This window comes from Poecilia reticulata, linkage group LG11 (genome assembly GCF_000633615.1).
Source record: "Poecilia reticulata strain Guanapo linkage group LG11, Guppy_female_1.0+MT, whole genome shotgun sequence".
Lineage (NCBI taxonomy): Eukaryota > Metazoa > Chordata > Actinopteri > Cyprinodontiformes > Poeciliidae > Poecilia > Poecilia reticulata.
In genome coordinates this window covers 24864170-24933224 of record NC_024341.1, presented here as the reverse complement: position 1 = coordinate 24933224, position 69055 = coordinate 24864170, and the positions used below count along the sequence as shown (strand labels likewise).

The following is a 69055-nucleotide window of genomic DNA, read 5'->3' as shown; positions in this document are numbered from 1 at the left end:
TTCAATGAGAATATTTCATTCATTCAGATCTAGGATGTGTTATTTGAGTGTTCCCTTTATTTTTTTGAGCAGTGTATATATGCTACACATATATATGTATACTATATATATAGTATACATACACATTTGGTATACAATAATACAGATATATATTTACATTTAATATAAACATATATATGTTCATATAAAATAAACATATGGCAATATATTTTTTATGCACATACAACATTTATTTATATATAAGTATACCATATAATACATGTATAGTATACATACAGACATCTGTCTATATAAAATAAATATGGCTATAAATTTTTATACATTTATAAAAATAATATAAAAATATTTATATATATATATAAAATAAACATATGGCTCATATATATAGATGTTTTTCTATGGTATTTTTAAACCGGAGCTCCCGGCGAGAACCAAAGTTAGAAAATATGTCTGTCCATCCCCCCCGTCCCTCTGGCCATCCTCCCATCTCTCTATCCATCCCCCCATCTCTCTGTCCATCCCTCTGTCCATCCCCCCATCTCTATCCATCCCCCCATCTCTGTCCATCTCTCTGTCCGCCCATCAATGACAGACCGATGTATCTATCATGAATGTTTTTGTATGGTCATGTCAGACCGGAGCACCCGTAGAGAACCTAAGTCAAAAAGTCCCTCCTTCCATCCGTTCCTCTCTCTATTCCTTCTCTCCCTTCAGTAAAAGTACTTCCACCATCCCTCCTTTGTGTGGTTTCTGCCTTTTACTCTGTCTTTTGTCCGTCGAGAATTTGCTTTTGCTTTATATTTGCTGTCATTGTCCGAGTCTTCAGTCTCTGTTCTAGCTTTTGAACATCTGACTTTGGACCCAGACCTCCCCTTCAATTGATTGTCGCTTTCGTCTTCGTGGCAATCTGTTGAATCCTCTGTGGACGTCTCCTCAGCTGTGGGGCACGAACTGCGTCTTCTTCGGGAGGAATCTGTTGACTCATCGTCTGAATTATCTCCAAATAGTCTTGAATCAGGCGTTAGTCTTCCTAGGGGTAGTGGATATTTCTGGTTGGAATCTGTCGACTCTTCAGTCATGTGCTCATAATCTGTATCGCTTGAAGACTCATCTGAAAATTTTTCTGGTTTCCTGATTGCATTCGAACTCTCCGCTGAAGAAATGTCCGACCTCAGTGGATTATAAGGTTTAAGGTCCCCCAGAAATTTCTCAATTTCTGGTTGGAAGGCCTTATATTCCTTCAGGAAAAAATTGATTTTATTCTTGAAATAATTCAAGCGTTTGTTCATCTTCTCGTCTTTATTTGATTCCAATTTAAACTTGGAAATCTTTCGTTTGGTCCCGAGTTTTACTTTTGCCTTCAACTCATCAATCTTCTTTAGCTGCTCTTCCTCGGCCTGCTCCAGATCTTTGATCTTCTTCTCCATGTCTTTGTAAATGACCTCCCAGGAAAGTTGGTCTGAAAGTCTGTCTGTTAAGACCACAACCACCGTTTCTAACTCTGTGTTGAGGGCTGTGAGCCTTCGTTTCTCATCTACTGCGCACAGAAACTGGTATTTCAACATGGGCACATTGGTCGCTTGATGTCTCAACATTTTGATCATTTCCACTAGTTTCTCGTTCTTTTCGACTGCTACCTTCAATTCTTCCTGTTCCGCCGCTACTTTCTGCTTCACAGTGACCAAGTCGTAGATTTTTAATTTCTGCCTTATCTCTCTAAAGTAGCTGTCTTGAAAGGCCATCATCTCCGTGCTTTCCCTTTCCTTCTCTGTGAACTCATCAAATAGTTTAGTCTGATGTACAAGTTGCCGTGACAAGACAGCAACATTTCTTCTCAACTCTCTGTTAAGAAATGTCAGCCGTTCCTGCTGCTGCTGCGCCGCCATTTTCAAAGATTTCATCACAGGTGCCTCAAGTAGTTGTTCGTTCATGTTTTTCATCACGTCAAAAAGCAGATCTCTCCTTTTGCATAGGCCGTCCACTTTTTCTCTCTCATCAATCCAGATGTCAGACTCCAAATTCAGCTTAAAGAGCCGTCTTTCGCATTCTTTGAAAAACTCCCTCTCGTCTCTCTCCAGTTGTTTCCGGCTTTGATAACGGCTTCTGCGCAGCTTGGCGTTCTCGAGTTCTGCGTTGATTTTCAGGAGCTTCTGCAACGCCCTCCTGTTCTTCCTGCGGACTTTTTCAGCATCAAACACAGGAACTGTGTCTTTCTCCTTCTCGGCTTTATACATTTTGAGATTTTTCTCGCAGGTGAATCCAAAAATGTCAGAGCTAAACAAAATGTAGGTCGGACAGCTTCAGGGCCAAAATCCAACTGGAGAGAATTCTGATGACTCACAGACAACAGCATCAAAGGATGACATCATCAGTCTGTGTGTGACATCATTGGTGTGATGTCATAACCATCCATCAGGGCTCTCTGTTTTATAATTGTTGCTTAGACATAGACGGAGTTTGTCATTCAATTGTAGTTTTAAAAACTTACAAATTGAAAGAAATGTTGTAGCAAGGCTCTAATGATAATAATAAACAAATAAGTAATAATAAAAGTATTGATGTAAAGATGCTTGTGTGGCTTTTAAAAGTGTCCTGAAAGCTGCAATTCCCTCACCGTCTCAAGTTTTCTCAGTAACAGGCAATCTAACATCTGCAGTTTTCCTCAGAAATGTTTGTTTAAATCTAAATTACTTAAATTTAGATTTTTGTCCAACGGACTCACCGAAAATCAAATAAAAACGCAGAGCGCCGTCCTGGTTTACAGAACAGCAGTCCTGGAAAATGTGAGAGCGTGGAGGGAGTTTTAAACCCGGAAAGTAAACGTTGCCATGGCGATTCAGTGTGGTTGCCCAGGGCAACCCCTTAAAGAATTTGTGGCATTCTACATTGTTAAATCTGTCCACATGATTGGATGGATGATCTTTCTCTCTACATACCTGGGGCCTGCTTTGCCTCCTGAATGCCTTTAAACAATTCAACTATCTGACCATTTGTTGTTGCCTTTTAGTTCGTTTTTTTAATGGTTTTAAATGTTAGTAAGTCACTGAAATTCTTGCCTTTCGTTATTTTTTTCTTTATTTTTAAAAACATAAATAAATTCACCTTGTCCAAATCTTTGGAAACCGCTTTGGAAAAATAAAACCAGTATTTAAATTGACATCTGTTGCTCTGCTTCCATTGGGAAGCAGCTTAATGTTGGTAAAACGTCATTATGAGGCGTCAAATTACTTCTTTTTTTTCCCCCCATTTGAGAAAACATAGGGGCACCCAAATGACCGTTACTGCATGACGGATATATATATAACTTAATTTCTTAAAAGTCTGACACTTTTTTTTATTTCGGGAAAAAAAGGTATTCAACAAATTTACTTTGTTTTTCCACTGATATATCAGTCATGTTAACAGCTTCATTAGTGTAACATTCTATGAACATTTGCGTTTAGATCTGACAACTGTGGAGCTGATAATCGTTCATTTTGTTTTATATTTTCAAGCGGACCGTCTAAAACACTGTTGGGTTTACCAGCTTAAGGCGATTTATTTTGTTTTAAATTTGCAGAGAATATTCTCAGTCTCTCATGAGCAATTACATTTTTGACTCTCTTAATAGTTATCTTCTGTTTTAAAATACGTGACAGGAAACTTCTCATTAAGCATTTTAATGACTTGTGTTACTTTTAGGTAAATTATGAACATCCCTAATTGGCTTCATATTTACCTGCTGTCTTGTTTTCAGAAAGCCATCATGGAGTCTGTGAACGGACTCAAAGCGCTGTCTGTCGGTCGAGTTGTCATCGTCAACAACAAGCAGCATCTTAACGCGCTGGGAGTTATTCTACAGGTAGAAAACACACCCTGGACTCGGGGATTACGCTCTCCCTTTTTCTCACAGTTGTAAACATCCAACCTAATTTCTTAAGCTTTTGATCATCATGTATTCAAGTATACTTTTTTCATCTGTGAGCAGTAAAAAAAAAACCATCTCGGTGAGCCGCTATTAGCAGCAAGTGTGGAATTTCTTTGTTCTATTAATAACTCCGTCTTGTTTGTTTTACAGGTGTCCAGCGACTCTATGAATCGCACCTTCACGACGCTCATCATCTGTGAGAAGGGGAACGAGGAAGTGGCTGGAAAGGCTGAGGACAGCACGTCTTTCCAGCACCTGTACAACACAGCTCTGTTCATACCTGAAGGTAGAGCTGCACAAACCCATAACATCAAAGTAACATTTTATTGCGCCTCTTTCTATGGACCCCTTGCATGTTATTGCTTACAGAAAATTTGCGCCTGTGCACAACGCCGGAGGGCAAAAAGATGATTCTTTTACGTCCCATCCATAGCCGCGCTGCCGTGGTAGAAACATTTTATGAACTTAATGAAACCTGGAGATGTAGGTATTATTAATTTAGTGCAGTGCGCCACAGCAAATGGAAAAATAACGCAGAAAAAACATCAAAGAACAACTCAAAACTACTCGTATTCTTCATTTTTCTCGCTCTGTCTGCTACGCTACAAAGACTCGTTGTCATAGCAACTGATAATGACGCCACTTTATGTTTCAGGGTTCAACACCAAAATACACTCAAACATTTCCCACCAAGAACAGAACATTCAGTTGGTTACAGTATTAAAAGCTGGATGCCTGTTTTGCGATTATTAAGTGATCGCTGTAGTTGATTAGCTAACCTAACACTGTGGTGGTTGATTAGCTACCGCTGCTATTAGCTAACCTAACACTGCGGTGGTTGATTAGCTACNCTGCTATTAGCTAACCTAACACTGCGGTGGTTGATTAGCTAATTTAAACACCTGCTCTATTGATGATCATCTCACCTTTTTTAAAACATTTTTAACTGAACTGAAACACTGAATTCCACACCACATCTATATGTTGAGGTTGTCAAAGTCAAGCTAGCATAACTGAGCTATTTCCCTCTTCCTCGCTATTTATTTTCCTAATTAAATCTTTTTATTGGCCTTGCTATCTAGTTGTCGTAGTGTTGACGATGATGAGTCCCTTTTTATTTTAACTGTCAGGCGCATATTAGAGATCTAACACGTTATATCGATAACTTAACAACTAAAACCAATGCTAGTCATCGTCTGCTAGCAGCTTTTTGCCCTCCAGCAGGGAGGCAGTTATGACGACCATAACTGCTTTCTTTTTATATGTAAACAAGCAGGCCTTTCAGATGCAGGATAATGTTTTTCTGACGTTGTCTTGCTGGTTTTGTCAGGTCCATGCAGCCACACGGTGCAGAAGTTAAAACTTCAGGACATCTCCGCCATCACAGTGAAAACCCTCAAAGTGATTCCCGACAGGATAATCGATAACTACAACAAGAGGCAACAGCTGCGGTTCAGGTGCCGTCAGCATCCATCTTTCATGTTTTAATGAAGGGATTGGGACCCAAACCTGTTTCTGAGGCCATTTTTACATTTCCAATAGGGGCGAGCGGCATGGACTTAGAATTGTGTCGCAATATTTTGTGGTACTATAGCGATAACGGCAATCATTTACGCTCCTTGGTGATTCAGGGCCGACCCTCCCGGACAGGCCATCTCCACGGCGACACAGGAGCTGCTGCGCCTGGCCGAGGCGAACCCGGGCGGCGTGGCCACCCTGGACCCGGTCAACGACCTCCAGCTGAAGAGCGTGGACGTGGTGGAGGGCTCCATGAGGCTCCGCGTGCTGCAGGACAGCCTGCGGGACTTCAACTGCGTCCACTCGCCCACCTTCGCAGAGCAGGTGTGTTTTTCTGGACGTGTTTAGTGTAGAGGGATTACCAGTCGACGTCACGTTGCGTCGGCAGCCGCTCTACTGCACATGTCACCTTCAGAACAGGCGAGAATATATATTATTCTAACTATTTAAACTATTTACAATAATAATTTACAACTGGCAGGGACTCATTGAGAGCTGATGATCTTACCGTGATCTAGTTGCTTTGACATGGCTAGCATGTTAACGTCCGACGTTTCGGCCGTTTTCTCTCGTCATTTATCGACTCGCCTGCATTTAATGCGTCATTAAGACGCATTTCACTCACAAATGTCAATTTAGTAACATAACTTATTTTATTACGCTGTGTTAACCAGTTGTAGTACGCCGACAACATGCTAGGTAACGTTAAAACAGCACGATCAATTCGGGTAACCACGGCAACCAGCGAGCGTTTAAGCCCGCCCGGCTCCTTCTGCAGTCAAGTCCGCTGTGTTTACGAACTAATAATCCAAACATTTAATAGATTTAGGATTAATTGTCGATTAATTAGATCCAAATTAGTTCCAGTCGTTTATTTAGTGTTGTAGTTTGGCCACAATCCAGCAGAGGGCGACAATGGTCATCCTTATGTTTGACTTTAATAGTTTCCTCTGTCAGTATTTAATACAACTGACTCAAAATAATGTTTTGTTTTTTTTTTGTTTTTTTTCATCCGGCATATTATGAAAAAATTTGAGTTTATTGTTGCAAGAGAAATGTCAGGTTTTTAAGAGAATTTTATTTTTAGTTTTTTTATATTTGAAGATATTTTAAACATCCAAAATAAAACATGACGGAAATAAAAACCACTTAAAACCAAAACCATGAATAAAATGGATTATGTCTGAAAAGAAAATTGCCCTTCAGAAAATATTAATCATCCGAATGGAAATTGAGCTCATTTTAATTTTCTATGCGCTTAATTGATTAATTGCTTATTCCAACAGGTTTGCTTGCATCCCTAGTTTAATAATCATCTTCTTCCTCTTCTTTATATTTCTGAGAGGCACAACAAATACAGGACAAAGCGGTATTAATGAGAACAGAATATTTAAAGAGCTAATTAACACCACAGCTCTACTTAAGACCCTTGTTTTGTAGCACGCCCTGTTTGTTTCGTTTTTATCCCTGCTCCAGTTTTCCTTTCATCTCTCCATCAGTTTCTCCTCGAGCTTCATAATAATATCAAACTCTAGCTTTAAACATCTGCGTCTAAGCTCTCAAAACAAGCAGCTTCAGTAAGGAGATGTGACCCGTTTCTATAATTAAACCTACAGCCGCGGCTGAACGCCGTCTCACACGCACAGTGTGTCTTTTGAGCCACCTCTCTCATTACTCTGCATAATAAAAAGCTCTAACTCTCCGTATCACACCCTCCTCTTATCTGCCCTCATGTCTTCAGTCAATATTCTGGGTTTTATCTGCTTATTAATGCAGTGTGGATGACTAATGAGAGATGTTTGTGCAGTCATGAGGAATGAAAGTAAACCGCAGTTTAACCCTGAATGGAGAAGTTATTAATAGAAAAAAACTCAGATCCTAGAGCTAATGGACTCGGCAAGTTTTGATCTAAATTTCTGCACTGAAAAGAAGATTATCTTACACAGGAGCCACACTGCAAAAACACAAAATCCTACCAAGTATTGTTTTTCTGGTGTAAATATCTTTGTACATCTAAAATAAGACAAAACTGACTTACAAGTAACTTTTTATCAAGAGCTAAAAAATCGTTAATATTGATAAAAAAGTACAACTTTCACTGGCAGATTATTTCACTTTTAACATTGGAAAATATCTTGTTATAAGTGAAATAATCCGTCAGTTTAACACTTTTTAAAGTCAATATTAAGGAATTATTGACTTAAAACAAGCTAATATATCTTGCTAAACAAGTTGCTTGTAAGTCAGTTTGGTCACATTTTAAGAGTATTAAGATATTTCCACTAGAAACCAAACCAACAATACTTGGTAAGATAGTTTTTGCAGTGTACAAACCTTCACAGATCTTGTTTTTGTTTTTACTAATATTAATATCAAGATAAGATTAGAATATGAAACAGGTGAAACAAATGATAGCAATCAGTCTTTCACACCTACAGATCAATTATTGAAGCATATTTTTACTCTTATTTTTACTTTGTTTGAATCCTCTTGTAGGAACAGGAATGTATCTAGATGCAGATTTTTCATTTCGGCCTCATTTTTCTCTAATAAGTAGCATCAGTTTAAGTTCAAATTAAATAACTTGGAACGTTACCATCTCGCCTTTTACTACGTCCCAAATCGTGAAAACCTAAAACAGAAAGAGGAAACATTTTCTACCGTTAAACATGTTGCTTCAAAGYCTGATTGTTTCTGCAGTGTTTCTGTTTTACGGTTCATCTCGTGTGTTGCTCTGTTTTGGTTCCAGTTTGCTCGTATTAAGGAGAGGATGAGCGTTCAGGAGGAGCTGGACCGGCTTCTGTTCCTGGTGTCGGACCAGTCCCTGATGCTGCTGCCTGAATACCACCAGAGGATCAAGGTTTGGATCTTTCCACAGAGTTTCTGTTTGGTCCTTAACAGTCGATCAAATTGTGTTGAAGACTGAAGTTTGAAGGAAATAATTACTCACCGTGAAATTGATCATGGTTTATTGTGTTTAACTAGAAAATTGGGATCAGAGCGGAAAGTTTTTTGTAAAAGTACGATTCAAGTTTTATGTACTTTTACTTAAAACTTTGAAGAGCTGATTGAAAGAGAGAAAAACTACATTTACAAAACTCTTAMAGGATTTTTCTCTTTGACTTGAACTACACCGTTACAAGGCATAACTACTTTTACACCARATATACTTCCAYAGCTTCCTTTCCTCTAACATGTGGCTTTAAAAAGGGCGTCTATTATGCAAAATTCACTTTTTTATGTTTCTGTTTGGGTTTCAGCTCCTTCTAAAAACAACTCAAGCATTAAAAAAACACTTAGCTGTTTTTAACAATAAGTTAATTMATTTCTGTTTCAGAAACTACCATTTGTTAAGTCACATTTGGCATTACTTAGCAACCCAACCCTGTTACCTRGCAACCCAAGCAGAGCTCCAGCACATTTGGTCAGCTGGTTTTACCTCTTTATGCGCTGTACAATGGCTGCTGGAAAAGATAGGTGCTTTGTTGTTGACTTTCCATCCAGAAACCACTTGCCGCATTCTTGTTGGTTGTGCAGGAGGCTCTACTAATACTTTTCAAAGATGTGCGGTTGTATAACTGTGCATCTGTTTGCAGCCATTTTCACCTGTGAGTGTAAACGTTGAGTTGGGRGGCAGAGGTCGTGGCCAGCAGCTGACTGTTTGGATTTAAAGCTGCAGTATGTAACTTCTACACAAACATGTTTAATCCATATTTATTAAGTGTCACCATGTTGTGACCACATGGTTTGAGACGGATAATTTGTCAAAACATCGATCTCAACTTCCTCCCATTGCTACTATTGTGGTTTTCAAATATGCACCGCTCCTGGTCAAAAACAACCAATCAGAGCCAGGAGGAGGGTTCTAGCGCTGTCAATCAACCTCGTGTACATGCTACTTAATGTACTAATGGTGGAAAAGCAACTTACCATTACAGGAAAGCTGTCATCTGTGGCTATGCTAATTAGCCTTAGCATTGGTGTCAGGCTACGTTGTGATGTACCAGCTGTAGCGTAACAGAGACGTAACAATTTATCATCTAGCAGAATCTGTTACCGTGACAGGCCTACTAGAGCTATCCTAACCTGCTCCAGGATTTTAAGGAAGTGGGTTCAGTCCTGCAGTCGTTCGTCAGTCTTGATCCTGACCAGGTTTGTTCATCTTCCTGCTCTGTGGCCCTCAGGTCCTTCAGTCGCTGCAGTACATCGACAGCAGCGGCGCGGTGCAGCTGAAAGGCAGAGTGGCCTGTCAGATCAGCAGCCACGAGCTGCTGCTGACCGAGCTGCTGTTCGAGAACGTCCTGAGCCCGCTGGCGCCCGAAGAGAGCGCCGCCCTGCTGTCCTGCCTGGTCTTCAACCAGAACACGCAGACGGAGCCGCACATCACCAGCACTCTGAAGGAGGTGAGGAGRAGGASGAGGAGGAAACGGGCTCTGCTCCCTGCGCGTCACGGAAAGTAGTAGTTAATGAAGCGCCGCGTTGCAGAGACGCTGCAGTGACTCATTTTGTGTAAGGCTGTGTTGACCTGATGCATAACGTCCTGCAGAAAGGACAGCGAGGCCTCGTCTCCTGACTCACACCRGGTCACGTATTAAATCACTTTCTGCTTCAGAGTGTCGGGAGCAGCCTCGACATGAAAGAGCTTTACTGGAGCTTAAATTAGTGATGACCTGAGTCGCTGTCTGGAAGAAAAAAAAAACAGATTTCCTGGGAAAAGATCCTCCTGTTGACACCCAGCAGCAGCTTGTAGAGTCTGACAGGTTTGATCCACTTTGTCCCGTTTCTCTCCTTTCAGAGCATCGAGCGCGTGCTGTCGGTGGCCCAGCGGATCGGGCAGCTGCAGCGGGAGTGTGGGATCGCACAGACGGCCGAGGAGTTTGTGGGCCAGTTCAAGTTCGGCTTGACTGAGGTGGTGTACTGCTGGGCCAGAGGCATGGTGAGGATGTCCACGTTGTGACCCAGTTCTCACTTTTTACACCACATTTCTTGCAAACTGCAGCGTCCGACTGTTGTAAGAGTTGTTCATTTGAAACCAGTAAACCCTGATGCATCTCTTGGGGTTTTGTAGTAATTGAAGGAGCGTTCACTCTGGCCACTTTTAGAGAGTTTGATTTGTTTATGGAGGTGTAAATGTGCAATCAAATCCTGAAAAGCAAACTCCTGTACGCCTAAAAACCTCCGTCTCAGCTGTTGAATTGAACTCTGACGTAATTCAAACGGATTTGTGAATCAGACCAGAGGCCACTCCAAAAGCAGGGCATTCTGGGTAAATACAACCAAGCAAACACCATAATCTAGCGTTACAGGACAAAATGGCTCGTGGTCTTTTGCAAAAGACAAAAGAAAAGTCGTACAAAAATCTGACGCCACTCCATCGTTGCTTACATTTCATGAGGAGGAAGTTGAGCTCATTTGTTCTTCAGAGGTTTCTGTGTTGTTTCCTTCAGTGGTTCTTAATGCAGCGCCACCACAGGCGAGGAGGGGAACAGGTTGTCAAATGGTTTGTTTGACACAGTGCAACTTCAAAAAGAACCGCAGCAGCTGAAAATGTAACAAATGTTGCAATTTTGGTCCCCAGTTGAACTGAATCAAATGGATTCAGTTCACCTTAAACTTCAACTCGTTAAGAAAATGTCCTTGGGGTGTTACGAGAATAAAGGCATAAAAATATGAAAATAAAGTCAAMGTATTACAAGAGTAAATTTGTAATATACTTATATTTATTCTCATATTTTTATAGATTTTTCTTGTAATATTATTATGACTTTATTCTCATGATTTTATTACTTTTTACTTTATTTTTTTAATATTGACTRTTGTAATTTATTTTTTCTTAGCGTGGCCATCGTGGTCATAGAAAAGGAATCAAAAATAAAATCGATTAGAATAAAAATAGAATCTGAATGTTATTTTTCAGCCCTACCTAATGATGTCGCATTAACTCGAGCTGGCCTATAAATAAAGTGTTTTTGAATCATATTTAGTTATCGCACCTGTATGCTCCGTTACATTAATCCACCCATTGATTTATTGATCAGTTGCTCCACTAACTGRTCTCCTGTCCTGCTGCAGCCGTTCGCTGAGATCGCGCTGCTCACAGACGTGCAGGAGGGCACGGTGGTCCGCTGCATCCAGCGCCTGGACGAGGTGCTGAAGGAGGTGCGGCAGGCCGCCCGCATCGTGGGAGACTCCGTCCTGGGCAGCAAGATGGAGAAAGCCTCGTTGGCCGTCCGCAGGGACATCGTCTTCACCGCCTCCCTCTACACCCACTGAGAAAACGAACCTGAAGGAAGAACGAGCCAATCATGTAGAAACTGGACAGACAAGGAGGGGGGATGTTTGTGCCTAAAGAAAGTGGAAGCCAGCTGATGTTTACATGGAAATCTGGGAGAGATTTTAACTAACAGACCAAATACTTGAGGAAAAGGACGTGGAGTTTGGGTTGTAAATTATTGTACAGAATTAAAATCTGTTCCCAAAATGCTTACATGATTTCTTTAAAAAAAAAAAAAAAAAAGTGTTAAGATTATTTAGGGAGAAAACTGAGGTTCTGAGAAGATAAATTAATCATATTTATCAATAAATAAATAAAAAGATCCTAATAAGGATTGTTTCAGCAGGGCTGGTGAAAGATTATACAGGGCCTGAGGCACAATTGGATTTTGGGCCCCACTTCCTGTTAATTCTACAACTCTTGTAGCTAATGTTCATGTTTTATATTTTATTCTATTTCAATGTATTTCATCAGTGATGGGACATATTAACCAACATAAGTGCATTAAAACAACCGTGTAAATATGGCAACTTTAGCCACAAGGGCTAATTTTCAAATTTAGTCCCCTGGTTTATGGTAAAAAACAAAATGAATAGAACCATGCGCAGCATAGCATTTACAACAAATTACATTACGTAGTTATTTTAGCTACTTTTAAATTTTATTACTTGTAGCCAATTAAAATGCTGATTTGAAGAAAAATTGAGTATTCTGTATTGCCAATTAAAAGGGTTTTTAATTTAAATTTTATATTCTGGTCAATAGAATGAACAATCAGTCACTTCCTATTGTTGCTTTACCTCTTTTTTGTGTTTATTAATACTTGCGTTTCCATTGACCATACAATTGGTGCGATTTCACATTTTGAAAATAAATTGGCCTAACAGRAACAAATTTTGACATTTTTTSATAAAGTTTTGTCGCTTTAATTAGAGGGTTTTTTTTGGCCATATCAAAATTTATTTCACAAAAGTGCATTGGAAACTATTTTCTCATCACATGAGTCACATGATCAACAACAGGATGTTGCTACTGGAGCAAACCACGAAGAAGACAACAGGAAGTGGTAGGAGGATGTTTTTAATGACTTATGAACAAACTTTGTAGCGTTTCTTGTTTAATGGAAACACTGCAACTTTGACTTTTTCTTTTTGTTACATTATCGGAATATAGACAAACATTTATTTGTAATGGAAACTCAGCTACTGACTTCTCTAGACACATTTTGAGCCTATAGTAAAGGATTAGTTTTGATGATCAGATTTGCCAAATATGTCATAACAGATTGTTTTTTTATTAAAATTAATTACTCTTAATTTACTTAAATTCAGCTATAACTAAAAAAAATGTTTTCAGTGGATATTTTTTTATATTTAATGGTGCAGATCTGGATTTCTGTTTCTGCCAAAGCAAATATTTWATATTTTATTTTCTCCATTGTTGTAAAGCTCTTTGCCGCTCAGTTCGCTTCTGCTTTGGGCCGGCTCTCTTCCAGCYCACATTCCGGGCTGTCGCTTTAAGACGAGGGTAGTTTTGTGTTTCATTAATTCAATATACAGCGACGTGTTGGTGAAGAAACCTTATCSGAGCAGCAGCCGCACGGAGCGGAGCAGCGGAGCGACACCGAGGATTAAAACCCCGTTAGAAATAAAAAACRCCTCGAGTTTATTTCAAACCGAGCGTGTTTTTAAGATGAAGACATCCTGAAGATGGGTTTAACGCATTTGGAGAAATAAAATCATCGAAAGGAGGGGTTTTTTTTCTTCTTTTTTTTCTTATTTTTAATATTCACCAGCAGCTGGAGTGAAACATCCGACTAAAGGAGACGTACAGAAAACCGGGAGGCATGTCGTCTGAAAAACACGGTAAGACTGAGACGCATTTTCTCTCTTTTTTTGTCAGATTGGTTCACATTTTGCTCCATCCCGAGCTGCTTGCTTCAGCGGGAGGATGCGCCGCTGTGTGGGTGCAGCATGAGGGGGAGAAAATCACCGCAGGGCCTCTAATTATCACTGTTAAAAGTGCCCCCGTCAGGGTAGTTTCGGGTCACTTCCACCCCGGCGACACGATTCCACCCGTATTTCATCACGAACCACCCAGAATGCGGCGTTAAAATCCATAAAACCTCAGTTTTAATCTCTCATKTCCATCATTACGCACAAGCTTACGTACGTCTCCCCAGACTGTTTGATGTGGGTGTCCTCTGCATGCGCGTGCCTTTACTTGCTCGTGCCTCCGCTAATTAATCAATAATAAATAAATAAATAAATAATGACAGTAATAGCTGTGGGTCTGCAGCCATAGTTACATCTAATATTGGGAGCGGAGACGGAGCTTGGCATCCAGAATGAACTGGACTGAAAACTGGAGCTGATAGAGGAGGGAAACAAAGGACGAGCAGCAGCAATAAAGAAACAAAACGGTCTATTACATTGGTTCTGCATCATACGATTTATATCAAAACAGTTTCMGAAATTAATTTTTAAAAACGACTTTCTATTACAGCTAGAAACTAGTGATCAGGTTCTGAACATCCAAAGACACATAAAGACAGTTGCAAAGTTGGTCTTCTTTAATTTCTAGGCTTTATGGATTAATATCCCAGCAAGTTTTACATGTTTATCTAGTCTATTTTTGGTCTAGTTTCTAGTGTAAATATATTAGTGTTTGAAATAAGACRAAACTAACTTACGAGTTATTTTTTAATAAGATATATGGGCTGTTTGAGGTCAGTAATTCCTTAACGTTGATGTTTAAAAGTTCTGCTCATCGGCTATTCCTACATCACGTGAATTACATCACTAAAACACATTTTAGAGATTAAAAAAGAAAAAAAAACTACTTTCTATTACAGCTAGAAACTAGTGGTCAGGTCCTGAATATCCAAATACACATAAAGACAGTTACAAAGTCGGTCTTCTATCAGTTCCAGGATTAAAAAAACTAATATCCCAGCAAGCTTTGTATATTTATTCATTTTATCTAGCTTCTAGTATAAATATCCTGGCATTTGAAATAAGACAAAATGAACTTACAAGTTACTTTTAACTTGTTACTTTTACTTKTTACTTGCTTGTTTTAAGTCAACAATTCCTTAATTTTAAAAAAAGGATTATTTCACTTATAATATGGGAAACATTTTGGTCCCATGTCACATGATTTACTTCACTGAAACAGTTTATAGACATTAATTTAATAACAACAATCTATTACAGCTAGAAACTAAAGTGACCAGGTGTAGTGATGAACCTTCAAAGACACATGAAGACGGTTACAAAGTCTGACTTCTATCATTACAAGAACGTTTCTGGGATTAAAGCACTAGTGTCACAGCAAGATCTGGAGAAACGCTACTGGTTCCAGAAAGTGGCAGATTATTCACWATACATTCCAATCTGCCAGTCGAATGTATAGTTCCACTGGCAGATTATTTCACTTATAAGTGAAATAATCTGCCAGTGGAACTATATATTTTAATCAATATTAGGAAATTATTGAACAAGCTCCTGAAAAATTACTTGTCAGTTATTTTTGTCTTGTTTCAAGTGTACTGACATTTGCACTAGAAACTTCTACTTTGTAAGATTTTGTGTTTTTGCAGTGTGAAMTATTTGGTTTGTCTCTCTCCGTCTCAAACTCAGTCAGATTAGATTATTGGTACGTTTGTAGTGATAACTACAAAAGCAGCAGCTTTAACTCTGCACTGCTTAATTGACTTTGGACAAAATTTAGATTTTCTAAAAATGTTCCTAGAGGAAACATTTAGTCAAATTTAAAAAGCTTAAATTTTGAAAAAATCAGCTGCAACTCTCAGATTGAACGCGGTGAGCCAGACAGTTCTCTCAAATTGATCAAACTCAKTGTAAGTATAATTTGTCACAAATAGATCAATATGTTATGGTGTATTGTTCTATTTGCCATTTTATTTTAAGCAATCATTMAATCAACATATTACCAAGCAAAATCAAGCTTCCTACTCCGCAAAAAGTGCTTKTTCCACTGSTGGATTWTTKAACTTTTAACATGGGAAAAATWTCTTGTTATAAGTGAAATAATCTGCYAGTGGAACTATTACCCTTTTTAATATCAATATTAAGTTATTATTGACTTAAAACAAGCTSATAATTCTTACTGAAAGTTACTTGGAAGTTAGTTTTGTCTTATTTTTCCCCCATTGAAAACTCTGCCGAACATGTAGCATAATATCTTAATGCTTTGGTTGTAAGCAGGCTGACTTTCTTGTAATTGTTYAATGGWAATTGCTATTGTTAGATATCAGAATATTGGTTGTATGTAGGTTGTTTTTTGGAATAAGCGAGGAAACAAACATCAGCAGCAGTGTTTAATCCATTTGTTGCAAAKCTTATGTTTTGTGGATTATTCCACGTGAACGCTGATGTCTTGTGAGAAATGTTTTGCCTCTTGTTGCCTGTCGGTCCTGTAAGCATGGGAATAAAAATGCCTCTTGGTTGCTTTTGCAAATAAACTTCTTTTCCCGTCTGTAACCTTCGCTGGGTGTCTCTCTGTGTTTCTGGTCCACTTCCTTCTTGTGATGGGCGTTAAGGAAACTCTACATAAAGCGAGTCGTCACTGCAAAAACACACAAAGTCTTAGAAAGTATTTTTGGTCTAGTTTCTTTTGCAAATGTCTTATTACACTTGAAGTAAGACAAAACCAACTAAAAAGTAACTTTTCAAAAATATAAGAGCTTGTTTTAAGCCAATAATTTCTTAGTATTGACGAAAATGTATTAGTTCCTGTCGGATTATATTCATTTATAATATGGGAAATTTTTTTTGCTGTAAGTGAAATAATCTGCTAATGGATCAAGTACCTTTTTAAATTTAATATTCAGGAATGAATGACTGAAAACAAGCTCCTACACTGCAAAAACACAATCTTATCAAGCGTTTCGGTCTAGTTTCTAGTGCAAATATCTTATTACAATTGAAATAATACAGAACTAACTTACAAGTAACTTTTTCAGGATTGTTTTAAGACAATAATTACTTAATATTGATGTAAAAGTATTAGTTCCACTGGCAGATTATTTTACTTAAAACATTTTTCTCATAAGTGAAATAATCTGTCAGTGGAACTGATACTTTTTCATCAATATATTAAGGAATTATTGACTTAAAACAAGCCCTTAATTTGCTGAAGTGTTACTTTAAASATATGAGCTTGTTTTAAGTAATATTGAAAAAATGTCTTATTAGTGGATCTAGTACTTTAAAAAAAATCAACATTAAGGAATTATTAACGACGCTCCTATATCTTGCTGAAAAGTTACTTGGAAGTTAGTTTTGTCTTATTTCATATGTACTAAGATATTTGCACTAGAAACTAGACTAAAATACTTGTTAAGATTCTGTGCTTTTGCAGTGCAGCTGCTCGGTTCAACATCCAGCATGCACCTGTTTCCCCCCTCACTTCCCTCCTCCATGTCCCTGTCAGGCAGTATTATCTCAGCTCCCCTTTATGCTGTGAAAACACGACACTCCATCAGTCATTTTCTGACAAAAACGGAGAGAACTCACAGGTGGGAGAAAGCAGACGAGATTCTCCACGATGAAATGCCACATGTCTGACTGATGATAAACAGAGATGAAAAGGGTATTTGTTTCATCGTCTTCATCCTGAGGCGTGAAAATGTCGACTGCTGTCATCATTAATGCAGAGATGGAGCAGGTTGGAGAATATATGGCCTTCCTGTACAATTCTGCTTGATTCTCATCTCCCTTCACTGCTCTGTATTGGATTTCTCCCATGTACTTTGATTCCCTCCTTTGGGGGAAAAAAAAATTTTAACTTGAAATTTGATACTAAAAAAAAAGTCTGAAAAACAGGGCTGCACAGTGGCGCTGTTGGTAGAGTTGTTGCCTTGCAGCAAGAAGGTTCTGGGTTGCATGGAGTTTGCATGTTCTCCCTGTGCATGCGTGGGTTTTCTCCGGGTACTCCGGTTTCCTCGTTTCAGGTCCTCCCCCCCAAATTTAAAATTATTTTTAGTTTCAAATCTTTGTTCAGTTTCAAAATAATTTTTCAGTTTTAAGAGTTTACGTTTCTGTTTCAAACATTTATTTCCAATTTCAAAACGAAAATTTTTATACAAACTTTGTGGCACCAATTTAGCTCCATATGACATTTAGACGAGCTGCGCTCACATCGTGTCTGTTAACCGTCGCTCTCCTCCTCTCAGGACTCGACGACTCCGGCCGTCAGACCATGCAGCCACCCCCGTACCTCCCTGGGCCCCCGGATTCCAACATGCAGCAGCATCCCAACATGGCCGCCGTGCCGGGCGCCCAGCCCGGTTACCCCGCTCCGCCGCCGCCTCCCGGCTCCGACGGATACCTCCAAGAAACGACGTTCCACTTCGGGGGTCCGGGCGCCGCGCAGGGCTACACGGTGCAGACCCAGGGCCCCGGAAGCGCCATGCAGCACCCGCCCGTGGGGTACATCCACCCGGGCTACCCGCTGCAGCTGCAGCCATGCACCGCTTACGTTCCCGTCTATCCCATGGCGTCGGTGAGTCACAGACCGACTCCGAAACGCTCACAGATTTATTTTTTCTAACTTTTGTTTTGTTTTTATCTATAAACTTCAGGATTAGTGTTGCCACATTGAGGCAGTTTCATGCTGCGTTTATTTATTTTTAGGTTAAAATCTTGATTTTTAAGTCAACCTTTGCTTATTCTAACTAGAAATATTTGACGTTTTGGGTGAATCTTAATTGAAAATCCTTTTATAAGTTTTATTTTTTATCATCATCAATATTTTTGGTAGTATCGTTTTATATTTAAAGGTAAAAAGTTCACGGATTAGTAAAACAAGTAAACAAAATTGGTTCCTAAACATTTAACATCAAAGTTCGTCTGATTTCCAAAGTTTTCATTCAGTTTTATTTTTAGTCCATTTTAAAGATAAAAGATAAATATTTCAGAATAAATTCAAGATAGAAACATCAATAAAGTTGATTTGAATTAGAATTTGTAATTTAATTTGAAAAGTTTGGAAACTTACCTGGAAAATCCTTGAAAAGTGCTTGAATTCTACAATGGGAAAAGAGTGCCATCGCTGCTTTAAGCTTCAGTTTGAATCATCTAACCGCTCCATGTTCGGGTCCGCTCAGGGTCAGCCCTACATGCCAGCAGCAGGAAGCCACCCGGGGATCCCCCCAGGCCAGATCCACCCCATGCAGATGCCCCCCAGCATCACCCTGATGGACCGCCGGCCGCCCCACGACTACCTGCCCATCGCCGTGTTGACCACCGTGTGCTGCTTCTGGCCCACAGGCATCATCGCCATCATCAAGGCAGTGAAGGTAAAAATAATTTTATTATTGTACCTTTATGTCAGAGTAATAAGAACTGCTAATAGCGGATAAAGACACTTTGGATAATTTAACACATCTCTGACTTTGTGTACTAAACAGCTGCCTCAGCCTTAACTGATGTCAGAACCACTGAAAACACATTGGAGCTGACAATCACATACTTTACTACAGTACGATTAAAAACAGGTACAAATGTTTGACCCAAAGTTGTACCAGAAGCTGGAACATAGCAAACCACAAGCAGCAAAACTCTGCAAATACTTGAGGCTCCTTCTATAAAGGCTTTCAGCTGCCAGTTTTAGCAGTTCAAACACCAAATATACCTTAACGTGCATTAATAGTGGACGCCATCTTGGCACGACCTCAGCAGCTAGCTCAGCGTACAGACCTCAGCGTGGTCTGTACGCTGAGTAATAAAAAGGCATAAATAAGCGTTAATATCACTAATATTTACAAATTAGTACAACAAACAGCACCCCAAAGTGATTTTTATTGCAAAAAAATAAAAAACAAAAAATTACAAAAACAATTGCGAAATTCTGGAGGGACTGGAAAGATGTTCAACATGATCTCATTTTAAGAATTTATTAATGTTTTTAACGGGTTTTATCAACACATTCTGGCACAACCACAAAGAGCATTTATGATCTTAAWTTGGCCCAAAACAAAAATGAAGTTTGACACCTCTGCTATAAAACCATCCTGCAAAACAAAGTGCATGAAGTGTTTGGAGCAGCAGAAGGTGGGAAGCTGTTTCAGTTAGAGCTGTGCCGGAGTTTTTCCATGCAGGACGCGGGGATCACAGCTCCTTGCGGTGGCTCTCCTCACACTTAACGAGTCCTGTTGTTCCATCTGTGTGACGGTAAACCGGGCTGACCAACATGCACTCAACATGCCACGTTACGTAACCGCACCACTGTCAGTGCAACGGGACAGAATGGATTTCGTCCTCCGGGCCCGCTCAGCTGCCTGTGAGCTGAGCGGAGCTGACAGGCCGTGGAGGCGCCGGTCCGAGCGGTACAGTATGTGTGGCCGCTGCTCGGCCCCGGCGGCATGGGCGGGCACACAGTCAGCCGTGCCCGCACCTGACCTGTTTAATTTATTTATCTTTTACCTCCGAGTGGTCAGCCTTCTATTTTTTTATTATCTCGATTTGCTCCTGCACTTCCCGTATCTGTTCCCCGCATTTTTTTTCTTCAGCCGTTACAGCTGTTTAATCCGTTGTTAACGTGTCGTAACGTGTTTTTCCGAGCCGTCTTTAAACGCAACATGAGCGGTTACGGTGCTAGCTCCGGCGGGTTAGCAACCGAGACATTTTGCTGTGCAGATCTGAACCCTGGTGTGTTAGAAATTAAAATCATGACAGAAAACCAGTAAGGCAAATAACCTTTGCACAGTTTTCTCTAAACAAACCGAGTAAGTAAAGTAATAAGCTGTTAGCTAGCTAATCCATGACAATTAAGATAGTTAACAAGAACAGGCTACTAATTTTTGCTATCTAGAGGTGGGTAGTTGAGTAACTTTTGGGGGAGAAAAAAGTTTTACTGCACTGTGCGTTTTACTTTTAGTAATAGTAATAGTGACATTATTCCTTCTACTAACACTACTACTAATAGTTTTGCATTTAAAATACAAAGTGCTTTGTTCATATACATCTGCAATATTTTGTTTTCATTAAAATCATAAAATGAAATTCAGTTTTTCTTCATTATTACATTATTACACTGTGTCATCACAGAGTGAATTATGAATAACTGGTACACATTGAAACTTCCTTGATTTCTGAAAACATGGGTGAAACCATTCCCTCCTTGAACATTTTCTGTATTTTTTTTACAGCTAAAATAAACAAAAATAGCCAGATGCTGATTTTGAGGTTTAGGTAGAAATAGACTTCAGAGATTGGAAACATTAGATTTTTGCAATATATAAGATAATATTTAAAAAATCTGAGCATAATTACTCAACATTTTGTACATGCCACTGTTGACATAATTAGTTTTTGTATTAATAAGCAAAATGGATGTTTTATTTGAAAGTTATACGTTTGTTTATGTATTTATATTAAATTAAATACCTATTTACTACTAAATACGTGCTTGCAAAATTCCCGTGGAGCTGGGTCTGTCGCTGCCGTGTGTTTTGTGTTTGTGTTGCATGCAGCGGCCTCTTCCTGCACATGCAGCCTGCGCTGCAGTCAAATCGATCCATACATGGTGCTGTCTTGCTCCCACTCATGCACCGTCTCGTTATGCAACGTGTTTCGCTCAGTTCGCCTCTCTTTTCCTGTCCACTGCTCAGGTGCGCATGGCGATAGCCCGAGGGGACATGGTGACTGCGGAAATAGCGTCCCGTGAGGCCCGCAACTTCTCCTTCATCAGCCTGGCCGTGGGCATCGCCTCGCTGGTGCTCTGCACCATCCTCACCGTGGTAGTCATCATAGCCTCGCAGCATCACGACGACGACTGGGACCCCTAACTGGTCCCACTTTCCCAGCCAGAACGTCTGAATATTATCTATCTAACTACTGTCAATCGCTTGGTGAGGAGGGGGGGGGGAAGGAAAATGCACCGCTTCTGCTTGTCGGCCCTTTCTGTACAGCTACCCACACAGTTTAAAGACCTAACCTGCTTCTATCAAACACCCACCAATGGCCAAAAATAGCAAGCGGTTGTTAAATAGGTCCAGAGTGACCACTTAATATTTGCTTTCATATTAAAAGTATGAGCTGCAGGATGGAGACAAACCTTCTTGTGTTCGCGATCCATTTGTCTGCTGCTAATTGATGCAGTTGGGTAACAAACTGTAAGTCACTGTGTGCTTAATATTTCAACAACCGACTCGCAACGTTCATTTATTACACCGCAAAACACTAAATCCAAGTATGTTTGGTCAGGTTTCTGCTGTAAATATCTTAGTACACTTGAAATAAGAGAAAACTGACTTCCAAGTGACTTTGTATGAGCTTGTTTTGATCAAACAAGCTTATTTGCAGAGCACATTTCAGCAACAAGGCAGCTCAAAGTGCTTTACATCATACGCACACAAAAATATAAAGTCATAAAGCAACAATTTCAACATTACGTTTTGCCAAGTCATTACAAATCAAAATGTTGGTTAGCGTCGCTTTAATTTTGGTTAAAAAGCAACTCCAAACAGGTGAGTTTTTAGTATATAAAATTCTTGACAATTTCTTAATTTTGATGAAAAATTACTAGTTCCATGAGCAGATTATTAAACTTTTAGGAATACATTTTTGTCATATTATAAGTGAAATAACCTGCCAATGAAACTACCACATTTTCATCAATACTAAGGAATTACTGACTTAAAACAAGCTCTTAAATCTTGCTGAAAAATTACCTGTAATTTGCAGAAACCTGACCAAAAATACTTGGTAGGATTTTGTGTTTTTGCAGTGTAAGTTAGATAAATGCACTTTTAGTCCTGCTCAGAGCATAATGCATCATTGTTGGAGCATGAAGTAGTTTTTATTTGTTTTTATAAAGGTTTCCTGCTCCACAAGGCACTAATTTGTGAAGATGGAATGGCCTCTATGCATTTATACGACTGTCGTCATGCATGGGACCCATTCTAGTAATTAAGTAATGGGACTCAGATGGCGTGTCCTTTGGTTATGTAATGTTTCCTCCAAATCAGAGGCAGTTCAACTCTAGGCAATAATCGGGACCCACACAGGTCTCAGATGAGCTGAATAATTTAAAATGATACTCATTTGTGTCCCAGCTAAGATTTATCACTGGTTTTACCGACACTGGTTGCATCGGCCCATTGTGAGCCCCAGCCTGAGCAAGACACACATGGGGCCCAACATGCAGCATCACCAGAAAGTATTCACACCTCATCACCTTTTCTATTTTTTTCATTTATTTATGAATTTTGGTTTCATTTTTTTTCTTTCTTTTTAAACAAAACCCACACCAGACAGCCTACAATGACAAGATGAATACAAGTTTTCAGTCATTTTTGTAAATTTAAACAATAAATGTTAAATATATATTCAGGTATGTAGCTTAATTTTTTTGGTTTAATCACCTTTGGCAGCTAGTTGTGTTCTACTGACTCCTCTACAAGCTTGGTTTGTTGTGTATTTTCTATTCTCTGCAGATCCTCTTGAGGTACGTGCAGGTGGATAGGCGTGATGAATCGACAGCCTGGATTTAAATCTGGTTGGACATTTTAGCAGTTTAAGAACTATTGGTGGGCACACGTCGGCTAACACTCTAATAGCATAAATATTTTTTTTCATTTATGTTTCCGGATAAATTTTAAAGCGCACATTGCGTGTCTCTTTTGTAAAGGTTCAGTTGAATAAAATTCAGCGTCAGTGTTGAAGTTTTGGTTACCGACTGTTAAGAATTGTTCAAGTATTAGTATTCAAGCTTTTATTTTGAAGTGAGTGAAGACTGTTTATGCATTACTTTGTTAAATATTCTCAAAGTGACTCGTTTATGTGAAAGAATACAAGATTTCTTTAGTTTTAAATATTTATTTCGATACCAGTAGGTGGCGGTAGTGGGCACTTTAACTTTGTTTTTTGCCAACCGAGTGGAAGAAAACTGTTTAGACATAAGTTCCGCTGTTCTGTGAGATCGACAGAACAACGCTGTGATTATCACCATGTGCTTATATTTTATCAGCAGCATAACACCATGACATAGAAGGTAGATCGTCATATACTTTATTAATAGCTGTATGACATATCCTGACTTAGCGGCTAACCAGTCAGATCATCATCAACGAAAAGGGAGGCGAGTTTTATACGTTTTGTAGTTGACTGCAGCTGTGGCTAGAAAATACACTTAGAAACCACGACAATGCATATATATCCATCTAGTTATCATTAAAAACAATTCATTATATTATTCTTTTAGTTGTATCTTGTGTATAAGCTGAACTGAGCTACTGTAAATGTCGCGGACCTCTTAATGCGCATGTGCACGCATGCGTACTCACTGCATGTATGCTACTCTGAACGTCTCCGGACGGTCTCTTTTTTCACCCCGATTTAATTTACTTAAAACAAGAAGCTTACACGAACAAACCAAAACGGCCAGAGGAGAACAAGTTCTAAACATAAAGGTATTGTAGAATATAAATCATAGTGTTAACATTAAATTGGTGCTAAAGTGTTGTAAGGGCCGACATAATTTGAATTAGCAATTTAGCATTAGCTTCCACTAAAAACGTGTTGGTAGGATGGTGTGATTATCAGTTGCTGTTTTTGTCCAGACATGATTCTAAAAAGTTTAATTTCAGTGTCACCAGACCAATTTCTCATAACAAAATGCACATTTCATAAACTCTCCAAAATCTCTAAAATCATGTTTCCCCCTTACTTTGTTTTTTGTTGTTATTTTTTTAATAAAGTAAACTATTTAGTTTGGTTTTTGGCTAAATCTGTAACAAAATGTGGAGGGAAAAAAGAGGTTGTGAATACTTTCTGATGTTAGGTGTCAGCAAACTTTGCTTTAATTTCAATAAAATGCCAGATGAGATAGCACTATTACAAATGATAGGTTTTCTAATTTATTTATATATTATTTATTTTCTTATTTATTTAATCCTGACCCTTGCATCAACCTTGTCTGCTGTAATCTGTAGTGAGTCGTTGCAGCTACCCGATACTCTGAATTGGCTTACAGTTAGTACCTCGTGATGGTAATGATGATGATATTGCACTTTGTAGTAACCAGATAAAATGACACAGCTGTTTACATTTATAGATCTTATAGTGCATGATGAATATAAATCTAGGCTAATGGGCTTTTAGTGCAAAAGTAGCTGTGCTCCCAGCAGCTGATGGGAACATTTCCTAAAATATTCAATGGGTTTGTGATGCAGTATTTTCCAAAGTGGTAAACAAGCTACTCCAAAAAAAAAAAAACAAGAAACGGAGACATAGATAGAAAGAATATACAGATTAGATCTGCAGATATTCTTTTTGTAAGTAATTTAGAAGAGTTTTAGCCTTTTTTTTCCTGTGGCAGAGCTAATATTTACCCTCTAAGACTCTGTTCTTAGTACAGCAGTAGACATATGAGGTAACATAACCCTGCATGTCGTCCTCGGTTTGTTTCCATTTGTCCTAAGTATTAAGGATAGATGTGTGCGTTTCTACAATGTAGCTCCGAACAGCAGCTGGGCTGTTGTCTCTGAGAGGTATCGTGGCTGTGAAGTCGCTCTATGAACTTTTATCTTAGGGTTATGAAATGAATGTTTCAAGTAAAAGAGAGAAAATATTAATGCCTACATTGTGTTGTAGCACTTTCTGCTCTATGAAAACTTTATCCCTCCCTGTGAGTCCCTGTTTAATGATAAATGGACCTATTACATATCTCTTCTGCTCCACATTGTTTCTCTGCTTCTCCCTTTGATGATGATACTTTTAAAAATAATATAGTTATTTAAATTTACAGACAGTATTTAAAAAAGAAAGATATATGCTGTAGTTTGTAATTAAGAGTATTATTAATGGCGGTGTGTTATTTTCTGTATATCTGGGAACATCTGGGCCTTCATTTATTAATCAGAAAAGGATTTACCCTGCAGCTGTACTGTAATTCTTAAAAAGGAAACGTTATTCTTTTGTAAAATCAGTTGTGGGTTTATGTTTAAATTATTTTCTTTTACGAGTGTCATGAATTGTCTTAGCTAACTACTTATTTGGATGATATTTAGTCATTTCTAGTCATTATAAATAAAGTTATTAGGTTTAGGAGACAATTATTTTTTCACATTAGTTTGAAAATCTTTTTTCCCCTTCTAAATTAAATCATAATTTGAGAAATGTTCTTTTTATTGTGACTATTTACTTTGTTTATACTTGATATTAGAATTTATTTGATTATCTGAATTATTTAAATGCAATAAAAGGCTAAAGTGAAATGGGGAAATACTTTTCGGAGCACTGTAGGGTTTATCAGAGTATATTCACCCTATGGGTAGGACAGCAGGTGTTTGAATTAATTAACTTTCTCTATATTGTTAGCATGGCAGACTGTTGTACAGAGAATGCTAATAGTTTTAGCATGCTAATGCGCACGGGGAAGGAAATGTAGAAATAAACTGAAAGTTACCATTACTTTTTTTTCTCACTTTATTTACTTAGAATAAAAAATATTTTACAGTTATGAATTTCTACAGGTTTGTGATTAAAGTAAATTAGACGACGCCTAAATTGTCCCTCACTTTTCTTAGATGTTACTCTGACTGAATGGGTCATTTGTGTGAATTTTCACTTTGTAAATTATTTTTCTTTGCACAAAAAAACCATAAGCTCGCTGTTAAATTGAGCCTGTACATGTTAGCCTAGCTAAGGTTAGCTCAGGCTAGCCTTACTGTCTCAAACGGTTTTTAACTTGCCTTCTCTCACCTCTTTGTTTTGTTTTAATCTGTGTACATATTTAAACTATGTTATATGATGTCTTGGTCAGCATATTAGAGCTAGCAGTTGTATTGTATCCATTTTTGATGGACGACTAGCTGGTGCTAAAGCTAACAGCTGAAGCTACATTAGCTTAGCAACGCATCACTGCAAGAAAGCCAAATAAAATATACCTCTGAAGGTCTCAGATTTATATTGTATTTATTAAAGTTATAGTGAACAGGTGTACATTTTTATCTTTATGCATTTTACCCATTTTCCATGTTTTCCTGTTTGATAAATTCAGGCCCTGCTATTATATACAGACAATGATATTCAGTGTTGCAGCGTAATTGAGGCACAGTGCTGTTTAGTATTATTATTGTAAAGAAGGCTTTGGCGGTAAGTGTGTCTGCTGAATATAGACTTCTGTTAAGTGGCATTAGGCTGCGTCTCCCTTTGTGCTTTACAGTAACTGCAGCTCAGAGGTGACTCCCTGTTTATTTCATTATCTTGAGTTTTTTTAGGGGTTGCTTGTTCAAGGAGCCAAAAACTACCTGTGTAAACGTGGGGGTTTATTATTCTCATGTTTTGGGCTGTGTTGCACATGCATTGGTTGCTTCTGAGTTCAGTTGTTTGAGTAATGAATAAAAAAATAATTCTGATTTGTGAACAAAAATGTTTGGTGCCTGGTTTCTGCATCACCTCTCCATCCTCTGTCTCTGTGGCATCTCATCTCTCCCTCATCACTGGGATGCTATTTATAGTTGCCCCGGTTTTTCTTCCTCCCTACTCTGTCACAGAATGATACACAGAAGCTCTCACAATCTTGTGTTTAATCACAAGAGGGCTTGTGGCTGTTTGTTTTGCAGCTGCTGACATTTCTGCACCACAGAAAAGATAATTATCTTCCCCCAAATCTTTCCACTGTAGAATTTGAATGATTGGATTTTGTTGTTTCTGTGGAAGATTAGTTGCTTTAAATGGCTCCAAAAGCAATTTCATCAAACAACGACAGTCAGTCCTTTTCTCAGGTGCGATCCTAACCTACTTGGGGCCTTGGGCGAAAACATTCAGAACCCCTCCACCCCTGAAAGGTCATTTAATCTTCCATTTACCAGCACAAGTTAACTGAATCTTTTTTAATATCTCATTTGAAAAAACACGTGTGATGCAGCACACCTCTTTATTTGTGGGGTGTTTAACAAAGTGTAACATCAAAACATTTAAAGTGACAGCTGGGATATTTTATTTGAATGGATCATTTCATATTTAGGTATGGAAGAAGATTATGATCAAAAAAGTCCTATGGAATGAATTAAGACCTAAAATGTCCATCATCTTCCTGAAGTTTTCAGTTTATAGATCTGAAAAGCTTCAGTTGCTACAAATTGGAGAAGTGTTTTCACCCAACACTGCAAAACAAAACATCTTACCAAGTATTTTTGTTTAGTTTTTATTGTAAATCTCAGCATACTTGAAATAAGACAAAACTAAGTACTAGTTCCAATGGCAGATTATTTCACTTACAGCAGAACATTTTCTCCATAAGGTTAAAAAGATTAATTTACTATTTATTTTAAACCTCTTTACACATTTCTTTATGTCAGAAATGCCAAGAAATGCACTGCAAAAACATACAATCTTAAGTATTTTTGTCTAAGTTTCTCATTCAAATACACTTTTACACTTGAAATAAGGCAAAAATAAGTTATCAGCAAGACATATGAGCTCGTTTTAAGTAAATCGTTGTTTAATATTGATGAAAATGTAGTAGTTAAATTGGCAGATTATTTCACTTATGGGGAAATTGTCATAAGTAAATTTATCTGCCAATGAAACTAGAACTTTTTCACCAATATTAAGGAATTATTGACTTAAAACAAGCTTTTATATATTGCTGATAAGTTATTTTTGAGTTAGTTTTGCCTTATTTCAAATGTAATGTAATTAATACATGTGAAATAAGACAAAAGTAACTTACAAGTAACTCATCAGCAATAAATAGAGGCTTTATTTAAGTCAACAATTCCTTAGTATTGATTTTAAAAAGTACTAGTTACTTTGACAGATAAATTTACTTATACAAAACATTTTCCTTGTGTTTTTAGTGAAATAATCTGTCAGTGGAACTAGAACTGGGTTGCTAGGTTGCGGGTTATGCTTGGTGGGCGTTGCTAGGTAACGCCCACCTAGCAACGTTTTTCATCTAGTTTGATGAAAAACTAGAACTTTTTCATCAATATTAAGGAATTATTTACTTAAAACAAGCTGCTATATCTTGTTGAAAAGTTACTTTTATGTTAGTTTTGTCTCATTTCAAGTGTACTAAGATCTTTTCACCAGAAACTAGACTAAAATCACTTGGCCAGATTTGGTATTTTTGCTGTGTTTTCTTTTTACGGTGGACTGTAAGCCTCCAGTTTCAGTTCAACAAGCGCAGATATTTTCCACCCAGCTTCCCAAAACTCCATCCATCACCAGGCCTGATGCTGCGGCGGCGGCGATGGCAGCCCGGCATGGTGCAGCAGGATGACACAAACACACACAGTGAGACATCCAGCGAGGCTGACCCAGGGGAAGCCGAGACTCTGTGATGGAAGACGGAGGCGTGCAGCTCGAGGCCAAGCTAAACGATCTCAGAGACACCGGATCTCTTCAGGAAGCTAAATGGCCATCTGTGATCTCACAGACACAGGTTGGCTCCACTCCCTCTTATTTTCTCTCTAATCTTTTTTAATCCAATGCATGCTGATTTTTTTTCTCTTTTTTTTTTACTAGAAACCTTGTCTATTTGTTTAAAAATGTAAGAATATAAAAATTTTTTTTAAGTTAATCTTAATTTTTGGGAGATAAACAGTGACTTTCTAAGAAGGATGTTTATAGGATGAAGTTTCAGCCTCTGATATCTAGGATGCAGTTTTACAAAAACCTTTTTTTACATATTTGTTGAAACTGTCTCCATGTCATGACTGTAGAGATGAGACAGATAATATATGAAAAACATTTAGCTCCTTTGCCTTCTTCCAGTGCAAACTAGAAACAATCAATCGGAGCCAGGAGGCTGGTCTTAACGCTGTCAATCACCCTCGCATGCACCTGCTCATCCTTACAGCATAGCCAGCATGGTCACCAGTTATGGCAGATTAATGGTTTTCCTGTTGTTTCTTCATCATTAACACATTTACGTAACAGCGTACACGAGGATGATTGGCAGCGCTGCATTTCTTCAGGCGACAATCACAGCTCAGAGAAGAGGTGGAAGTGTTTGATCTTTTCAAAGATTTTCTGTCTCATATTCCACTTTTATGTTATGATGAGAGGGTTTAGCATACATGTAAAAGATGTTTTATAAAAAAATAAGTACTGCAACTTTAAGATGGAGAATAGAGATCATGATTCAAAAAGCTGCATTTTGTTAAGTTCCAGGGAACATTGTACCAAAAATGCTCTAAAAACCAGATAATATTTATTATGTCCTGATGCAAAAAAGCCCAAATGGAAAGTGGGTGTACTTTCTTTTCTCCATTTGATCAAGAGTTCACGTTTGAATCAATGTGATTGATGTTGTATCCATTCATTCCTTTTCAACTAAAGGTCCTAACAGTTCACAGCACAGAAAAGCTTTCTTCGTGGCTCACTAAACAGCACATTAATTCAAACAGCTCTACAGTATAATTATCATTTGTATAAATAATTTAAACGACTCTAGATAGTAAATATGGTGGCGATTGTCATGTGTAAACAACTATAAATATTGTTTGCCAGCAGTTGGGCTGAACGATGACAGCATTTGGCTGAATGTGAACAAATTAACATCCAGGTGGTGCAAACACAGAGCTGGCAGAAAATCAGAAACTAGGCAAGAAAAAATAAAACGAGCTGCATCACAGGACGAAGAGAAAAAACATCAACAAAATATAGAGTTACGGTCCAAACGAGTCCATCAGCGGATAACTTGAATCCACGTTGGCTCCAGAAGGATAAATCCTGTTCGTTTGTCTGTTTGCCTTCAGTTTTCTTTTTTACCGAAGGACTTTGGTTTTAATGTACTGGCAGAGGCAGACCGGCGCCGTGGTGCAGTGGCTCCTCAGGGGCCGCAGGCGGTGACGGGATGGCCCGGCCAGCCGCTCAGACATTAGCAGCTTTACGTACGCTGCACTGTAGGTCATCAGAAGTTGGTAGGCTTTAGCCTGAAAGAATACAGCAAAGTTGAAAGGTCACCAGAGGTAAAGTTAGAGAATCAGAATGGAGTCTTTCTCCATTATTTCACCTCTATGCAACGATCTGTTAGTATTGGCAGCATAGCAACCTTCCAAGCCACGGTTCTACCACCGCCATGCTTCACAGCTAGCATTGCATGGTATCACCTAGACTTCTTCAAACAAACCTAATCATTGTGACCAAAGAGCCTAATGTTGGCCTCGTCTGACCAGGATTGTGTTGATTTTGGACGTTTCCTTTGTGACAGCAGTTTTGTTTCTATTGACCGTGAAATTGTGCAAAATGGAATTCTGCAATTCTGCAGCAAAGTGCTTATTTGTAGACAATTGTGTCCTTGGACAATGCACAGCTGGCTTCCCAAGAGGTCTTAATGAACTGCAAATTTAATTGAAAGTTGAGTTTATCATTCGAAACTGTTCAATCCTGACTACAATTTCCTAAAATTGCTGCATAATTATGCCTCTTCAACCACTGTCCTCTGCTGTGAGAGGTTTTACTGACAGACCGGCCCACCAGAACATGTCTGCACATTTGTACATTTCAGACAAAAAGTTGGCGTCAGCCAAAATCGGAATCAGCAGGTCAGGCTTTTTAAAGATCGGTAACCATGATCGGCAAAAAAACTGCAATCGGTGCGTCACCAACAATCGATCATCCCTGAGTCACAGATCCCGTCGACTCCCTGAGCAATAAGAAGACTAGACGCCCTCTGTTGTTCATAAGTGGATGTTTCTGTTTGGACCGTTTCAGTCATACATTTAGGTTTTTCAAACAGAATCACATAAAAACCCTTTCATGCATTAATTATGATCCTTTATGTCAAATTGTTCTAGTATTTTTTTCTAGATGATCAGTTGTAATTTTCTCCAATACAAAGTTGTTATTTTGAAAATACGTCAGTCGTCTTGGTGTTTAGGGGTTACTTGATGCCTACAGTAGAAGGAGGGACTGGATTTTCCTGAGTTGCCTTTTCGTCTGTCTGCCATGTTGGATTTAACAAAAATTTTCTTGCACTTGCGGTGGATGGCCAATAGTTGGCAGTGTATTGTATGATGCACTCGTGTCCACTTCAGTGGTCTGTGTGCATTTATAACATAAAAACCCACAAGAAACACAAGAAAATGGCTTTGAGATAGCTGTCCACTGCAGTGAAAGGGTTAATTATTTGTACCAAATGGAGCCTGAGAACCTGATCAAACAGGATTTGTTTATTGAAACATCCACTCATCCACATGATTCACATCTCACCTGAGCAGGTAGTGAAGCTTCAGGAACAAGGCAGTAGTTAGAGGTGACCTTCGAGTCCCCCCACTGGCTGGGCGGCGTACTGCACCCTGTGTCCTCATTTCTCAGCAGAGGTCTGTTTTCATCAGAGTCTTGCTCGACATCTGAACCGCCGGCCTCGGGGTTGATGGGAGGGAGCTTCGTCACCAAGACGAGATGTGACATTCTGCTCTTCATGGTTTTCTGAGGAGAGAGACTGATCTGATTGCTCTGACACAAGACTGGAAACCACAAGTACCGCAACATCCTTGAATTTATGCTTAAACCGAGAGAAGCACGGCTTCCCGAGCGTCTGGAGTTACGTTTCTATTTAACGTGAATGAGGGCAAACCAGGGGAGCTTCAGTAAAGTCAGTCAAACAGCAGGAGGACAAACGGCGACAGTCGCAGTCGGCTCACCTGCGTTTCATTTGTCACGAAGTTGCGCTCCTCTAAAGTGTCAGACAGTGTCCTCAAGCAGTAAGACATGTCCCAGTACACCAAGTACAGCTGCAGACACACAAACAGGAGAAAACAAACGGTTTGCTGAACCTGTGATCTGATTCCAGCTTGGTAAACAACATCACACAGATCAACTGTGGTGAATCTGTGACTTTATATAAAACTTCATCTGTTTGACATTTTGTCATGTTAGAGCAACAAACTTCGGTGTGTTTTTCCAGGGATTGTATGTGACAGAGATTGCATGTGCGGTGAAAAGACATTCAAAAAGTAGATTTTTCTGAACATATTTTGTAGCATTGTCTGTAGGTCAGCAATGGGGTCATCGGCTACAAGCTAATGAAATGAACAAGTTTGGGACTTCTACAATTTATTTGATTTGGGGCAAAAATTAAAACACAGTTTTCAGATTTTAAATAAGTACCTGCATTTGTCCGGCGCAGTTCTGGACCCAGTCGGCAACACCCACCATCAATTTATGCTTCATCATTCTCTCATTCACCTGGATCAACCGAACGTCGATGTTGATGTTGATCTGATCGAAGAGAAGAAATGTAGCTTGTTAATGAGTCCAAACGTGTCCAGGTATGTGCTGAAATGTAATGCCAGGCTTTACTTCTTTGTTACTGTGATGAAGAATGTAGATGATGGCGGTGGTGAGGAGGATGGAAACCAAGCTGACGGACAGAATGAGGACCCAGTAGTCGGTAACGGTGATGTACAGGTGGAGGGTTGAGAAAACTGCACACCACAGCACCACATAAAGCACCTGGAGGGAGCAAAACACTCAAAAATTAAAGTATATCCATCTGCATGTCTAAGGAATGGTCCAATGGCAAGTTTTGTTTCTAATACGTACTCAAACTGTCATTTACTCATGTAAATGATTGAACATGTAATATTACAATAATCCTAATTATTGTAAGATTGAAAGATGGAAGATTAATTTACAATTTATTTTAAACTTTCTAAATATTTTTTAAAATCAAAGATGCCAATAAACACACTGCAAAATCAAGTAATCTTAAGTATTTTTGTCTTGTTTCCAGTACAAATTTTGAATTAAGAAACTCAAAAGTAGCTCAACAGCAAGATATAAAATCTTGTTTTAAGTAAATAATTCCTTGATATTGATGAAAAAATACTAATTTCATTGGCAGACTATTTAAATTATAAAGTGTGGAGATGGAGAATTGCCACCAGGGGGCGGAAGTTTGGCAACCCCTAGTCTAGTCAAAGTCCAAAACTAAACCCAATGAAGAATCTGTAGAAAACTTGAAAACTGATATTGACAGTGTGCCTCTAATTGACTGAGCAATTAAGCAAAGACAAAGTCCAACTTTAGATCAAAAAGCTTAGATGCAGCAAAAAATGGTTCCACAAAGCATCAACTGAGGTGTTTAGATATTTAAACACAAAATCTTACCAAGTATTTTTATCTAGTTTCTAGTACAAAGATCTTAGTACACTTGAAATAAGACCAAACTAACATAAAAGTATCTTTTTCATAAGATACAGCAGCTTGTTTTAAGTAAATAATTCCTTAATATTGATGAAAAAGTTCTAGTTCCACTGGCGCCGTTACCTAGCAACAGCAGCCATGACCAGCCCGTAACCTAGCAACCCAGTTCTAGTTCCACTGACAGATTATTTCACTAAAAACACGAGGAAAATGTTTTGTACAAGTAAATTTATCTGCCAAAGTAACTAGTACTTTTAAAAATCAATACTAAGGAATTATTGACTTAAATAAAGCCTCTATTTCTTGCTGATAAATTACTTGTAAGTTACTTTTGTCTTATTTCACATGTATTAAAATATTTGCACTAGAAACTAGACTAAAATACTCGTTAAGATTTGGTGTTTTTGCAGAGTGTGACTCTTGTTACACACCTACCAGATCATTTGATGAGTTTATTAATGCAGCACTGTATTTATTTATTTATTTATTTTTGTTTATTTGTTAGCACAATCTACAAGACAAACTCGCTGTGTTCATCGCAGAGTTAGAAGTTACACAAATAGTTTTTGTCACCTGATGAAAGAGGGAAATGCTTGCTTCCTGTGTCTACTTTACTCATATTTTTTGACTGTCTAGATAAAAATAAGTTAATAAGGAAGATCGAAAAAACCCAAAGAATATAAAATGAAGAAGTAAAAGCAGAGAAAGAGTTTGCTAAACTTTAAATACCGGCGCTAAAACAAAGTGGAAAAGGCCCGAGTTGAAAACCATGTATCTTCTGACTGAGGGGACATCCAGAGCTGTTTTCAGTGGCTCTTCCAGGTCTCTAACAGGAATCTGATTAAAACATACAGAAAATGTATTAATTCAGATGAATTAAAATCCTGTATTTGCTGTGAAATGAAATGATTTGACTAACCTCAAAACCTTCCTGCTCCAGTTTGGATCGACAGAGATCCAGATCAAATCTGGGGCTCAGCGCTGAACTGGTCGGGATCGCCGCGACACACTGACCTGCCAAGAGACAAGAAGAAAAGATTATTTAAAGCACATTTGTGTCAAACTCAAGGCTCGGGGGCCAAATCTGGGCCGCCATAGCTTTTTATGTGGCCCTCTAGGCTCCAAATTACATCAATTAAGTTTGCAAATTTCACACAAAATCAACAAATCTCCACATTTTCTTCTGATTTTACTGCTAAGTTTTCTCAAAATTTGTCAAAAACATTTGGCTTAAGTGACTGTTGCCTCAGCCTTAACTAGATATCAAGTTATAGTCCGTGAAAGATAATTCGAGTAATAAAAAGTCACATTTAACCTCGCACATTAGCGCAAATATTAAGATTTCCTACAAATATTTCTAAAGTAGCTCTACAGAATCTATTGTTTTGATTGGAAAATGCCACAAAAAACAATCAGAAAACCCTGGAGGGACTGGTCAGCGTGTTTTAAAAAACACAAACAAACAGCTGTTTCTTCATTTTTTTAACAGTTTAATGGTTTTATCGACACATTCTGCCACAACTGGCCGTTTAAAAAGATATTTGATTTGGCCCATAACTGAGTTTTCAGCCCTGATTGAAAGGTTCAAACTTAAAGAGGGTCAAGAATGAACAAATCCAGCTGTGTGGAAACATTGAAGCTTGGCTGTTTTGAAAGAAAGCCATCTTGGCACATTGAAACTGTAAAAAATTCCTCTATGAATCAGAGATAATTGGGAAACTTTTTCTCAAATGTGACTAAAGAGCATAGCAACTTGTAAAAAGGGGGCGCTGAATACAAATGCGTAGTAAGTGTTCATTTTTCACTTATAAAATAATGTAAGGACAACGTATTGTTTTCCTTTCAAGTCCGAATTATTCAATACTTTGTGTTTGTCTATCATGTATAAATAAAATACAATTAATGGAAGTTTGAGGTTGTGACAATAACTAAATGTAAGAGGCTTCAGCTGATTTATTTTATATTTCATCTCCACATAACCTTTATCAAAAACAGCTAAATATTTGAGAGAAATTTGTGAAGAAACATAAATAACTTCAACCTTAGTTATATTGACACCAAGAGTTGGAAACCAGTTTTTATACTCCTGAAAGAAATGGATAAATAAACTCAGACATCCAAAATCTACAAACTGGTTTAAAAACATATATTTTCCAAGTTATTTTTGTAAATATATTTAGATATAACTAATAACAATTGATCAGTTAATGAACCTAAACTCAATTTGTTTATATTTGTATTTGATTCAGTCAAAAATGTTCTTGACTGAAAAAAAATCAAATTGAAGCGTAAAAAAAATAAAGTGAAATGACGCCACCTGTTAATAGATCTTTGATGAACAAACATTAATATGAATATAACTCGTATTAAATTCTAGGTATTCCTTTGATATTGAAAGAATAAAAGCAGCATTTTGGTACCGTTTGTCCATCTGGATCTGTTGTTGTTAGTCTGCTGGTCCGTTTGGGTTCGTCTGATTTCAGAGTCGACAGCTGTCTCCTCCGACGCCTGGCAGTCCCCATTCCTGTCCTCCATCAGGTCAAAGGTCACAAGGTCCTGAACAAAAAGTAAGAATAAAATCTCTCTGCCAACCTACTTAAACTTTAACTGGTCCAGAAAAAGAACATAATAATCATTATTCTGGGGATTTTCCTTAGTAATGTGACAGTAGCTTTATAAACAAAGTCATCAGGGGAACTAATATAAAACATTTGTGTGTTTTTAAACACCAACAAAAATATTCGCTCTGTTTCTTAAGTTGCTAAAACCAATGTTGAAATATCTTTTAAGATTGTTCAGTTGAAACATTGAAGGTTTCAGAAAACCAGCAAACAAACAGAGCAAATGAAAAAAGGTCAAAATATTCAGAGCAGTAAAACACAGCAGATATACATACTTAAAATAAAAATGGCTGAAATAAAAGACAGCATCTAACACCAAATAGCTAAAAGTAAGAAAAGAGTTGTTTACTTTTACAAAAGTGGCAAATGAATTAGCTGATGCTAACGCTAATAGCTTAGCTGTTGAATAAAGTGAGTGAAGATTAAAAACATTTGGCTTAAAATAGAGAATTTAACTGGTATAAATGGAGCTACGTTTAGGTAATGTGCACTTGAAATTGTTCAAAACATTTTAAAAATAATGAGTTTAAGTTGGAGCAAAAACAGTTTGAAAATGGCCGCCGCTAACGCCGAAGCTAGTAGCTTTACTGGTGAAAGTTTATGAGCAAGAATAGAAAGAATTTACAATTAAAACAACTGGATTTTGTACGTTTTATATTATTCATCTTGTATGGAGTAATTTAAAGTATATTTTAATGACTTTTGCTCTGTGTGAATGAGTTTTAAAGCAATCCTCTTTCATTTACTGCAGACTTATCATTTACATTAAACAGGTTTTACACTCAGTAAAACCTGTTTTATCAAATATCACAGGTCATAAAGTGAATATTTGTGAACTAATGGGTGAAAACTGCAGTTATGACTAATTCTGCATAATTATCAGCATTAAATTACACCGGGTTACAAAAAACATATTCTTTGGAAGTTATCTGTGTGGGTTTTTTTTTAAAATGAATCAGGATTATTTTTGCACCGCTGAATCCAAAGATGACGTCCATTTTTCTCAATCAGGTCAGGATTTTATTCTAATTTGATTTAGAGAAATCTGATCGTCTGACTAAATTGTTGACATTCTTGTGACATTATCAGTTCATTAATATTTCTCATCCAAAACCGGTTTTTCTGTTTTCTAACAGAGTGCTTTTCGTGGTGTGGTGTGGCGGTGGAAACCAAACGCAGCAGGCAGTAGACGTGGGTAGAAATAAGTGGATGTTTTAATGAGGAAAATCAACCAACAAAAAATATCCAAAAACAAAACAAACTGGAAACACAAGGAAACAACAAGTGGTCCAGGGAAGGAAACATGGACCGGCGAGGCGTGACTGGGATAGAGAAGCTTAAATACTGGGAGGTAGTAAACGGATCAATGGACCTAACAAGATGAGATAAATGGTGTGAGAAGTTGGCACAGGGAAGCTAAGGAGATATACTGGGAAAAACAGGGAGGAAACACCAGGGAGCTGAAAATACCTAAACCGGACACATGTTAAAATAAGAGACAAAAAGACCTGAGGGAAAAACATAAACAAACCTAAACAGAAAGACGGCTGGTCGATCAATAATAAGAACTGGGGGACGTAGAGCTAGAGAAACTAGAAGATCTGAACAAAGAGATAAACTAGAATTACTAAAGAAAGACTAACTAAACCTAAAGTGACAAAATAAGATCTAGAAACACTACGGGGGGAGCTAGAAGGATTAAATAAAAATGAACTGTAATCACTAAAGAAGCTCGACGTGAACTCAGACATACAAGAGAAACAGAACCTGACTAAAGAATAAACCTAACTAGAAACACCAGGAAGGGCTGCAGATAAGGAAAACAACAAGGCAATTCTAATCACACTAAATAACCTCAAATAATCAAACTGGAATGACCATGAAGGGCAATGATGAGATCAAACCCAAAACCAAAAACCCCAGAGTCCTGACAGTGTGTTAATTAAGTGCTGCAAACTTGGATTTCTGTAAATTGAATAATAAACACTGATAAGGGTGAGTACATGTAAACTGAACTTTACGACTTCACCTCTCCTGCTCATCCCTCATTGGTCCAGATCCTCAGGAAACCGATCCAGATGTGAGAACAAGTCTTGCATTTTGATGCTCATGTTGCTCCATAGCTCAGAAAGTTGACCCGATTGAGCAAAACCAACGAGATTTTTGGACTCGGCTCATTAAAATGACCCTGAAACAGTTGGAAAAACCCCAGGCAGTGTTTTTGGCTGTGGGCCAGTGTCACGTTATAACCGGTTTCCAAGAAGCTGCTTCGGGCTTCACAGCTGGTGCCAGGAGCTCTTCTGGGTCGATACGTGAGGCGGAAAACTTTCAGCATATCATGGTTGGAAAAGCAGAACCTTTGTGCCAGAAAGGCTCTGAAAACGGCCTCGGCTTTTATCTCATAAACACGTCGACTGTTTACTTAAAAGAAGCATGACAGCCAGCAGGAAACCCGGCCACTTCTGCTTTTGGATCCTATGTGACATTTACTCTAGTGACACTGAAACTTCATGCTCTCATTCTCAGACTTAGCTTTCAGAAACTCTCCTCCTTTGTCTTTGTTAGAAACCGTTTCCAGTTACTGTTGGTAAACAGAATCAAGTAAAAATCCCACTCGCAGACCCAACCTTCTCCCTCCATCAGCGGCTCTGTCACATTTTTAGCAGGAGACTGTGAAAACACAGCCCCGCCTCCGAGAGCTCCTTTCATTTTCACTTCCTCGTTAATGAAGACCTGCTGACACAGAGCTCTGATCGCCTGATAGTGCAGACTGCATGCATGCAATAAGCAGCCTTGCCTTATCTTAAGCAGCACGCTGAGTGCCTTGTTACCACACTGACCAAATTACCAGTAAAAAACATCTTTATCTGGAAGCAGCATCTTTCAGCGTGTGGCGTTGCTGTAAACATGACACCAAAAACATTTCCTGCTCAGTATGAACTCAGCTTGAATATGTGTCAAAGGATTAGACGTCACATATTTTAATAGAAAAGCGTTTTTTTTTTTTTTTTCAGAGTTTGTGTCTTTAAACAAGAGGAAGTCTGCTAACATTTTTCAAACTTTTTCTCAATTAAAAAGTTTGATTTCGGCGAGAAATAGAATCAAAAAGCAGCGTTACGGATCCGGAGATGCTGTTTCTGAACGTTTCCCACCTGTGGCTCAGATGAAAGTCCATCTTCTGGTCGATGAGTCTCCGCGTCGTCATTCTTCCTGAGAAGTGTAGAGCCTTTTAAACTGGTTCCTTGAAAGCAGCTGGATGCCAGTTCAGACTTCGTCTCTTCTCCCTTTTCATGCCTGAACGTGTTCGGCTTGTTCCTCTCTTTCGCTCTGTGGCTTGTGACTCAGATCAACTGTGCCTCATGACTGCAGGAATGCGGTTTGTGATCCTCATGTCTGCAGGAGGAGCAAGAAGAAAACCAAGCGGAACTCCTCTACGGTCCAAAAAGGACGTCTGGATTCAAAACGATTGCTTTTTTTTAATGCATGGAGTGCTTTTATTTGATCAGGATTTGTAAAGATAAGTCAGCTTGCTGACGTTTTATTGGAGCTGTTACACATTAACTTGTGAAGTACAAAGAGTCAGTGGAGGTCATGCCAAGAGTTCAGATATATTTATGATTCTTTCACTGAAGACAAAAACACGGATAAATGGGAAGTGTCTCGACCGCAGAGCTCCATAAATATGGAGAAGTGAGTGAGAGACTTCATGTTGTTTAATGTCTTTGTTTTTCTAAATAAAGTGTTTCACATAAAGTGGTTTAATTTGAAAATGAAAGTCCAACCGCTGCCTCAAAACTGCAATGTAAGTCAACAATTGAATTGTTTTGGTTTTAACTCAGAAATTAAAGTTCATGAAGTTGATTTAACAAGTTGTCCAAACATTGTTTTTAAGTTCATTTATCTTGAATTGTGAGTTTTAACTTACTGCTGCAATTTAAACCAAATAATAATTTCACAATATGCAAGAAAAGAAGGTGTGACAAAATTAATAAAAAAGTTAACACAATTTACTACTGTAAGTTTATCCTTCACAAACACATTTAGGTTCAAAATATAAAACTTGTTACATTTATTTGACTTAAAGAGTAGAAGATAGTGTTTTCAAAAGGTATGTTTAATCCTACAAATCAGTCAATTCAGAAAATATTTGATCATTTATTTAAAAAGTGGGAATTCCAGACAGTATTTTGTCTATTTCAATGTCAAAAAGGAGAAAAATGTACTAAATACACAAATTTAGGCTTAAGATAATTTTACCAACATGTTTCTTTGGCCTGGAGGTAGTGTTAATGTTTTGTAGTGAGTCCAAACTAGACAGAAAAGCTGAGAAAGAAACGAAATATTAGCGTGGCTTTATAACTTTAAAGAGTTTGACCTCATTACCCAAAATAAATCTTCAAAAATATCTTTGGAAACCTACAAAAAGCTGGTTGAGAATTACAAGAAGGGAGTAATAAAGTGCCAAAAGAGTTTTTTTTACTAATTTTCTTTTAAGAGAGTAAGCCCAAAATTATTTACACCCCAGGAAGGTTTATAATTACTTTATTCCACCCAGATAAAATGATACAGACATCTCTCAAAACAGAATCAATTAGTGTAAAAGAGGAATCAAATTTATAAAAGTCTACTTTTGTTTTATTTATGTTTTATTTAGAAAATGTCATGTCATAAAGGATTCATTGATTAAAGGAGTCACGTGACCTCCTGATTAATGAAAATGTTTTGGCACAAGATGTGGCCACATCAGAGAGCTTAGGAAACTCTAGAGGAGCTGCAGAGATCCATAACTCAGGTAGGAAAATCTGTTGGCATGGCAACTGTTAGCTGTACACTGAACCTGTAAGAAAATAGCTTTTTATTGGAAGAAAAACAAGCTGTTTTCCAAAACACTGTAAGTAAATGTTCTACTTAGACTAAGATTAAACTTCCAGAACAAGAAAGCACGAAATGTGACAGATTTTTATCACGCACAAAAAGGAAAACCCCTCAAGCGACTGGAAAACTAAAAAGTATGATTTAAAAATCTGTTCAACTGGAGAAAGTTATTGAGTTTCTGGTCAGTTCTGCCCCCTTGTGGCTGAATTCTGGTAACTGCAGACAAACTGATTTGTAGTATTGCTGTATTACATGATATATTGAAATACTTTTATTGTGCAGTTTTTATTGGGTGATTAATATGACTATTGGATCAATTATAAATTACAACTTGATGTTCGGGTTTTGGATTTTCATAGCGATGGCGACAGAAGTAGCAGTATTGTTGAATTTCCTCCACTTTATAATGTTGATAACATGTTCGGATTCCTACCAATTCCCTGTTTTGTTTATATTAACTACGAATATTATTATTACTATTATTTTTATGGATTTGTATAGTGAAACAGCAGCATTTACAAAAAGATTAGGATCCAGAAACATAGAGAAGTAATCTAGATTGATATTAATGACAACAATCTTCTAACAATAGTAGAAGACGTAGTAATAGTGGAGGAGAGCAGCTGAATCTAAAATGTAAAGTAGCCAAGTTATAATTATAATAGTCACAGCTGTATGCTTCCACCTGTACATCATGTCCAACTATTCTAATAATAAATGAACATTTCTACCATTTTCTTTATTATTATTTTTAAATATTATTATTATTGGTAGTAGCAGTAAAAATATGTAACAGTAATACCTTAATAATTACACAAGTTTGTTTAAATAATACAAACACAAAATTAAAAAGTAGCGTTTGCTAAAAAAAAAAAAAAAGAAAAAAAGTGAACGGAGACAAGGTTTTGATAGGTGCGAGTCGTGCGACGTACGTTGCGTCATTTCCTGTTTTATTTTGACAGATCGCGGCAGTCACGTGACCTCCTGATCATATGACCTACCGGATAAACAAGAGCATAAAATGTGCACCAGTCAGTGAGTGACAGTTGGTTTTTAGTTCAGGTGGCTTGTTTGGTCACTCGGCTCCGTTTTGTTTAATTTTATCTGTTCGGAGTGAAGAAGAAGAAACTTGGAGGACCTGAACCAAACATGGAAACCGGAAGTTTGTCTTCTGCTCTGTTCTTACTGCTCAGTGCGCTGCTGTCCGGATGTCTTTGTGCCTACAGCCCGGCTCAGGTACACTGAAACTGTTATTAACCCATCATTATTATGGTATAACACTGTTATATGCTGGTCGAAGCAGGTAAAAACCGCATTAATAAAGCTGATGAATGTAGTGGTTTAGTCAAACCGAAATGGAGAAATTCAGTTATGTCATCTAGTGTCAAACTCCACCTGCTTTATTCCAAATTTACAGGAACCAGAATTTCTCGTAAAGCTGGTTTGGACTCGTGATTTTTTTACAGGCTTTTGGAAAAAAAAAAAATATTCCAAGCTGATTATATCTGCTGAAAGGTTTTTTTTGAAAATTGTTTTTTCGCTTGACACAAACAAATGAATCTTTGCACTATTACAAATACTCTATATAGCCTTCTGTTGTGCATGAAGAGCAAAATTGAAAGTGAATGCCTTAGCAGTTTCATATTTCCAGCGAGTTAGATTACATTTTTTATTCAGTGATAATTCAGTTCCACCCGGATACAGTAGTTTCACTGACAACAGGATTCCCAAGGTAAAAACTCTGCATATCTTCATATCTCTAGAGGCGAATTTCAAAATAAATCGGATTTGGGGCTAAAGATGCTCAGAGCCCCATCAATTCGGATATCTTACATAATATTCTACATTCTTACTCCTGTTTGTTTGGTTTTCTATTTAACATATCTACAAATAGGCTCTCACCAGCTATATTATTAGGTACACTGGAAGTGAAGCTAAAACTGAGTATCAGGCGGAAGAAAAACTTGGAACTTGCGATTTAGAAACTACCATGGTTGTCGGCGCCAGATGGACTGGTTTCAGTATTTCAGAAACTACTTTTCTATTGAAACTTTCACACACCACTATCTCTTGGGTTTACAAATAATGAATAATAAAAGGCAACAATGGGTTGAATAACGGCTGAATACGATCAAGGTATGATGAATATCATTGCAACCTTAAATCAGAAGGGCTCGAGTAACAGATGGTCTCATCATATATCATTTATGACAGCTAAGAATAGGAAACTTTGGCAATAATTGGCACCAACTCACCAAAACTGAACAATAACAGACTGGAAAAACATTTTCTGGTGCAGTGAGTCTTGATTTCAGTGGCAACATTCAGATTATTGGGTCAAAATTAGGGGAAAATAAAATAAAGGGACTGATCTATCCTGCATTATCAATGGTTCAGGCTTGTGGAGGCATTGGGGATATTTCATTGACACAATTCAGCATTAATTAAGTATTGATGCTGATAATTTCCATCTCTTTATGATGACTTCCTCTGCATTATCCTACTTTCAGCAGGATAATGTCACAAAAGTTGAAATCCCCTTAAACTGGTTTCTGGAACATGATGGTGTATTGTTCTCCAATGGCCTCCACAATCACCAGATCTCAAATCAATAGATCAATGTATGTGGAGACTTGCGTCATGGATACGCAGCTGATAAACCTGCAGCAACAATGGGGATCAATCATGTCAACATCTGAAATGTCTGAGAAATGTTACTGATATTTTGTTGAATTGATTCCACAAAGAACTTGATCAATTCTGAAGTTAATCAGGTTGTAGAAATGTTATCCAAAGAGTGTAGTCTTCTTATCTGCGCGGAATATTATGGACATATTCAACAGAGAGTCTCACATTCCAGATTTCTAAACCGGGCCAACCTGCGAACAGAGAACTTCTGGACAAAGGCGTCAATTTTCTGCGCCGTTTCTTTTCATCAACGGCAGTGGGGAACGTGAACGAAGCCGTTCAGCCCGTGTTGGTCACGCTTACAAATACTGAATTAGCATTAATAGTCGCCTCGTTCGGTACTTCTCTGCTGTACTTCTCTCTTCGCAGAGGAGGACGGCTGTTTACGGCATAGACAACTTCCGGCAAGCTTTTTTTTTTTATATTTACAATAAAATGTACAGCAACTTACATAAACAGAAACTAAAATAACGAGGAGGCTTAAGGAAGGCAAAAGAGCAAAAATTACAAACAGGAAAAGGTTACAAATAGAAAGAGGTTACAAACAGGAAAAGGTTAAATACGGCAAATTAGGGCAGTTTCCGGTAAGCTTTTTTTTCTCTTCCGGTTAGCTTTACAGAGTTGAACTGGCGCATTACACATGACAGACGTTAGAAGTTGGGTAAAATTTTAAACTCCAACAGATTCCATGCTTCCATATCGTTGGTATGAAGCAAAACAAAGAAAAAAGGGCTGGGTTTTTATTTTAAAACTTTTTTAAACCAGACTTCTTGCTCCTAGGGATTTTTTTTCTGTCTCCTCAAACCTCCAGTCGGTCGAGGGAGATGATCGTTTGTACTGAGCCAGGTTCTGCTGGAGGTTTCTTCCTGCTAAAGTGGAGTTATCATCATTAAATTCTGAAAATACTTGGAAGAAAGGGCAGCATTGTTTAAAATTGACTTTGTTTCAAGTTTATGCACTGTTATAGTATTATATAACATTATAGTGAACCCCTGGTGGTACTGCCTGAGTTTATTATAAAAACTAATTCTCAGTCCAGCCTTCCTAAGAATGGTTGTAAATGGCATAATGGAGGAGCGTTGATGTGATAACTTAATTAAGGTGGAGCGTAAGACAGAGGAGGAGCTTCTTAAAGAGACAGACGCATCAAATTTAATTTGTTATGGTTGATAAATTCAGCATTATTATAACAGCTAAAGGTAACATAGTTACTTGATTGTGCTATAAAACGGCACAACGTGCCTGGAAATCTATATTACCGCCCTTTAAGAAAAAACTTTCCAAGTAGAGTTTGGGTGTTGCTGATAATATAATATATCCACACTCATTCCAGATGTTAAACTCCACTATTATTCAGGTGTAATCATGTTTTCTCCACCTGTTTGCTGTTCTCACAAACAGAAATGAGGTGAGGTTGCTCAAGGCTCTGCTTTGTACTTCCCTTTCACACACTCACCAGACTGTAGCAAGACTGCTGATGATACAGATATTTTTTCATGCCTCAACCTGTTCTGCTTTCAAACATTCAAGCTATTCATCTTTCCCTTTGTCAGCCTTTGTTATCCTCGACGCTAACTCTGTACCATCTCGTCTGTGTTGCTTAGCTTGACCCCCTGGTGTTTGAGGAGCAGCTGCTGTGGGTGAGCGGCGCCCAGGGTCAAGTGAACACCTACAGAATCCCGCTCATCACTTTTACTCCCCAAGGAAGCCTGCTGGCCATTGCCGAGGGCAGGAAGTCGTCGTCCGGAGACATAGGGGCAAAGTTTATCGCAGTGAGGCGATCCACTGACAAAGGCAGGACCACCACACTGAAAAATATCAAATAAAGCTTCACATACTTATGGGCTTTGGATAGACTCGTGGATCACGTGAAAGCTTTTGGTTTCCAGAAAGTTGAGGTCTGTTTCACTTCCATCATCTGCCACAGGAAACACTTGGTCTCCGACCGCCTTCATAGTGGACGACGGCACCTTTCCGGACGGCTTGAACCTGGGCTCCGTGGTTGTGGATGAAGAGGCTGGTTCAGTGATTGTGATCTACAGCATCTGCTTCCACCTGTACCACTGCAAGCCGGCTAGCACCATGATGGTGGAGAGCTGGGACGACGGCCTGAGCTGGAGCCGACCCAAAAACCTCTCGGTCCAGCTGGGAGTGAAGGCCTTCGCTCCTGGGCCGGGATTCGGCATCCAGGTGAGAAAGGAGATTCCCGATATGCTTGAATAACATCACATTAGAATTTCCCAGTTCTTCATACATGAACTTTGACCTCTATGGAGAGGTCAGCATGTAAGAATCCTGATTGGACTCAATAAAACTTTGGGACCCCTTGTAAAATATATTGATAACTTTAACTGAAGAAGGATTGATTTGATCTTTGATGTAATAAGATATAAGTCGAGGGGAAAAGGAGGTGGGTGAGACCTGAGGATTAGTGATGCACCGATTGCAGTTTTCTGGTCGATCAGCGATTACTGATCTCTAAAAAGCGTGACTTAGCGATTCCAAATTTTTCAATACCAGTTTTCTGTCTGAATTGTCGCTAAATGTAACAAGAAAGTTGCAGAGTTGGCAACAGTGAGGCGGATATTGTTAAATGCCAACGTGTAAACATGACCTGGAGGGTTGGTCTCTCTCACTGCAGAGCAGGAGAGGCCAGTGGTTGATTTTTAGACCTTTGCTGAGGTAGATAAGATCGATAAGTATCAGCTGATCTCCCAAAATTAAGGAAATCAGTGCAGATAAATCGGTTGCCTGTGTTGAGTCCATAGTTCTTGCTAGCTAAATCGATGCCCCTCTAATGAGTTGTTCTTGTTCATTTATGCCACTTTTGTTCTGTTTTTGTATTTTCTTTATGATTTTTTTATGGCCAAATTGAAAAAAGAAGACAAAATTTATTTGTTGTTGCTTTGATTTTTCATGACGGATCCCTCAATAAAACAGTTTGACGCGATACACACACGCTTCCAAACTGCAGCAAGCATCCTTAAAAAGTTTTAAATTAATGTATCTAAAATTAGAAATGTATAAGTTGGCCTTAAATACGTTAACACAAGTCCTAAATTTTGTTGTGGCATTACTATTTAATTTTGTATATTTTATGTAGTTTATTTTTCTCAGTTGAGGCTACCGCTAACTAGCTGCTAATAAAACCCTGCTAGCTAGCTTGCTCTTTAATTTCTATCATTGGTAAGTGCCAATTATCTCCAGTTGCTGGATGACACTTTTGTTGCCAACCTATATGATGCTACATCCCTTCTTGGCACTTCTATATAAAATATGCCGTTTTCTTGTACGTTTCTGTTATGATTTAGGTCTTAAAGTTTATTCATAGTGGTCTTAAAAAGGCCTTAAAATGTCTGAGTTAGAAAAACCTGCAGAAACCCCGGCGTGGCTGTGCTGGTTGCTGGGAGACGGCGCTGGGAGGTTGCAGTTTAAAATGTAGTTTTCAGATTGTCAAAGTAAAAATTTGCCATCACATTTATCAAGGAGGAGAAAGAAGTTTTAGATGTACAAGCAGAACTTCATAGGGTTTCTCACGTTTGACAGGATTCACCAAGCGTATGCACCCAGTGCTGTACTCCTGGTTAAAATTATTTTTCAGGATGCCACACTCTGTTAAGTGGCAGCATTTTGACTGCAACCCTGCTGATGAGGTGATGGGAACAGGACAACACTAATGGTGCTTCCTCCTCATCAGTGTTACTGTAACTGATGGTGGAGATGCAGAAAGTGCCTACAGAGAGGAAAGCTGCAGCAAAAACCTGTTTAGCGAGTTCCAAGAAAATAAGATAATAATTACCTTCATGCCATGTTTTCTGCAATCCAGCCACATTTAAAACAGTCCTGGAGGGTCTGCAGACCACAGCTCAGTTTTAATTTTAACCACAAATAAAGACTTTTCATGTAAAATTAGCTAAACTTTAAGCTGAATGGCCTGTTTTACAGCTGCACTTTATTGCGGTCATAAGAAATCACATGTTATGTCTTTCACATCACATGCACATAGTTAAAGGCCTGAGATCATCATTTTAGAAGAATCTTTCTGAGTCATTGAAAAGGTATTCAGCTCCTGAGTGAGTCACTGTGTTTATTTTATTTCCTTTATAGCTGAACATTGAACAGTTGTGGTATTTTTTTTTAAAATTCTGCTTACAATAAAACAGGAAACAAAATTAGTTCTTGTTTCGAGTCAGAGGGGGAAAAAAATCACCTTAAAAGCCTCAATAAACATCTGATGTTTCAAAGTTATGTCGATTTCCAACATAATTTAAAAAAATCATCCGTCTGGATTATTAAGGCTGAATTTTGCATTTCATTTTGTTGTTGTGTTGCTGCACTGAGACTTGCCATGCTCACATATTAATGTAGTGGCATTTATCTGATCTGGTCACAGTGGATTTGCAACATTTTGTCAGTTTGTGGATGAAAACTGCTTCTGTAAAGCAACAGAATCATGATTTTCATCCTTGCTCATGAGGTTGATGGGTTGCTTTCATACATTTTTCACTCCATACTGAAAATAAAATAAATGTCCTAATTTTCCATCTTTGCCCCCATTTTTAAGTGTGAAATATTGATATGCGTGGAAATTTAGCCGTTTTCTTCACGTAAGCTGGAGCCGGAGTAAACAAACCAACATGTCATCTCCAGTTTTAGGTTGGATCAGGCCAGGCTGCAGCGAGGAAACCCGGCTTTATGGATCCCTCTTCATGGCAGACCTCTCTGCATGTGATAACATGGTTTTATAGCAAAATTACCCACAAGCTAAGAGCTCAGATGTTGTTAACTCTTAGTGAAAGAAAGAGAGTCCCAGCCTCAGTCACTTGATAATAAAAGTTGTTTTACTTCTTTGCACATGACAGCACTGAGTTATTATAAGCAATTTTCTCATTAATAGTCTGGGCATTTTGTTGCAATTTGGGAGACAGTCGGAGTGAACCGTCTCCAGGCTGAGTTTTATGTTGAAATGACTTTTAAAGGGGGAAAAAAAAGTTTTTTCTTAAAGTGCGCAAAATGTAGCTATATAGAGACTAATAATAGATTGTGAAAAGAGCAGATAAACAGTTTCCAAAATGAGGAACTGCATGTTAGATCTGAAACCATCCAGCATGATTTTATGTTTTCAAAACAACATTTTATTGATTCACTTGGATTATCTGTTCTCCTAACACCCATACAACACGTTTAAGTAATTTGGTTATCTGTTGGTGGATAAAGAGAAGTTAAAATCATCTCCCTGATTCCAACTGTGCAAACACTACTGGGCGCTGCATCGTCTTTGTCTGCATCTTTTTGCTAAGTGATGCAAGCTTCATGCAGATAATTCGTTTGATTTGCTTCCATTTTGTTTGTTTTCCTGTGGATTTCGGTGCAGGTACTCGACAGGGCAACGCTTTGTGTCGGGCCAAAGAAAATAAGAATGTAAAGAAATAGCTTTTCTTTTTGTTTTTGCAAAGTTACCAATATTATTGGCACCAATAATTTCTTTATTTTTTTCTAATTTGACAAAACTTTGTCACATAAGATTTGCAATGCACGTCTTTATCCGACATCATAGCTGTTATGGATTCTTGGTTTGTGAATTTTTCTACACTTTTAGCGTAAGATTATGCTGTAGCAAAGGAAGATGGATTTATTTTTCTGTGTTTTTCAGACCTCCTCCAAAGGGGAGGATGTGATTGGGGGAAGTTGGTGGGTATTTTGAGGACATTTTATTCCTGGTCCAAACAGGAACAATGGACTTTGAAGGTGCTGTTTACATTGCGGGCGCCGGATTATCGGCCACTGTGTCGCTACAACCTGTACACAAAATAATTCATGAGTTTGCTCTCTCCTTCATCTCTTTTCCTACAAAACAGACCTTGAAATCTTATAGTTTAATATAAAATAGAAAGTTTGACACCCTTTAAGGTACATTTATATATTTTCATTTAAGGTTCCTCTCTCAGACATCTCTCATATGGTTGCAGATGAAATTAGAAGCTTTTCTCCCATTTGTAAGCAAAACCAACAGAAGTTGTCCAACGCTTGAACTTTCTCTTGATTTTACATCCCATCTCTATTGATGTTGTTTTTATTATGCATCCTTTGCTACAAATGATCAGCCACAAGTTGAAGGAATGCTATGTTATTGTATTTTCAGCTAAAAAGTATTTGCTTTCTTATTTAAAAACGGAATCGAATTATTTGTATTTTGTATGCGTTTTTAATACTGTATAATAAAAAATCTGCAGAATGTGACATTTTTTATTTTCGATTACTTGATTAATCATCAGAATAAACAATCAAGTTACTAAAATAATCATTTGTTGCAGCCCTAAACAGCACTCTGACAGTTTGTGTCCAGGATGTGTGGGGTTTGCAGCGATATTAGCTGCCCTTTCATTCATTCCGTTTACCTAAAAAAAATGATAAAAACCTGTGTGATAACAATAAGAGCTGTTAAATTCTCCACCCTTTGTGTCCTTTTGTGCTATAGAAGCGCCTTGATCCTGCAAAGGGGCGGTTGGTGGTGTGCGGCCATGGGACGATCGAGGGGGACGGAGTGTTTTGCATCCTGAGCGACGATCATGGAGAAACGTGGCGCAACGGAGCAGCCCTGAAGAGCATCCCTTACAACCAACCGAAGAAAGCTCAGGACTTCAACCCTGATGAGTGCCAGGTACGTTTCTGTCCAGATAGAGAGGATTGTACGCTGCAAGATCCCATTTTTTTGTTTTATTTATTGCGCTGCTTGTAGCACAAAGATGATGTTTTCTCCAACTATGACTAAAGGTGTTTTCGCACGGAACGGTACGGTTCCAGCCCTGTTGTGTTCACATTACACTGAGGGCGCCATCGAAGCGGTGCCGGATGTCATTATTTTTTAAACTAAACAATGGTTTTGATGTAGCAGCTGGCTGTACTCGTTCATCAGCGAGTAAGAGGAGGAAAAAAAATACCTCATCATTAGACCAGGTGATTGCACTATATTGAGACGAATCCACTGCTAATTAAAACTAATAATAAACATATTGAAAAGAGCACTCTTTACAAAATAAAATACAGTGTAGTGAGAGCCAGCTGTCAACGGAAAATCAACGTCTTGACTCCATAACAACCAGCGGCCAATCAGCTGCTGGTTCTAAGCAGAACCGCTTGGCCGGCCCAATTGGAACCACATCTCCTGTGGTTCCATGGGGCCGGGGGGAACCGGTCGCAAGTTGTAATGCGAACACGCTCGGAACCGTTCCGTTCCGTTCCGTGCGAAAACGCTTTAAGAAAACTACAAATATCGTCAGTTGTGTGGTGTGCAGTTCCAAATGTCTTTGGATTCTGCTTTTTGTATATATTTAAATGTTTTAACTGTTAATAGCAGGTAAAGTTAAGTCACTGACAAACAGCTGATGCTAGACTAAATCTGAGATCTATCGCCCCCTGATGGCTGCTATGTTTTTTTTTTCCAACACAAAATCTGGCTTTCAAACGTTTTACCACAATTGCCAAAGGTATTGAAGGGCTATCATTCCCTTTTTACAATTAAAAATGAAAATAAATAAATAAAATCAAACATGCATTATTACAATTTTTAAAAAGAGAAAGAAAGGAATTACTTTATGTCCAACATAGTTTCTCAAGTGTTTGCCTTAATAGAAGTAAAGATTTCCAGCTTTTTATACGGAATGTTTTTTTTAAATTTTGCTGTCTAGAAAATGTTTTTATTCTACAACAATGAAAACTTAATTTAAAAACCCTCGCTGCATTTATCAAAGTTTAAAGAATCATTGTGCTCAAGCCTGTTTTTGAGGAAAAAGTCTCTGGAAGTTTGAGATCTGACTTACTATGAAGGATTAATAAAAGAGAAATGGTTTGTGTTGCATCCAACATTTTTTTTAAAACATAGAACAGTTTTAGATATATATTAAAATATATTCCAAGCACAGCAGACGGTTGGTTCCTGGGTCCTTGATTCAGGACAAGATAACAGATGGATGAACAGAACAAAACAAAACAAAGTAATTACACATTCAACAGAAGTTCAGATTCCATTTTCCCCTATATTTTCACTAATTAAAACTCAGTGTTGGATAATATTGTCCCTTTCTGGAGACTTTTTGACCACATTCACTGCTTTTACAAACAATATTTAGATAGTTATATGTAATAAATAATGCTTTTCTTGATGTATGATTGCTTCAACTGCAAGATTTCAAACCTCTGTTGATGTTGCACCAAGGGTCTCCATTTTTTATTCTATAAACAAATTAAATGTAGGTATTTTTATAAAGATTTTGAGCATTTTTTATGCTCTGGAAAACAAATTCCTATTCCTAACATACCTCCTTTCTTTCGAAACCTGCCCGTTTGTTTCTGCCTTCCTGCAGCCCGTTGAGTTGATGGACGGCAGCATCATGATCAACGTCCGGAACCAGAACAACTACCACTGCCACTGCCGCATCGTGGTGCGCAGTTTGGACGGAGGCCTGACGCTCCCGGTGGAAGAGGTGGTCTTCGACACCGCGCTGATTGATCCTGCAGTCGCGGCCGGAGCTCTGCAGAAAGACGGGGTGGTCTACTTCACCAACCCGTCCAACGACCAAAAGAGTACATACTTTTACAAATGTTCGCTTTTGTTAGTAAAATTAGAAGAGATAAAGCTACCTAGCTTAAGCTACGTTCATACTGCAGCCGGAAATGACCCAATTCCGATTTTTGGTTCGCCTTAATGCCACCTGTATCTGATCTGTTCAGGACAGTCTTAACAACACAGATCGGTTTTTTTACGAACGCGACCCAGGCCAGTTGGATATCCGATCTTTTCAAATGTGACTTGAATCCTAACGACCAGGTCGCGTTCATCCGAACGGAACGTCATTGATACTCGACAAACGTCACTATTCTGCGTCCTGATATGCGCAAGTTGGAAGAAAGACAACAAACCTGGCGAACTACAATGAGGATTAAGTTGTTAATATGATGGCTCTGATCGGACAACAACTTTAAAATCGATACGCTCCACCGTTAGCATCCATGTTTACTTCCGCAAACACGGAGCTGCTCTTCTTCTTCTTCTTCTTCTTCTTCTTCTTCTTCTTCTTCTTGGGGATTAACAACTGGCGTTAGTAGCATTATCGCCACCTACTGGTGACGAGCGTGGTTCATTAGGATCTATCTATCTATCTATCTATCTATCTATCTATCTATCTATCTATCTATCTATCTATCTATCTATCTATCTATCTATCTATCTATCTNATCTATCTATCTATCTATCTATCTATCTATCTATCTATCTATCTATCTATCTATCTATCTATCTATCTATCTATCTATCTATCTATCTTATATAATCAAATTCTATGAAGCTATTTAGTTTACTTTAAAAATCAAAAAATGATTTGTATCTGCTTACTTACTATCCAAGTTCTTTTTTAATAAAAACCGCAACCTTTTCCTTAATAGTTTCAATTTCTGTCTTCATATAGTTTCTGTCTTTTCCATATCTACAAACATGGCGGTTGGCGAAACACTGAGTACGCTCTCTATATGTGACATTATTGCTCCCTCTACTGCGCATGTGGGACACTTTCAGACCGTTTGCAGATCACACTAGATATACGCATTTATTTTGTAGTGTTTACAACAAAAAAAATCGTAATTGGGTCCATTCAGGCCGCAGCGGGAGCGTAACCTTGCTGAACTCTCCTCAGGAATAAACCTGACGCTACGATGGTCGCTAACGGACGGAAAAACCTGGGAGAACAAAGCCGTCCAGATCTGGCCAGGGCCGAGCGGCTACTCCTGCATGACATCTCTGAACAATGACTCTGTGGAAGACCAGAAATACATCTTCGTCATTTATGAGAAGGGCCACAAGGACATCATTGAGACCATCTCATTTGTGAAGATCCACCTGTATGGCGGGCGGTAGGACGCGCTGGTCAGAGGTAAGAAGAAACAACTTCACCAGGAGTCAATCGATGAAAATATTTTCACTTTCCTCTGACTTCCTATTTGATTCTGTTTATTTCTCAGATCTAAACCTTAAAGGGAAAAAGGATACAAGAAGATAGTGCAACAACTTTCTCAGGAAGAGAATAAGAGACTTTTTACACACACTTAAAAAATGGATGTTGGGAAAAGGAGTCCCTGCACTGTGAATTTCCGGCTTCTTGGTCTGTTTTTCCTACTTTTATTATTTTTATATCAAAATCTTATTTTGCCAAATAATTGATGAGCCTCAATTTGTATTTTAATGGACAAAGCCTGGATAAACAGGAGATTCTTGGGGAATACAAATGAAAGAATGATTCAGCACTGCAAAAACACAAAGCCTTACCAAACACTTTTGGTTCAGTTTCTAGTGCAAATATCTTACCACACTTGAAATAAGACAAAACTGGGGGTGCTATGGTGGTGCAGGGGCAAAGCACAACGCACGTATTGAGGCCTTGGTTCTCGTGGCGCAGGTTTGATTCCCAGCCTGGTGACATTTCCTGCATGTCTTCCCCCTCTCTCATTACCCTATTTCCTGTCAAACTACTTTCAAATAAAGGCCACAAGAGCCAACAAAACCTTTAAAAAGAAATAAGACTAAACTAACTTACGAGTAACTTTTCAGCAGGAAATAGGAGTTTGTTTAAGTGAATCATTTCTTAATATTGATGAAAAATGCTAGTTCCACCGGCAGATTATTTCATTTATAACATGCAAAAAATGTCTTGCCATAATTTAAATAACTTGTCAATGGAACTGGAACTATTTTTTAATCAATATTAAGAAATGATTCACTTAAACAAACTCCTATTTCTTGCTGAATAGTTACTTATGAGTTATTTTTGTTTTATGTCAAGTGTACGAAGATATTTGCACTAGAAAATAGACCAACGCTACCTGGTAAGACTTTATGTTTTTGCAGGGATTTATGCTATTTTTACCACGTCAATTATATGATTTACTTTTAAACGTTTTTAAAGAGGCTTGGTGGACTAATTTCTAAAAACAGCAGAAAAAAAATGACATTTTTCCTTCTACTTTATGGAAAGATTTTACATGGGAGACATGCGGGGAAATCCAGCCTGCATCGAGTCGCAGCTCACGGATGATGTTTGTGTTCATCCTAGATGCTGAAACTACGACTTCTGTCTTCATTCCAACTATTTCTGATGTTGAGAACCAAAAGGTCTGAATCAAGCTGCTTCCTAGAGTAACCATAATATCAACAGTTATAAATAATTTTATAACATTATATAATATATAACATTATTTAAAGTGACCTAAATTTAGGTCACTTTTATCGGTACATAAAAAACGGTGTAAAGCACATGTGTTAAACTGGAGGTCGGTGGGCCAAATCCGGCCCGCCGGAGCTTTTTATGTGGTCCTCTATGTTCTAGACTAAACATTAAGTCTGTTTACATATCATGTTTGCAATCAAATCAATGCAGTTTTTATCTGTTTACTATTAAATTATATCAATCAGTCACTTCAGTTTCTTGTGAATTATTGTGGAAATTAATGCGAAATCAACAAATCCCCACACATTTTTGTGCCTCAACGTTAATTGATCTCAAGTTATAGTCCATGATCTATACAGCGAGGAATAAAAAGTTGCATTTACCGTCATATTTCCAAATTAGCACTATAAACATTTTGATTTTTGCACAAAAAAAAAAAAAAAATCAGAAAAACAATCGCAAAACTCTGGAGGGACTAAAAATATATTCAACATTATTTAATTTTAAGAATTCATTAATATTTTTGACAGTTTATCAATACATTCTGGCACAACTGGCCCTTTAAGACCATTTATGATCTTGATTTGGCCCAAAGTGAGTTTGACACTCCTGCGCTAAAGGTACTATGTTTGACAGGTTGGGAGGTTTGATGCAAAGAAAGAGGTTCTATGTCAGCAGAATGAGTGAATTTGTGGGAACTAATGTAAAATATGCAAACTGGTTGAGAAAAATCCAGAGTCTTCTGCAGAAATCTGACATTCAGAGTAAAAAACAACCTTTTTGTAACAAGACTGGATTCTCTGCTATGTAAATTCAGGTTTTTATGCTGTTTATTCGCTCTAAACTAGAGGACTTCATATATTTTCCAGTGATTTTGACTGTTATGGGTTTGAGTTTCACATGTTAGGAAAAAGCACAGGAAATAACTGTGAAATTAGATCCCAGTCCACTTTTTAATTCTTTCCACAGTTTCCAGCCACTGCAGTGAAATCCTGTTTTTAACATGAAGCAAAACTTTTATTTTTAAATCGGCCTTATTGTTTTGGGATTTCATTAAATGTAACAGTCAGATATCTGGTATAGCTAAACTATGAGGTAATTACTTTCTTCATGATTCATTTGAGTTCTGAAATTATGTATTTTCTTCCCTCCATAAATTCATGCATGATTTTTTGTTTTGTTTTATGTAATTATATAAAACAATATAAATAGTCGTATGGGATGATGCACTTATATATTTTTGTAATACCTCTTGTTGAGTTTAAGTGATTTAAAAACAGTTGCAATGTTGGTTTTTTGGTTATATTTGTGTGTGAAAGAGATGAGTGAATATGACCTAATTATCATTAAATACTTTGAATTCACTAATATTTTTCTACGGTGGTTAGATGACAACAAACATCTAGTTTCTGTCTAAACACAAGATAATACCCAACAGCGGTTTATTTCTTTATGTTTTCCATTACAAGACACTTTAAACCCATCACTGTCTGCTGGTGGGAGACTCTTGAGCCTTTTCCTTGTGACTTCATAAATACAAATCCCCAACATGTTATTGTTTTGAGGGACTGCTGTTCAAATAAATAAAATCAGTTTGCTGATAAGGTGTCATATTTATTTATGGAAATGATTTAACCTGTAGATCTGAGTCTGATCCTGATTCCTATTACTGTTAAAATAAAAACATAATCCTATGAGAAGTGGGATTGGAAGTTATAACCAGGAGGTTTAAATGGGGCTCTTAGTTTTTACAGAGCTGTATCTTTCTTGTCATTATGTTCAAAACTATGTTTTTTTTAAATCCTTTCTATGCTAAACTTTTATGTTTTTAATTTGAAAACCAAAAAAATGTAACAAAATTATTGTTCTTCAAAATTTACAATAATCTTTCCATAGTAGATATTCATCAAAAGGAACAAGTTGCTCTTTTTTCAACAGCTATTTCACATGAGCAGCTCTAAATGACTTTTTGTTTGTTAAACTCATCTAAAAATTGACTCTTCAGGTTATAAAAGTTGTAAACTCCTAGCATAAGTATAGTTGAAAGCAGATATTTATGTACAGTATGAGAAAGACACAGCTTTTTATTTCTGACATAACATTAGAATAAGACCATAATAGTGCTCACCGGTCCAAATTACTTTTCAGATTCAAGTAAATTTTCATTTAATTTGAATATCAAGAGGCGGTAAAAATACAAAACACAAGTTAATTAAGGTCCAGATTGAGGTTTTGGGGAGTTATCATGTTATTTTCAGGTGTTGGTCCACTAAGTTTTGTTAAATCAAAAGCCATTGCAGTCATCCACTAGGAAATGTTACATTTTCTTTTGCTGCCAAGCTTTAAAAAGGGAAGCTGGTTTAGGATTTGACACCTGCCCACACAGTCCAACTGTACTAATACTTTAGTAACCAGGGGATTAGTGTGATGGAACTGGTCCAATCTAAACTTAATAGAGTTTTATGGCGTAATTTGAGAGGAAGACAAGCTGAAAGCTGATTTTACATCAACCTGGGCTTCTCCTCCAGCTGTTTATTCACTTTTAGTAAAGTTAATAAATGTTTACATCCCTGTAAATAACCGGTTTTTGTTCACAGATACAAGCAATTTTTTTATTATTCTGTTCAGTTGCACATTTCTTTGAATTAGTGTTTTTAAACAATGGCATTTTTTGTATTATGCTGTAATTTTGCCCTTACTGTACATTCTTTTCTTACTTCATAATATTTCCCCAATAAGTGACAATAAAAGTTATCTTTACTCTATTTTTAAGTAGGTCAACATTTCAGAATATATATATATTTATTATTATTATTATTATTATTATTATTATTATTATTATTATTATTATTAGTAGTAGTAGTAGTAGTAGTAGTAGTAGTATTTGATCTTATGTAGGCTGCTAATTTTCAGAGAAATTGAACATTGAGTTTTTTGTATCAGTCCATTTCATCAAAACAAAACGATAAATTTAGTGTATCAAGTCAGTGTTTTTCAGATGAATTTGTAAAACAATAAACTTTTAGGTTATATTTAAATTTCCTACATTTTTTTTTCTTTTACATATCAAGTTCTTGTAACAATAAACTGTGTGCATGGAGCGTCCCTGATTACCTTAAATCCCAGTTTTGGCTGTCAGAGGCTTTGGGAACTACCTGAAAGCACTGTTGCTCTACATGCAATATGTCATTTCTTTGTTGTTGTAATTATTTATTCTTTTGTCGTACTTGGAATGTTTTCTATTTTTAAAATCTATAACCCACATCGATCAAATGAACTGATCTCATGTTAAAGTCCTCTAAAACAGCACTTGATGGAATCAAACAACAAGACGGGATAAATAACAGCTTTTAGTATTGTTTCTAAATATATAGACTCTTCTTGAAGGAAGTACTTTTCCCTCCCAATTTTTATTTTTCAAATAATATTAATAATTGTCACATTTGTCGTTTCTGTTGAGGTCCCAAACGGCTCCCATCGCACGAAATTCACCCAGTAGCCGTTGACGGCTCTTTAGGTGACGGATTGAGTCCAGAATCAACAATTTTCTTTTCCCGTTTTCGTTTATTTTTTTAGGGGGGGAAAAGGAACAAGAAAGTAAGCCGAACACCTCCTGTTATTTTGTACAATATCGATCTAATCAAAGTTGGAGGCAGTTTTTGCAAAGACGTTTTCTTTCCGTGTGTCTCTGCGTGTCTTTGCAGGAGGTTAGAAAGCTACACCGTAGCAGCGAAGCTAAGCTTATTCTGCGATACAACCTCGAGACAAGTCGGGACAAGACCAGGTCAGTGGATGGACATTTCCAACACGCTATTAACTCTTCGGTTACATTAAACTGAACCCGAGTATGTCCTTGTTACCCTTGATGGTTAGCTAAAGCGACGTTTAGTAGAGAAGGTGTGATATTTTTGTGTCTTTATTGTTGTTGTTAGCCAACGGTCATGTAGCATAGCTTGGGAGTTTGATTTTAAGTGGACGCGTTGGCTGTTCAACCGGGGAATGTTTTGCTTGTTTTATGCTACATATGAGATGTTTAAGTTGTTTCTGGTGTGATTGGGTGTTAAGGATCAAAAACTACGCAGCAGATGTTACCGGATAAACGATAGCTTGGTTTGATGCTACTGGTAGCTTCGGCTAGCCTACCCTGCTGCTTTAGCATACACTGCCATCACTTGAATTAACATGTTGCATCACTTATTTATAAAATAAGTAGCTTTATAGCCCTACGTTGCTTGTATTTTTGTAATGATTTCAGCTGGTGGGTTGTGTTTACAGTGGTAGTTTTCAACCGTCCTACGTTAACGGCTCTAGGCCGTTCTCCTCCGCCATTTTGTTTTGTCCGCTAATAAAAAAATCGTTTGTTCTGCTTCATCTCTGTTGCCATCCGTGAATGAGCGTCGTGAACGCGTCCGGGTGTAATGTGAGCGTGTGCTGGAATCGAGCGGTTCGTTTTTGGGGAGTAGTGGACGTCTCAGAGCTGCCGTGGGTGTTGAAAGTGTGTTATGAAACAACGCAGCTCCCCTCCTCCCCAAACAGAACAGAGAGGGCCCTGTGTGTAAAGGCAGCTAACCATAATTAGCTACGAGATACGGTCGTTTTTCATCATCATACTTCAGGCCAGCGCTGCAGGTGGACGTTTTGTAGCTGTGGACTGATTTTTCTCTCTCTCTCCTCAAAGATCATTGCCACCCATGGTTGACAGGAGCTTAGCAGGCCCTCTTTGTACGTTTGGTCCCCTGTTAATCCCCGTACAACACGTAGTTCACCAGCCATCCCACGACCTAATTTTCTAATCTCATCTGGCTATTGAGGCACGCTGGAGTGCTGCTGTTCTATGATCACAATGTAAAACCATCAGTTTGGATGTGAATCTATGTTTGTTTGCCTCGTGTCAGACAGATGGTACTGCAGCAATCAAATCAGATATTCAGTTTTCCTTTGATCAGCTCTGATTTCTTTGTGCTTGATTGTTAAATGCATTAGAATTGAAAATTACGCGCATCAACAAACATAATGTTCTGTGGTTGCAAAATCAGACAAAGCTTAGGGATATAGACGAATAAATTGATATTGTAGTGATTTTATTTTGCTTTGGATTCAAAACTACTTACCTTTTTCTTTTTTTTTTTTTTTTTTTTGTCAAAAACTACCGTAAATATTTTTCTTTTCAGAAAACGTGTTAAGTCTGGCGGGCCACCAGGCTTTATTTGTGCCCCCACCAAGCTAAGCATTATTATTATTATTATTTGTTTATGTTTGCATTTTTTAAGACCTTATAGTTGGTGTTCAGGTATCAGTCTTCCAATAACACATAATTACCAATTGATATTTTCAAATTCCCTGTGGGCTGTAAACATTTTTTAGCTTAAAAACAAGTCGACCCACTGGATGAATCACTGACCACCAGGCTTAGCAGGTTTTCTTGCACTGGGGGAAACCGTGTTTTATAATCAATGTCTGGTGCTTTTAATTGTTGAGTTAAAATTAAAATTACACAAATGACTTTTTATTGGTCATATGCCTTAAAAAGCGATTTTCGGTTAGTAGGTCAGGGCAGCTGTGGGTCGTTTGCTTCCTGTCTGAGGCTCCTGGTCTCAGGTAGAGGTGGGCGATGTGCAGTTATTAGATTGTGAAAAGAGCCACACAGTATATTCAGCCACTGTGGTCACTGTGAGCTCAGTGTGGGCAGTATCACAATTGGATGCTGTATTGTTGATGAACCTTCGGTGTCTCCAGTGGTTTCACCTTGTGTAGGTGCTTTGTGACCAGAAACGGTGGGCATAATTATGATCATGCAGGAGAGAGGCTGAGAAAATGTGGTTTAATCGCTTTCTGCGTACAACAATATCATTACTATGTCTTATTCCCCTCACATTAAGCATTCATATTTATGAAGAATGAATATGTAGGTGGCCAGCTGAAATGGGGAGGTCATAATATTGTCTACAGGGCAGAATCTGTGTATTTCTTTCCTACGCTCTTCCTCTGACTCATCAGTTTTATCTCTTCTTTTAGCTTCATAAATGGGTGGAGATTAAGTCATTTAACTCTAATAAATGTAGCACACGTTATCACATCAGTGTGCTGCACATGCTGTTATTAGTCCTGATTTTATTTCATGCAACATTTTGCTATCAGTCATTATATTAAACTAGTAAAAACAAATAAATTGCTCCTTGACGTGCTGCTCCGGCAGTACCTGTCGATTCAAACGGTCAGCATTTCTTCCCGTTTGTTGGATATTTAACTGTAAAAACATTTTGTTTGGCATACTGAAAAAGATGCAATCTTTGCTGTGTGAGTTAACTATTTCACATATTAGGAGGGGATTGTATCTATCATGTATTATGCCAGATTACTTTGTAATAATTGCACAGACTATCAGTGTGAGTTCACTTCTGGTGAAATCACACACACTGGTACCTGAGCTGTGGTTTGGTTGTGGAGTTTAGCTATGTTAATATGTCAAATATTAACTTTGTGAAGGGAATGAGCAGCTGAATGAGTCTCAGTAAAAAGGGAAACTCCTGTTTATTTTTGCTCACTTGGAGTGATCCAGAGTGAGCTCTTTGTTAGTTCACTCCTCACATGAGATGTGTCTTTAGGACATTTAAGATAAAAATAACTAATGTAGTTATTAAAAATTCAAATGTTTTTGTTTGTGTGATTGTTTTCAGAACCTTTTCCTTTTTCTTTTTTTTTGTAACCCAGCATATGTTGACTAACATGCTGGGTCGGTTAGTGACAGACTTGTGGTCCAGTTTTCCTCTGACCATCATCTCAAGCTCCACTCAGTAGCATAACTTTGTATGTGTTGAAAAAACTCTTGGTTTTGTTTTCGTCCCAGCATTGGGGACAGTTTTACCCAACATTACTCTTACAATAATATTTTATTCTTACAATAATATTTTAATATTTTGCCAGCACGTTTTTTTTTTTTTTTTTTTCTGGCTGACAGTAAACTTTACATAATAATCTTAAGAGATGCTAAAAGCTTGATTGATTTAGGCTCCGTAATGCCAACAAAGTGTTTTCCACAGACTATAACAGTGTGTTATTTTAATTGGTACGTTAAAATAAATATTTTTGTAGGTGCTTGTGTGACTTCCTAACTGAAATAAACTGGTAGGGTTTTTTAAAAAAAAGCCTTTGTCAGGGGTATGAATATCACATGATTTATTTTTTTTGTAATAAAGCTTTTAATCTTTATTTATTTAAGTTGCTTTATGTGAAATCTTTGGTGTTTCTGAAGCCACATTTCAGATCGGAAGAGTTTTCTGTCTTGTTTTCGTTTTTATTACTCATGTCATTCATTATAATAAAGTATCACAGCTCTATTTGGCTTTATTTGCCCATGATGGTTTTCATCATGGACAATCGGTACAGGCTAGAGTTATTTGACACCTTTCAGAATCAGTGGTGAAGACCCAATTAGAGCGTAATGGACGCTGTTCAGCATCGATGTTTAAAGCAGTCGGACGAGGTCAGAGCAGCAGCTGCGTCCTGCTGGAGTGGACAGATGTCCACGCTGGGTGTTTTTTATTGATGATGCTCATCAAACGGAGTTTAATCTGAAGGCCTGCTGGCTGCCGCGAACCCGTCTCCAGGCAAGCGGGGAGGGAATAACTTGCAACGTGTTGCCATAGTAACCTGGATCCTGCGTTTCGGTCTCTTCAGACCGTTACCAATAATGAACGCGGCGCTGCATCAAGCCCGTTCTACCACAATGCTGAAACCGACCTGCAGGCAATTAGTGCCGTTATGATGATGATGTGAAATATTTGTGCTGTGATCAAAGGGTTGTGCAGTTTAGTTTAATTGTGACTGCAGATATATTTATAAAAAAAAAAAAAAGCCATCGCTAACGGCTTCACCAACTTGACCAGCACCATTTGCTGCAGATCTGATGAGCTCTCCCTCTTTATCAGGCTTAAAATGAAAACATGTTCCCAGTGATGCAGTAATGTCTGCCCTTTTAACATGTTGTTTTAAAATATTAATGTGTTCTGAGTGAAATCCACTTAAATGTTGGTAATTAAGACTGACGCTCAGGAATCAAACACTGGAGATGGGTTCAGTTTCAGATCATTTACAACATTCATTTCTTACATCACTGTGTTACGTAATTTACACACAAAAAAATTAGATGTAGAAAATTGCCTTAATGAAAATATGTTTAATATTGGTGATGGGTAATTATTGTATTGTTTATCCTTAAATAAATTCTGATTATTATTTTTTTCTTTTTTTCTGCTGTTTTCTCCTTTGTTGTTTACATTTTCATTAAATGTAAAAAAAAAAGAAAATAGGATTAAATGCAGTTATTGTGTGATAAAAATCACACTTTATGTTTAAAAATGTTTTTATTGTTGTTTATATATTTTAATTTATTAGTCTTCACAGTTTCTGGTTTTTAACTAAAAATACCTGCACATCATTATTGAACACGGTTATTTATTGTATTATTAAGATCATCTAAATATTTTCATTTGTAAAGATGAAGTGTGATTTATTGTAAAGTATTATTTAAAGACAATAACAAAATAAAAAATGTTACAGAAAAGTTGCTCTTCTCTTTAGTTTTTCCAAAATAATCACCTGGTTTAAACTGTAAAAGCACATTGTTCCATTTCACCCATCAGGCTGTTACTGTTGTGCAAAAACTAAATTACACTGAAAAATGTTGGAATCTGGTATTTTTACATGTGCAAGTGAGAAAAAACCCCCACAGAGATAAAACTGCATTTATTCAACTAGATGAATAGATTAATCTTTCTTTAGTGCGATGCATTTATAGAGCCAGCAAACCTCAAACAGACCATCACATTTTATGCTCTGACTTCTCAGACGTTTCCTGTCGTTTTCAGACTTTCTCTCTCTGTGTGTGTTTCCTGAGCATCCCTGGTGTCGGGTCGCTCACCGTCTCTCCCTCCTTGTCCCCCAGTCTCAGGGCTCACCATACTCAATGAGCGGACAGCGCAATGTCAGAGCGCTCTGGGCAAACTGCAAAGGGGAAGGAAGGCAAAACCAAGTATGCGTCTCTCAACTTGTTTGATACATACAAAGGAAAGAGCCTTGAAACACAAAAGCCTGTTGGTGAGTATTTGCTCCGTGTCGCGTTGCTTACACATCAAAGAGAAATCTTTTTTTTTTTTTTGAAGGATCTGTTTTTAGTTCTCTACAGACAGACCTGCTCATTCATGCTCCAGGTCTGTCTTGGTTTCTGCTGGAACCTTGACGCACAGCTTTGTTCAGCCTCTCATTGATCTTTTACCCGTCTTTGAACTTACTGTCTTTGTTTTGCAGCAATAGTTGCACCTCAAAATACGAGGGGTGCACTGATTTACCGGCCTTCCGATTCCCTTAATTTTGTGAGATTGATGATTGGCCGATACTTGGATGTGAAACCGATCTTATCTACCTTAGCAGAGGTTTAAAAATCGACCACTGTCCTCTTCTGCTGTACAGTGAGAGGTTTGACTGACCGGTCAGGTCTGAATGTTAGCAGTTAGCAATATTCACAGTTTCTCTGTTTTGCAACATTTCAGACAAAAAAAAGAAAAATTATAGGCCAAAATTGGAATCGGCAGGTCAGGCTTTTTACATCTTGGTAATCTGCAATCGGTGCAGCTTTACAAAATACGAGAAGGTTGTGTTGTAAATTATAACAAGCCTAGACTGATAGAAATGTTCTCATCTCCCAGGTTATATTTTATTCAGGGGTTCCCCATTAGACTTCCAGGAACGCACATCGCTCGTGTGTCGTTGTTGTGTCTGAATTTAGAAACTCATGTCTAAGAATTGTTACTCTACATGCCACCCACCCTGTAACCTTAGTTCTTCCTCGCCTGAGTTGCATATTCAACAGAGCTGGCAGCAAACCCGATCCCTGTCATTCGCCCAGTCCGTGCGCCGAGTAAACATGGCGGGCGTCACGTTTCAGTGGTCCGTCTGTGCTCACAGCCCTCTGTTCCCCCCGCCAGTTCCCCCCCGCCATGGCCTGCAGTCTCTTGGTAAAGTTGCCTCCGCGCGGCGCATGCCACCACCTGCCAACCTGCCCAGTCTGAAGGCGGAGAACAAAGGCAACGACCCCAACGTCTCGCTCGTTCCCAAAGACGGCACAGGATGGGCAAGCAAACAGGAACCAGCAGACCCAAAGAGGTAAAGCGGGAATGTTTGTCTGTGGTTTACTTTTTTACTTTTTATTTAAAGTGTTTGTATAATTGAACATGGACAATTCCCCATATTCCATATTCATGGAATACACAACCTGGAATTGTGAAAACAAGAAAATACATCAAGAGAAAAATAAATCAAAATTATTAATGAATAAAAAAGCACAACACAACTTTGAAGCAAAACGATTCTTAATAAATATTCAGGACATAATTTTCTAAGTATTGTAGTAACTCAATTCATCAAATGACAAGATATATTTTGAAACGGCGCCACCTTTGGTCAAAGAGATCAATTTTTCCATTGGATGCAGCTCTGGAAACAATGAAGAGACCACGTTAAATGATCAGTTCTCTGATTTTACTCTTTACAAGTTTATGTTTGAGAAGAATGGACATTATTTTATTCAATGAACTGCTGACATGTCTCTGAAATCACAAGCAAAAATTTAGTATTTGCAGAAAATGAGAAATGGTCAAAACAATGAAAAAGATGCAGAGTTTCAGACCTCAAATAATGCAAAGAAAACAAGTTCATATTCATATAGAAACAACAACACTGATGCTTTAACTCAGAAATCAACATTTGGTGGAATAACCAGAAGGTTTTCATGGGGTTCAGTGCAGCGGCTCTTAGTTTTTTACAGATCGGCTTAATTCTGGATTCTGTTTCCATTCAGTTGTTATTGGGGGTTTCAGATCTTTCCACTTCATTAAGACCAGGTTTTTTTCAATAAAATATGTGTAATTCATCTTAAATGATTTAACTCAGCCTCCAATAAGTAAAACATAATTTGTTCCTCCAAAATGTTCTCCTCCTCCCCCTTAATGTCCCTTGGAGTTTGGATATCAGGACAATGTGTGTAAGATCTCCTACTTTTGCATGTTTTCTCTAAAAAAAACTTGTTGGTTGTCTGGGACTCGTTAGGCTCACGTGTGACTCGTTTTTTTTATTATTTTTTGTCGACAGTACCGATGCATTGTCAGCACCGCAGCCGGAGTCGCAGCAGCCTGTGGCTTCACAGATAGCTGCACCGACCCGCCCGAGAACCCCACCAGTTTCAGAGGTAAGAGGCACATCCTGCTGCAAATACCAAACACAAACACACGAGTCTGATGTTTGTGTGTTTGTGCTCTCCTCAGGCTCTGGCCCCACCTTCAGCACAGGCCGTAGGGGCAAGGTCGTGGGCACAGGCCAGCGTTACACATGGAACACAAGGGGATGGTGAGTCCAGATTTAACCGTTTCCTGTTTCCTCCATGATCTCTTTGTTGCCACCAAGTGTCCTTAGGTCTGTCCCAATAAGCAATAGATCAATTAATCACATGACGGATTAAAACAAACTCAATGATTTCCATTTGTATGATTTATCATTTTTCTCTTTTCGTTCTCTACCAAAAACTGGATGATAAAAGCCTCCAGTCTGGTGCTTTGGGCTCAACGAGCCGTTTTGTTTACAGAGACTTCATAATTCACCTTATGTGTTTCTGTTTATTTATTTAGGATGTTTAAAATGTCTTCCAGTTTCTGTGTTAAATGTTAGAATTTAAAGTTTATTGATCTTTTAGAATGTGTCGTTGCATTTTTATGCCATTACTGTTAAGTTACCGTTATGAAAATTGCCTCAAAACCACATTATCGATTATCACAACATCTTCTGGAGCAGCATGTGGTCCAGTGGCGACAGGCCTAAGTGTCCTTCCTCGCCCGGTTTGCAGGTGGAAAGGGATCAAACCTACCGTCGCCGTTCTCTCGCGAGGAATTTCCCACCCTGCAGTCGGCTGGCGACCAGGACAAAGCTGGCAGAGAACCGGCCACTGCAGATCAGTGGTATGGGCCCGGACCAAGCCTCCGCCCCCAGAGTGAGCGCTCACCGCACCGCCCAGCCCGCTTTAGTCCTGCCACCGAGCCGGAGTTCTCCCGCGCCTAACCGACGCTTTGTACGTCTGCTTTTGTCGTTGTTGTCAGACGTTACAAGTTGGCGGGACGGTGGGGGCCGAGCCTTGGCGCCCACCCTGCCTGGGGAGGGGGCAGCGGAGGGGGGCACAGGTGGAGCGCTGGTGATGGATGGGACAGCTGGGGTCCCCCATCCAAACCCCCAGATCCAAGGGCCACCTAGGAATCCCCCTGCAGGCAGCCCCGCCTTGCCCCTGCCCCAACCCCCCGTGGGGCCCGGGTTTCCTCCATATCGAGGGATCATGCCACCCTTCGTACGTTTTCCTTTTTATTACCGCCGCCTTATCGAAAAACAAAAAGAGTTTAACCAGGGTTTTTAATGTTTGTTTGTTTGTAGATGTATCCCCCCTATCTCCCGTTCCCGGGCCCCTATGGCCCTCAGGGGCCCTACAGGTACCCGCCACCTGGGGAGGGGCCACCTCCAAGGTGTGTATCCACATATTTTCTGTTTGACCTGTTGGAAGCAGTTATTCCAGTGTTTTGATAGTTTTTTCTTTATCTCTTCTTCCAGGTTCTCTCGTGGACAGGGGCCCGACGGCAGGGCCCAGGGCGGCCCTCGGGACTCAGGGGAGGTGGTGAAACGCCCCTCCATCTTGAAGCAGGACGACCTGAAGGAGCTGGATGAGCTGGACCACGACGGAGACGACGGCTGGGCAGGTACGGAAAGAAACGGGCTCTGTTGCAGCTCTGACACAAATCAAATAAATGTTGTCGGGATAAAATGGCGCTGAGGTTTTTATGTTTTCTCTAGAATTAGTGCCTCTGTCTCATAAATGTTTAAGAAACAAGAGTCAGTGAAATTTGATTAATTGAAATGCATCATGGCTGTATTTGACCAGTTTTATTACATTATGGGTTGTAGAAATGTGTTCATCATGAAAAATCTGTTCTTTCTGCCTTGCATAAGTGTTTTACCTTTGGAGCTTCTTCACATTTTGTGGAGATAAATCCACAAATTTCAGTGATTTTACTGGGACTTTATATGACAGAGCAACACTAAGAGCTGGATGGTTTGTTTACTATTTACTATGAAACCTGCCAGTTGCTTTCAGCACCAACTGATTTGCAAATGGAGCCCACCTGTGTGTAATTTACTCTCAGTATAAATCCAGCTGTTCTGTGGAGGCTTCAGAGGCTTGTTAAAGAACAAGAGTGAATAAACGGCTTCATCTAGACCAAGGAACTCTGCCTGAGATGTTTTAAAAATAAATATGTACAATTTTCAGTCTCTAGATTTGAAGGCTAGTAGAGATTTGCTGGAAAAGTTGCAGCAAAATGCATGCCACACTTCTCAGATTTTTAGTTGTCAAACATTTAGTAAAAAATCTATAATTTTCCTTCCACTTTGAATATATATACAGAGCCTATTAAGGTTCTGAGTTAAATGTGGAAAAGTTTCAAGGAGTGTGGATTAGAGATGTGCCGATCAGGTTTTTTCCTGCCGATACAGATTCCGATCACCCATGAGGGCCGATCACCGATACCGATCACATAATAATAATTATTATTATTTTTATCCTAAACAAATACCGGTTACATTATGTGGAAAAAGGAACCATGAATTCACCTTAATTTAGACAAAAACTTGTTTTTAATAACTTTTTCCAAGAATAAAATTGTACTGCTATCAGTAATACTATCTTTAACAGACTGAAAACATATGAAGGCTCTGAAGAGGCTAAATAATGCAAA

At 38.3% G+C, this 69055-nt stretch overlaps 5 protein-coding genes across 7 annotated transcripts in view; 4 read left to right on the top strand and 1 right to left on the bottom strand.

Annotated features, from left to right (window-relative positions):
• skic2 (SKI2 subunit of superkiller complex) overlaps positions 1-12444 on the top strand; it is a 28013-nt gene extending 15569 nt beyond the window's left edge. The window contains exons 22-29 of the mRNA XM_008422762.1: positions 3737-3841; positions 4058-4193; positions 5238-5364; positions 5539-5749; positions 8175-8285; positions 9610-9828; positions 10221-10361; positions 11498-12444. Of these exons, the coding sequence (XP_008420984.1) occupies positions 3737-3841; positions 4058-4193; positions 5238-5364; positions 5539-5749; positions 8175-8285; positions 9610-9828; positions 10221-10361; positions 11498-11698 (1251 nt within the window). The 3' untranslated portion in view covers positions 11699-12444. The remainder of the gene's footprint in view (positions 1-3736; positions 3842-4057; positions 4194-5237; positions 5365-5538; positions 5750-8174; positions 8286-9609; positions 9829-10220; positions 10362-11497) is intronic.
• Positions 12445-13223: 779 nt separating this feature from the next.
• prrt1 (proline-rich transmembrane protein 1) lies at positions 13224-22069 on the top strand. The gene is made up of 4 exons (XM_008422765.2): positions 13224-13564; positions 17899-18227; positions 18832-19023; positions 21337-22069. The coding sequence occupies exons 1-4, from the start codon at positions 13546-13548 to the stop codon at positions 21511-21513; spliced, it is 717 nt and encodes a 238-aa protein (XP_008420987.1). The 5' UTR covers positions 13224-13545; the 3' UTR covers positions 21514-22069.
• Positions 22070-29869: 7800 nt separating this feature from the next.
• Positions 29870-52417, bottom strand: tmem268 (transmembrane protein 268). 3 transcript variants are annotated; one of them, XM_008422767.2, is made up of 9 exons: positions 52335-52417; positions 36253-36388; positions 34752-34846; positions 34562-34669; positions 32987-33139; positions 32795-32905; positions 32329-32418; positions 31895-32113; positions 29870-30615 (listed from the first exon to the last, which is right to left on the bottom strand). In XM_008422767.2, exons 2-9 carry the CDS (start codon positions 36365-36367, stop codon positions 30448-30450), a joined length of 1059 nt encoding a protein of 352 aa, XP_008420989.1. In that variant the 5' UTR covers positions 36368-36388; positions 52335-52417; the 3' UTR covers positions 29870-30447. The 3 variants fall into 3 exon arrangements, with proteins under 3 accessions (XP_008420989.1, XP_008420990.1, XP_008420991.1); XM_008422768.2 differs by lacking the exon at positions 52335-52417 and adding an exon at positions 39606-39793; XM_008422769.2 differs by lacking the exon at positions 52335-52417 and adding an exon at positions 38483-39118.
• On the top strand, positions 42307-54384 carry neu1 (neuraminidase 1). The gene is made up of 7 exons (XM_008422766.2): positions 42307-42564; positions 45621-45810; positions 45944-46206; positions 50495-50677; positions 52380-52599; positions 53706-53942; positions 54031-54384. Exons 1-6 carry the CDS (start codon positions 42478-42480, stop codon positions 53924-53926), a joined length of 1164 nt encoding a protein of 387 aa, XP_008420988.1. The 5' UTR covers positions 42307-42477; the 3' UTR covers positions 53927-53942; positions 54031-54384.
• Positions 54385-58695: 4311 nt separating this feature from the next.
• prrc2a (proline-rich coiled-coil 2A) lies at positions 58696-68109 on the top strand. The gene is made up of 10 exons (XM_017307325.1): positions 58696-58829; positions 58937-59016; positions 64177-64328; positions 65216-65393; positions 66378-66474; positions 66551-66632; positions 67126-67269; positions 67376-67617; positions 67701-67789; positions 67875-68109. The coding sequence occupies exons 3-10, from the start codon at positions 64214-64216 to the stop codon at positions 68092-68094; spliced, it is 1167 nt and encodes a 388-aa protein (XP_017162814.1). The 5' UTR covers positions 58696-58829; positions 58937-59016; positions 64177-64213; the 3' UTR covers positions 68095-68109.
• Positions 68110-69055: the final 946 nt, after the last annotated feature.

Excerpts from the sequence above, each read along its gene's own strand:
- prrt1 (XM_008422765.2), top strand. Across the intron at positions 18,228-18,831 it reads CCGTCTATCCCATGGCGTCG|GGTCAGCCCTACATGCCAGC; the intron begins GTGAGTCACAGA and ends GGGTCCGCTCAG. Across the intron at positions 19,024-21,336 it reads CCATCATCAAGGCAGTGAAG|GTGCGCATGGCGATAGCCCG; the intron begins GTAAAAATAATT and ends TCCACTGCTCAG.
- tmem268 (XM_008422767.2), bottom strand. The coding sequence starts at position 36,367 with ATGGAGGACAGGAATGGGGACTGCCAGGCGTCGGAGGAGACAGCTGTC. Across the intron at positions 33,140-34,561 it reads TCCACTTTGTTTTAGCGCCG|GTGCTTTATGTGGTGCTGTG; the intron begins GTATTTAAAGTT and ends TGCTCCCTCCAG. Across the intron at positions 32,906-32,986 it reads TTCATCACAGTAACAAAGAA|ATCAACATCAACATCGACGT; the intron begins GTAAAGCCTGGC and ends CTCTTCGATCAG.
- neu1 (XM_008422766.2), top strand. The coding sequence starts at position 42,478 with ATGGAAACCGGAAGTTTGTCTTCTGCTCTGTTCTTACTGCTCAGTGCG. Across the intron at positions 45,811-45,943 it reads GAGGCGATCCACTGACAAAG|GAAACACTTGGTCTCCGACC; the intron begins GCAGGACCACCA and ends CATCTGCCACAG. Across the intron at positions 46,207-50,494 it reads GGCCGGGATTCGGCATCCAG|AAGCGCCTTGATCCTGCAAA; the intron begins GTGAGAAAGGAG and ends TTTGTGCTATAG.
- prrc2a (XM_017307325.1), top strand. The coding sequence starts at position 64,214 with ATGTCAGAGCGCTCTGGGCAAACTGCAAAGGGGAAGGAAGGCAAAACC. Across the intron at positions 66,633-67,125 it reads ACATGGAACACAAGGGGATG|GTGGAAAGGGATCAAACCTA; the intron begins GTGAGTCCAGAT and ends CCCGGTTTGCAG. Across the intron at positions 67,790-67,874 it reads GGGGAGGGGCCACCTCCAAG|GTTCTCTCGTGGACAGGGGC; the intron begins GTGTGTATCCAC and ends CTCTTCTTCCAG.